General features: G+C 33.5%; 1 pseudogene; it reads right to left on the reverse strand.

The window, feature by feature from the left end:
* Window positions 1-17,185: 17,185 nt before the first annotated feature.
* Window positions 17,186-32,475, reverse strand: LOC124981409 (protein NipSnap homolog 2-like; annotated as a pseudogene).
* Window positions 32,476-72,089: the final 39,614 nt, after the last annotated feature.

A 72,089-nucleotide genomic window follows, 5' to 3' on the forward strand; every position in this document is an offset into this window, starting at 1 on the left:
TGGTTTTGATTTGCATTTCTCTTATTACTAGAGATGTTGAACATTTTTCCATATGTTTGTTGATTGCTTGTAGATCTTCTTCTGTGAAGTGTCTGTTCATTTCCTTAGCCCATTTGTCAATTGGATTATTTACATTCTTGGTGTAGAGTTTTTTGAGTTCTTTATAGATTCTGGAGATTAGCGCTCTATCTGAAGTATGATTGGCAAAGATTTTCTCCCACTCTGTAGGCTCTTTCTTTGCATTGCTGATAGTTTCCTTTGCTGAGAGAAAGCTTTTTAGTTTGAATCTATCCCAGTTATTAATTCTTGCTTTATTTCTTGTGCTATGGGAGTCCTGTTGAAGAAGTCTGGTCCTAAGCCGACATGTTGAAGCTCTGGACCTACTTTTTCTTCTATAAGATGCAAGGTCTCTGGTCTGATTCCGAGATCCTTAATCCATTTTGAGTTTAGTTTTGTGCATGGTGAGAGATATGGGTTTAGTTTCATTCTGTTGCATATGGATTTCCAATTCTCCCAGCACCATTTGTTGAAGAGGCTATCTTTTCTCCATTGCATATTTTTGGCCCCTTTGTCTAGTATGAGAAAATTGTATTTATTTGGGTTTGTGTCCGTGTCCTCTATTCTGTACCATTGATCCACCTTTCTATTTTGGTACCAATACCATGCCGTTTTTGTTACTATTGCTTTGTAGTAGAGTTGAAGATCTGGTATTGCGATACCCCCTGCTTCACTCTTTCTGCCAAGGATTGCTTTAGCTATTCTGGGTTTTTTATTCTTCCAGATGAATTTTATAATTGCTTGCTCTATTTCTGTAAGGTACATCATTGGGATTTTAATTGGAATTGCATTGAATCTGTATAGCACTTTTGGTAGTATGGCCATTTTGACAATATTAATTCTTCCTATCCAAGAACATTGGAGATCTTTCCATCTTCTAAGGTTTTCTTGAATTTCTTTCTTTAGTGTTCTGTAGTTCTCATTGTAGAGGTCTTTCACCTCTTTTGTGAGATTGATTAATAATTTACTTTGATAATTCTAAACATTTTGAATGTTCAATTCTATTTTAGGATAACTTATATCATTATTGACCATATTTGAAATTTCTCATTTTTTTCTTTTAAATTTTCCAACCATTTTATTAGATTTTCTCCTTTTTTATTACAATGGAATTTTATATTCACTTATAGTAACTCAACACTAATTTATGCTATTAGATTCATTACTAACTTTCATGATTTATAGTTATTTTCAGTGCATTTGACTCTATAGGATATTTGCTTTTTTTTTGAAGCTTGGGACAATATTTTTTAGTGCTCTATATATACTTGGAGATAGTATTTGCGTATGGTAGTAAAAATGTAATATTTATTAATAATTTTGTATTTTGATTAGATTAAATACTAAATTCTTTGTGTCTGCTTTTGTTTGCCTATTTAATCCTTCAGGGTAACTATATTAAAATGATATAACCAATTTATGTTTTATTAAAATGCTGTTTGCATTTCTAAAATATTTTTAATTTAAATTGCTTGAATCCATTATTGACTAAAAGATATTTTACTTTTCTTCTTTTCGCTAGATTTTTCCTCTCATAAATTTTAAAATATTCTTAAATTCTTATCAACTTCTTTTCTATTTATTTCAGGCATCTGTCTAGCATATCATCTCCCATCTGTTTAGGTTTAATTCTAATTAGTTCTTTTATTAATTTTCTCTTTACATTTTTTCTTTAGTTAATCAGAGATTTGTCCATTTATTGGGAAAAGTTGTAATTATGTATAAACCATTTATAATTATTTTTAAAGTAATATGCTTTGCCCTTATGTTGTTCTTTTATTATATACATTTTTAAACATTTTCTATGATTTTATATATCATACTTATCAAGTAAACGGTATAATTAATATTTGATGAGAAGAAATTCAGAAATATCCAATCTTTTTTTATTCTACTATCGATAACAATTTAATAATAAATCAGAGGTATCATCAATTTCTGGAATGAAATGACTATTATCTCATTCCAATTCAGCTTTAGAAAATATAATTATATTTTTCTTACCATTTAATACTAGTAAATCTTTTTATTTGCTCTTTCTTTTTATATCATTGAGATAATGATCAATTTTAAAATATTTTATAATCTATTAATAATGCCTCATAGCTTATTCTCATTTTTTAAAAGGATATTTGATTTTTCAGATACAGTATTTGTTACTAAAAAAGCTCAGATTCTCTTATTTTAAAAGGATTGATAGATAGATATGGGTATTGATAATATCCCCTTTTCAGTTTTTAACTATAGAATAGGGGAATACTCTCCAGGTCCTGTGGGTAGGGGAATTTTAAATGTTATATGATTTTATTTAGTTCAATACCTGTTGATGGAGTTTCCCTCCCCCACACCATGCACTCTCGTATTTAAGATCATTCCTTATGACATTACAGCAATCTGTTGGCAATTTTTAACACAGAATAACTTAAGTGCGTTTGCCCCTGTTCCATGTATGGCCAAGCAGCATTGCCGTTAAACCCCTAAGTTAACATAAAGATGAAAATGTTGATATGGGAATATGAAAAAAGTCCTTTGCTCTTTAAGAAAGTAACTCATCTAACATGGTGGGAAATCTGCCTTCTTTTAGGTGTGGTTAAGTTAGGCGGTGGTGGTAGTGATTGGTATATTCCTTTTTGTTATATATTATACAGATTTTAACAATTATTCATTTAACATTGGCTTTTATTTTTTTAGTTGTTCTCTACTCTTTATCATTAAGGATCATTCAGTGGCAAAGGGAAAGCAAGGCAGAGTCAGCCAACCTAATTAACTATCCCTATCTAGGTAACATAAAAAAATTATTGCTGTGGATTCATTTATTCATAAACTCTCAACTTGGCTAAATTGATGACTTGCCTAAGACTATGCACTCAGCCTAATGTGACAAATGCTAGCTACTGCACACACATGCAAACACACATATACATTCATACTCAAAAGACTTGCTGTAAATAGTCTTTATGTACAAATTATCAGCAAAATTAAAGGGTCAAATATTGAAGAGAACATGAAATTAGAAAAGTAGTTTCTATTTTCTAACAGCTGCTATGTATGTTCATGGGATTGAATATGGGCAGATAAGATTTAAAGTTTTTGTTAAAAGAGAGTATATCAATATCATAAAATAAATAATATAAGCACGTAAAATAATACTAATAGCTACTAAAGAGATTCAGAGGAAGGAGTCTTTCAAAATATCTGGGGACCTAAGCTTAGACTTGGAAAAAGAAGTTTGACTTTTATATTAAATGATGTGTAATTTAAAAAATCTTTATTTAGCTCTTTGTTCTTCAATTGTCAGTTTTATTGGAGTATAATTTACATGCAAAAATCTAAATCCAGAGAGTGGATTCTTCATCCGTAATGATGAATTTTGACAAATACATAGAACTGTGAAACCACTACCTCAATCAAGATACTGAACCCTTCCATTACTGCCCAAATGTCCCTATGCCACTTTCCTGCCTGTTTCTCATTGAGACAACCACAGATCTGATTTTAGTTTGTCTCTTCAAAATTATGAGTTTTTACAATTATGTCAAAATGAATCCTAATGTAATGTATAACTGAAAAGAACCAATAAAAATAAAAAAATTATTAATGATTATGAGTAAATAAAAAATATGTGTAATTATATTTGTCTGACTTTTAGTTAACACAGATATATCCATAATGTTATGTAGATCATTACTTCATTCATTTTTATTATGTAATAATGTGTGTGTGTTCTATTTCTCTGCTGAGATTTCCCATCTTTTTCATTCATTAGTGTTGTTTTGCTTTAACACATTTTACATAGTTACAATGGTTCTTACGGAGTCCAAGTCTGATCATTTCACTTGTCTATCATCTGTACTATTTTGAGATTAAGCTCTGTCAACTGATGCTTTTTCCCTCAAGAAATATTCATGTTTTCCTGGTTCTTCATATGTTAGTTAATGTTAGATTATGCTGGATATTTTATTACAGAGACTTGGGATTCTGTTATAGTACTTTAAATAATTTTAATGTTTATATGTCTGTTGACAATTAACTCATTAGATTCAGACTTCAAACTGTGTCATAGTTGGAGCAGATTGTGATTCAGACATTAATACTGGGTTTTTAAAATCTGCTTCGTACCTGTGTGCTTTAGAAGTAACCAGAGATTCAAGCAACAATTCAGCATTCTCTCTCCTTTCCCGGCTGCTACCCTCAATCTCAGGTGTTTCTGATTGTCCTATTCCTTCCCTGGTTCCTTTAGGAGGGAGGATGATGAACCCTTCATTGGTGGGTTGGCTGCTTTGTGTTGTAGCTTCTCTGTTTTTTCTTCCAAGCAAAACCTCAAAACTGGAAAATTTATTTCATGTTGATATCTTCCTCCGAATGTTGAGAATGCCCCCAAGTCTTCCCGTTTATATCCACTTGTTAGAACTACCTAGTACTATAGACTTTTGTACTTAGAGTTTATAGTTGTTATCTATGCAAATGATAATTTGTTCATAACTTATTCTGCTTATCAGCTGCAGAATATCCAGGCTTATAGAATTTTGGAATATTGTAGCAGTGAGGTAAGAATCTGGAATAGGCAAGAGCAAGAAAAAAAAAAAGGCACGGAGGTTTAAAAACTCAGGAAAACCACAAGTATAAGATTTGTGATAACATAAGACATTATGATTATGCTTATCATATTCCTTTACATAAGGTATCATTTCTCTGCCTATGGGTTCCTACATCATAGAATATCTTATCTCTACAGGCTATTATTCTTATAAAATTATCTTTCTTATACCTAAAGGTATTGTTTTAGTCACCTTTTTTTTTTTTTTTGCTGCTTTGACCAAAAGATAGGACAAGAACAATTTAAGGAGGAAAAGTTTATTTTGGGGCTCATGGTTTTAGACGTCTCAGTCCTTAGATGGCGGACTCCATTCCTCAGGGACTGGGATGAGGCAGAACATCATGTTGGAAGAATGTGGCAGAGGTAAGCAACCCAGAGCATGGCACCAGGAAACATAGAGAGAGAGCAAGAAAGCTCAAGTCACAAAATATATACCCCAAAGGCTCAAAGGCATACCCATGATGACTCATCTCCTATAGCCACACACAGTATCTACAGTATCTACCTACAATTACCATCCAGTTAATCTCCATTAGTGGATTAACATGCCAATTGTGTTAAGGCTCTCAAAACCAAATGATTTCACCTCTAAACCCTTTTGCATTTACTTACACATGAGCTTTTGGAGAACGTCTCACATCTAAACCACAACAGATATTATTGGATTATTTTAAGTCAAATGGCATTATTGGAAAATATGTATTAAATAAATTATGAGTTGCTACACTAGTATACAAAAGAAGTTATTGAGAGGACTGGGAATATAGTTTATTAGTAAAGCATTTGCCTGACATGTAGAACCTAGGTTTGATCTTTAGTGCTGCAAAATTAGATTAAACTAAATTAAATTAAAAAACACTAAATGTTATTGAAAATATTTCTTGGAATGACAACATGGTGAGAAATATAGTCAAGAAAAATTATATTAGCAATAATGTGGAGGACTCGTTGATTTTAAGATTGGCAGGGGTCAGGAATGAGGGGTAGGGTTAAACACAAAAGTCCCAAGGAAAAAAGAGAGTATGGAAAAGAGTGTTAGAAAACGGAAATAACATTGGAAAATGAGTGAGTATAACATGGTGAATATGGGCATACTATATCTCTTCAGTGACTTTATGATAGCACAAGAATCTACTGCAAATCTTCATCCACTAGTACATGAATGAAGTCTAACACCTGACTAGATTAGGAAAAGAAAAGGAAATATTGAAAATGATTTTAATATTATAGCCTGAGTGAAAGAAAATGGTGATGATGACATGTACTTAAAAATAGGAAGCATGAAATAGAACTAATTTGTTTGAAACATTCCTATCTTAGCTCCTGAGACAGGGTCCACAAGATTCAATGTGACCATTCTAAGTGGTTTTAAGTTGTTAAAGAATACCCTGCCCTTTCATGCTTCCCTCTTTTTTTAGGTAAAACTCATTTTAATACTAACATGATAATAGGTTCATATTACATTAATTGAATCATTATGGAGCATTTTAATTATGATATCAATTAAAACTAGCTATTTTCCATTATCTTGCATAGGTCTTTAATAATTATATAATCTTTTATGATTCTCATGGACTAAAATAAAATTTAATCGAATAGATGGCAAAATGCTAATCAAAATGGTCCTCCATTTTTGCTTCTGGAAAATTTTACAAAATTGGTCAACAGTAACATTTCAGAATAAGATATTTACAAATAAGAAAAAAAATAAAAGTCCCCACTGTCATTATTCAGTGAGAATACCACAAACAAGATACAAAAAAGTGAGAAATACAAATCCTAAGTCCATATACTTTCACCTAAACATCACAGGTAACATTTCATCATTCAAAAAGAAGTATAGTGAGTACAAAAGTAACAAATCACTATTCCTTTTGCAGTACTTAATGATCAAATATAAAAAGACTGAGTTTTCTCTCTCTGAACTCAGGAAATCTGTCCATTCTTCTACCTTAGCACTAAGGAGCCTTGTCTACTTCAGATTCATATGTTATTTATCAAGGAATGATGGTAATAGCCACAATAGCTATTTTTCCATGTATTCTTTTAAATATAATTCTGTTTTAAAATATGGCAAAATTATATATTTCAATAGAAAATGCTTTCTCAGTTTTTGGCTCTTGTTACCAGAAATAAAATGTGAGCATCATAACCTACATGTACACTTGACTACATAATTATTTTTATAACTAGGATATAAACACATTCAATTATTCTGTCATCTTTGAAACTATATCAATACAACAGGTTTTCCAGTCTTCCTTTAAAAATGTTTTTCATCTACAAATATCTACCACAGGCTTAAGATATTTTCTTAGTCTTGTAGATGACTTTAATCTTAATATTGATTTGGAGTTGTGCCTTGATATGATTGAACATATATGAAGTATATTGATGCCCTGAGTGCAATCTGAATTTCAATTTGATAGGATTTAGAACATAAATACAGAGATAATTTTAAATTAATTTGTCAATATGTTAGTCAATTCTTTCCTATAAAAAAAACACACTGTAGAGAAGCTGTCTTTAAGCTGCCCCCTGCCTAAGATATATCACTGTATCTTATCTTCTGTCATTAGGTATGTATTCTCAAAAACTGCTCAGAGACATTGCTCTATTGTTGCTCTAAGATATGCTTCCTTGGAGTGTTATGAATAATTTCTTTATAAATTAAGAACCAAGACAAAATAGACCACCTAACTTATTTATTTATTTATTTATTTAATGTAGCACTGGGCTTCATTTTCTCCAGTTTTCCAGATTATTAGACATACTTTGTGTTCACAGTTTTTCTTTTTCTATGCCTCTATTTGAATTCATTCTTCTATAATTAAAAATAATTTAATTAAAAATAGCAATTATAAACTGCTTTATGTTTCACATTTCTGCTTTCACTATATATACATTTTTTTAATAAAGAAACTTTTATTTTTATAAAACTTTTTGACTGTTACATTTGTTGTACCATAATAATTAACGGGTATAATTGTCATAATTCTCCACATTACATATATGTGCTTAAATATGAATAACTTGAAGCTCACTTTCTTAATTTTATGTCACTAATTACATTTAAAAATAATCTTGTTTCTTAAGGGATAACAAAGCCAAGGTTTTAATTTGCCAACTTCAGGAAGAAATGAAAATATCTCACTTAAAACAGATATATTGCATTTCAAATACTAAATCCACTTTTAATTAGTCATCTAAATTTGGATTTGGACAGGACTGCAAAATCATATTTCACAAATTCCCAAACCTCCTTGGTTCTTAGTGTCTCAATTGGTTTCTCTCATCCAGCTCACCAACATAAATAAGAATTCCCCTCTTCAAACTAGTAATGTGTAAATGACATACTGATATTAGTTTGTGTGGTGTGTGAGAGATGTTACTGTGCTTTCATGAAAACTTAAATATATCAAGCCATCCCTATGATTTTGTGGAGTAGCTATAGAACCCCTTTGCAGACAGGTTATGAACCACTAATCTGGCCTTCCCCAAGATTTTTAGAATAGATTGAGGATGAAATACAGTTATATTTATGGACAAATAACATAGTACAGCTAGGTATAAACGAAACAGTTTTGTGAGACATATAACTCATTGAGTAAATAAGGCATGTTTAAAAAATAATTTTCTTAATGTGCAGCCCAGTAAAATTGCTACTGTATCAATCAATATAATCAGACTCTGTCATGTAAGACTCTTAATCAACATAAATTTAATCATAGTATATTCTATATTTTAGATATATATACATATGTTTTGACTCAATGCTTTATAGATAAATATTCATAAAGTGGTGGCACATTTATTGAGCTACATCATTATTTATATCATCTATTTGCTTTATTTTGCAAAGGACACATTTTCACTTGGTGTCACATTTTCAGTAATTAATAAATGTTTTTGTGATTTTTTCAAGTTATAGTTTTTGTGCTTTAGACTGATATTTTTAACCCTTATATAAACATTAAAGATGTTTTTTTTTTTTTAACAAGTGTTTAATTCAGGTCTTTCCAGAATGTCTATTCTTCCTAACTTGTATTAATTTTTCATTGGTATTGTTTTCTTTGTAGTAAAAACTTCTGCAGTGTCAAAAGTATTCTATTACTAACCACTTTCCCATTTCTTATTTAAGTTAGCTTTAATTTAGTGTCTAATTTTTTTTTTTTTTTTTTTTGGTGATGCTAGGTGTAGAACACAGGGCCTCACACATGCCAGACCAGAACTCTTAACACTGAGACACATCTTCAGCTCAGCAGACCCTCTTTCATTTTTTGATCAGCCTCCTGCTGAAAATATGGTTTGCTTTCAACTTTTTATTGCACCTCTCTCATTCTTAAAACATTATTAGTGAAGAAATATAGTGAGGTGCAAGTTAATGAGATAGCTTAGTGTCTTTAAAATATCACTAGAATGTCCTGATGTCACTTGAATCTGAGTCCAGGTTTCTTGTTAGATTTTCTGCATTTTCCCAAAGTTATGATACTCTGTGTCTAAATTATCTCTACATTACTGTTTTGACTGTAGCCTGAACTGGTTGGACTGCTTGATCTATAATAGTTCATCTTAGTTCTAACAATCTCTGACTGCATGGTTTTAGACTTGAATAAGAATGGGAGTAGGGATCAAGAGGAAACTGATAATGTTGCTTGTATTGTGTCAGTTTTATCAACCCTGAACAAGGAACTTTGAGCAACTTAATGCTAAATTAATGAACTCTTTATTTTTGTGGTAAACTACCATTCTTGTAAATTTTATTTAAGTTTCATATGAAACATTCCTGCAAACAGGTTAAAATAGGTCTTAAAATTATGTACTACCAAATCTTTGCTTAGAAATATGTAATGTTTTTCATTATAGTGATTTGTACAACCTACTATTTATTTTTAAATTTTTAAAAATTTGTTCTAATTGGTTATACATGACAGTAGAATGCATTTTGACACATTGTTCACAAATGGAGTGTAACTTCTCTTTTCATTGTCTGTACATGGTGCTGAGTCACACCAACAGTATAATCATACACGTATGTAGGATAATAATGTTTGTCTCATTCTATAGTCCTTAATATCCCCATAGCCCCACCCCTGTCCTGTCCTCTGCATAATCAAAAATTTCTTCCTTCTTCCCTGCCCATCCCCAACTACAGATAAGCAACTTCTTACCAGAGAAGACATTCAGCCTTTCGTTATTTGGGACTGGCTTAGTTCACTTAACATGATATTCTCTAGTTTCATTCACTTACCTGCAAATGCCATAATTTCATTCTTCTTTAAGGTTGAGTAATATTCCATTGTGTATATGTTTGTTGGTCAATTATAGTTCTTCTGTGAAGTGTCTGTTCAGTTCCTTGGCCCATTTACTGAGTGGGTTATTTGTTTTTATGGTTTTAAGATTTTTGAGTTCTTTATATATCCTGGAGATAAGTGCTGGATAAAGATTTGCTCCCAATCTATAAACTCTCTTCATGCTATTGATTATTTCCTTTCCTGAAAAGATGCTTTTTAGTTTGAATTCATCCCATTTATTGATTCTTAATTTTACTTTTTGTGTTTTAGGAGTCTTAAGGAAGTCAGGTCTTAAGCCAACATGATGAAGATTTGGGCCTACTTTTTCTTCTATTAGGTATAGGGTGTCTGTTCTAGTGCATAAGTCTTTGATCCACTTTAAATTGATTTTTGTGTAGGGTGAGAGATAAAGGTTTAATTTCATTTTGTTACATATAGATTTCCAGTTCTCCCAAAACCATTTGTTGAATAGGCTTTCTCCAGTGTATGTTTTTGGCACCTTTGTCTAGTATAAGACAAATGTGGGTTTGTCTCTGGGTCTTCTATTTTGTACCATTGGTATAAGTCTATTTTGGTGCCAATACCATGTCATTTTTGTTACTATTTTTCTGTAGTATAGTTTAAGTTCTGGTATTGTGATGCCTCCTGCTTCACTCTTCTTGTTAAGGATCACCTTGATTGTTCTTGGGTCTCTTATTTTTTCAAACGAATGTCATGATTATTTTTCTGGTTCTATGAAGAATGTCATTGGAATTTTAATAGGAATTGCATTGAATCTGTATAACACTTTTGGTAGTATGGCTATTTGGACAATATTAATCTGCTTATCCAAGAACAAGGGAGATCTTCCCATCTTCTAAGATCTTTAATTTCTTTCCTTAGTGTTCTGTAGTTTCATTATAAAGTTCTTTCACCTCTTTTGTTAGATTGATCTCCAAGTATTTTATTTTATTTTTCGAGGCTATTATAAATGGGGTACTTTTCCTAATTTCTCTTGCAGTGGATTCACAACTTATGTATAGAAATGTATTTGATTTATGGGTATTGATTTTATATCTTGCTACTTTACAGAATTCATTTAAGAGTTCTAGAAGTTTTCTGGTGGAATTTTTGAGTCTTCCAAATATAGAATCATGTCGTTGGCAAATGTAGTTTTGAGCTCTTCTTTTCCTATTCATATTCCTTTAATTTCTTTTGTCTGTCTGATTGCTCTGGCTAGAGTTTCAAGGATTATGTTGGATAGAAGTGATGAAAGAGGGCATCCCTTGTTCTAGTTTTCAGAGGGAATGCTTTCAATTTTTCTCCATTTAGAATGAAGTTGGCCTTGGGTTTTGCATAAATAGCTTTTACAATGTTGAAGTATGTTCTTACTATCCCTAGTTTTTCAAGTGTTTTGAACATGAATGAATACTATTTTTCAAATGTTTTTTCTGCATCTATTGAGACAATCATGCGACCTTGTCTTTAAGTTTATTGATGTGATGCATTGTTTATTATGCAGGGATGAACCCCATTTGATTGTGGTGCACTATCTATTAAATATGTCTTTGTATAAAATTTGCCAGAATTTTATTGAGAAATTTTGTGTCCATATTCAGGGACACTACTAAAATGCAGAAGACAATTAGAAACTATTTTGAAAATTTATACTCAAAATAGAAAATCTTGAAGACATGGACAAATTTCTAGAGACATATGATCTACCTAAACTGAAGCAGGAGGACATACACAATTTAAACAGATTAATTTTCAAGCAATGAAATAGAAGATGCCATCAAAAACCTACCAACCAAGAAAAGCCCAGGACCAGACACATGCTCAGCCAAGTTCTATAAGACCTTCAAAGAAGAATTAACACTAGTATTCCATGAAATAGAAAAGGTGAGAGCCCTTCCAAACTCATTCTATCAGGCTAGTATCACCCTGATACAATAATCTATTTCTAATCCATTTGTCCTATGTGTTCATTTGCTTTCAAAGAATGGACTTAATTGGAAAATGTAGTTAGGTATCTTATATTTGAGGTATCTCTAGCAACAGTGCTACCTGTTATTAAAAGGATATGAGGAAATGGATTGAGGGGAAGATCCAAAATGTAGAAAGTACAACAATTTTTTAATTAGCTTGACTTAGAGATTAGTGCATTAGTCTTCCCTGGAAGTGTGTTCTGTTGCTTCCATATCAATTTACACCAAGGAATGTTAATTGTGTATTAGACATAACAGTTAAAATGTGAAATATATTCAGAGAAATTTTGTTTCCCAAAAGGACAAAGTGGAATAGCATCATGAATTTGATTTACTTAAACATATATTACAATAACACTTATTTGACTTTCATTGAAAGTACCTTTTCTCATGAACCCTGAAAGTCAAAAGTATTAATAAAAAATCGATTTAACATTCATATTTGTCATGGCATGATGTGGAATATGGAACATTACTTTTTCAGTATCTTTTTCTTTATGCTTTAGGCCAGATCCAGTCAATATATGCAAATTTACAACTCTGAAATTTGTATGTTACTAATTTTATTTTGCTAGCATTTCTCTCCTATTTGAAGTTCTTGTTGCATTTAAGCAATAATTTATAATTTTCCAGTGTTATAACATAAATCATAGTATCATTCAAACCTGAAACTGCAGCTTCAAATCCTTGAAATGTACGTAATACATGAATCACACAGCTTGTTTATTTCTCTTAGTTCTCTCAAGAATCCTGCCTTCAGAGTATCAAAGAATTCCTGTAACAAATCTCAAATTGCCATAATGTGTTTTATACTGAAATTACTTTCTTTTATATTTTATTAAGATATTGTATATATAAAAGTGTGTGTGTGTGAACTTTTCTGTGGGTTTGACTGTGTCCATCTTATATATGTAAATTTAGACATTTCTTTTCTTCTATTTGGAAACACTGAAGTAAAAATTCACATAAATATATATATATTTTTTGAATGCCATTTGTTCTATTTAATTCTCTCCCTCTTTTCTCCCTGTGACCCTATTCTTTATGTGAGAAGTTGGACTACTACTTGGTAAAAGAGAGAAGAAGGGTAATTCTTAGGTCTAAGACCAGCTCAGCTATTACATAGAAGTTTAGTGCTACACTGAGTTCTGAGGCATGTGGGTGACAGTAAATAAGGACAGCAACTCAGGAAGACACATGAAATGGTGAAATGTGTTAAAGCTTATCTGCTAAGGAGGAAATAAAGGAAATTGGGGGAAATTTAATAGTAGTTTTTTTTTTTTTTGGTGCGTGTTTGTTCCATTCTTTTTTTTGAAGCTGCCTTTTAGAACTACAGGGTTCACTGCTACTGTTAGGTTGGATACAAAGGTAGAATAGGTGCACATGATTTTAGGGAGGAAGAAAGGGAATTCAAAATGATTCACAACTTGCTCAAGCAAGTTATTTTTGCAGGTAAATTTCAAACTCAATTTCTATATTTTGATAAGCCAATGCTATAATTAATAATGATAATGAAAGTAGCAATATTATTTTTTAAATATTTGAGTATTCACACAGAAGATATTCTAATTAATTAAATTATAGATTTTTCCAGTTAAATATATAATCAAATTTAAATTCCCAGTCATTTTCCTTATGCAATAAGCTTATATAATCTATTTGAACTGTTTTTTTTTTTTTTTTTTTTCCATACCAGGGATTAAACCCAGGGGGCTTAACCACTGAACCATATCTCCAGTCATTTTTAATTTTTTTTTTTTTTTTTTTTTTTAATTTTGACACAGGCTCTCACTAAGTTGCTTAGGGCCTCACTAAATTGCTAAGGCTGGCATAGAACTTTAGATCCTCCCGCCTCAGTACCTGGAGCCTCTGGGATTACAGGTGTGTACCACCAAGCCAGGCCTTTTATAACTTTTTAAAGCATTCATCAAAGCATATGCTCATGTTTAGTTAAAGATACAAATTTCTATAAGAAGACAAAATAATGAGTTTGTATATAATTCATGTTTATATTAATTTTCACTTTCAATTAATTTGTATTCTACTTAAATGCAGTGGACTTCTATTATTTGAAAAAGATGTTTCCAACATCTGTCATTTTCTTTCTCATCTTAAAGCCGAACTATAGTTAGGATCTGAAATGCCCCCAAGGGCTATATGTTAAAACCTTGATCTGTAGTTTGGTGCTAATGGGAGGTTAAGGAAACTAGTAGGTGTGACTTAGAGGAGGTCTTCAGCTCTTTGGGGAAACATCCTCAAAAGGGGTGGGGTACCTCCACCCTATCCTCACTGTCTTTTGCTCCCAGTCAGAAGGTTGGTGGATTTGCTGTACCACATTCTCCTGCCACATGGAATGCCTCCCTGAAGACCCAAAGGCAACAAGACTAATCAAAATCTTCTGAAATTGTGAGCTGAAATAAACCTTTTCTCTTTAGAAGTGATTACTTCCGGTATTTGTTAGCTGTCTAATACAATGCCTGCATTTTGGTCTTTTATTTTCCATTAGCGCTTTCAGCTGGAAGGTAAGGAGAGGCCACAAAAAATTTTCAAATATTCAAATCATCCAAGCATATGTTTGTTCTTAGGCTTGACATTCAGTTTGGAGTGCTAATGTGACTTTTGGTAGCATAGTGTTCCACAATAACTTTGGTGAAATTTTTATTTTGAATTTCCTTACCTGGTTAGTGTGGAATGTTTCCTGAAGTTTATTCTATGCATTTACAGAACAGCTATTTTGATTTCCAAAAAATGTCAACTTTACTTTTATTTCTCACTTTGTCTCAGTTGTTATGTGCTTCAAAATTAAGTCCCTTTATAAAAACCTTAGAATAATATAGCACTTTATATGGTGAAGGAATAATGCATGGGGAAATTCATCCAAATTAGCATAATTTACTATGGAGGCAGTACCGTTAAAATTGTAGTTCTACATTTACTAAAGAAATTGTACCAGATGGAATTAAACAGGCAAAGGAGATTTTATTCAAGTCTGTTGCAGTAGCGTAGAGATATTGAACTCAGTTCCCCTGAAACAAAATGCTGGAAGATTTGTAAACTGTAGGGTGAGTTAATAAAAGAGCATTAGAGGATCTTGAGGGTGAGGCTGGTTCATGTGACAAGGCCTTCCATTTTCCCTAATTGTTCCTTATAGGCTTCTTTCCTTCCACAGAGACTGTGAGATTGGGGCACTATCTCCATGGTCATTTCAAAGGGATGTTCCCTTGTTCTTGAGAGCTTTTCCGTATAAAACTAGTAAGGCTTGGAAAAAAATTCATATCTTAAAGATGCAGGGGAAAAAATGGTAATTATAAATTTTCTAAGGTAAATTTTCTAAGAAAACGGAAGTCAGGGGTCTGTAATTAGCAAGAAACCTGCCTGAGGTGGAGTCAAGTAGAGGGGAATGTTAAGGACCTCTGATAATAGTATAGAGAAATATCAAAATGAATCCCTGACAAGATTTAGATCATTCACTTAAATGAACAATCCAATAAGGGTTAGGCATGTTGTTCTGTCTTTAATGCATAAGTATTATACTATCTAATTTTATCAAGGCTGATTATTAGTAGTATTCTATATAGTCATAAGTTCTTACACTGAATTTAGTCTAACATGAAAACTTTAGAAATCCCCCCTTTGAATTTGCTAAACATAATTGTATTTTCTGTTTCATATTCATTCATCTGTTAACTGAGCAGACACTTTTTTGGAAGATCTATGATAAGCAGTTCAAGTGGCAATCAACAATACTACAGAATTTTCAAAATTTCAAAAGCTCAATATAGCTTAAGAAATGTTATCCTTGAGCTATTTATGTATTTGGCAAAGAAAATTCATTTAAAATAATTACCTATTCTTTACATTTTTACATGGAAAATGATGTCAGTCTCCAAACTACTATCTGAAGGTAGTAAATTTTAAACTCTAGGAAGTCAATCTTTCTGAGTCCTAGAGAAGATCTTGAGACCAGTATAGGAATATGGGCTACTAGCAGTAATTAGGCATTGGGTATTCACTATAGTGATAGTGAAATATATGAAGTCAAGGAGATTGAGCAGTTAATGGTTAATAGATTAATAGTTAATAGTTAATAGACTCAAGTAACTCTAAAACCATCCACTGTCAGAGCAGTGCTTAAAAGCTCCAATCTATAAATGTTTGACTCCAGTAGAAGAGAATGTTATAATATTTTAACTATAAAGATCACAAACTTTTTTCTAAAACTATGGCATTAAGCGAAAAATATATATGTACATATACATATTTATAAATGTAATTATGTAATTATCTGATCAATAATAACTTCAAAACAATTTTAAAATTTAAAAATATGTGACATACACGGTCCCTTTTTGGCTATAAATGGTGGAAAATTAGCTGAAAGTAATTTGACACAAAGGGATAAAAAATGTTATCAGGTAAACGTTATCAGGTAAATATTATACAGTAAAAAAAAAAAAAAATCAACCTATTGTGGTCACATCCCCACACACACAGTATTACTTCTTCCTGCTCCCTTACACTGCATAACTTCTCTGTACCTCGGTATGTAACTGGTGACAAACTTACTAAAAGGAGTTGGGTGGGAGTTTTCCCTGGGATATTTTTCCCAGTTATTTGGACATTCCAAGTTGTTTTGTCTACATGTGTGTGTGTGTGTGTGTGTGTGTATGTGTGTGTGTGTGTGTGTGTGCGCACTAGTACTAGTAGCTACAATATACAGATTAGATTTTCCCTAATTGGATTATTTGAGTCTTTACACAAAGAATATACAGTTTGAAGATCTTTATTTTATAGGTAAGTAGGAGAATAATCATAATATTCACCCTCCTTAGATTCCAGGTAAATTTGAACAACTTCAATGTATACTCAATTTGTTACTAGTTTGACACTCAGAAAAACTGCTTCTGAAACATGACAAAATTTGTATTTTTTCCTGATACAAGAAATATGACAAAATCTGTAGTTATAAAACAGAATTTGCATTACAGAAAGAAGTGATTTTTTTTTCTTGTTGTTGTTGTTGCAATCTTATTTAGAGATGATTCTAATTTTAATCTGAACCTTCTTTTTCTGGAGGTAGGAGACAAAACTAAATATTATATGGTATGTTAGACAAAGATAGGGTATTTCAAAGAGGACAACAGAATCCTGCTAAAGTCTATCAAACTTTCTTGTGATTATGTAAATTTTAAAGAAAAGAGGTTTTTTTTTTGTAAGTTATACACAACAGTTTACACTTCAGTATTTTTCTCATTTGATATATAATTAACTTATGACCAATACTTGTCACATAAATTTATTAAGGCACATGTAAGTGCTCTAGTTTTATGTAGGGGTTAGGTCTTCAGTGGGATCATGATTCTGGATTCCATTTCCTGAATAAATAGGACTGTATAATTCGCCAACTCTAAGCAATGTTTGTGCCTCACTGCATTCCATGTATCTTCCCTGGTCTGAAGATCCTTGTAAATCCAAATGTGATGCACCATATATAGCTGCCCAATCTGAAACAAGAGTCCTGGAGTTACTTGCTTCCTTATTGCCTTGTCTAAAGAGAATTGTAGGAACCCAGTGACTGTCCCATTCAATCATGGTTCCTAGTTGGAGTTGTTAAGAGTTCTTATATATTAGGTCCTGACCAGGGGACAGGTTCATTTAAGAAAGTGAATTTCAATGGGATCTGATTCTTCCTAGAGAGAACTGTGTTAATTCTTACCTTTTGGAAATTCATAAATTCCTCATTTTCTATGAGTTTATTTGTGATCTCTATGAGTTCTGGATAGCCTCCTTCATACCTCCAGAAGTGGATTGCTTGATCCTGTTCATTACCACATGTTTCAAGCTCCTATCAAAGTATATGGGCAATATGTATTTTCCTGAATCTGTGGTAACACTTCTTTAGTGAATGGAGGTTGTAAGACAGGAGGTACTTGTACCTAGAACTGGATGGGTTGGACAGAATCTCATTATAGGGACCCCAAATTTTGTTGTGTGCTTCTAGGTTTTCTAATTTAACATTGTGAAACTGTAATTTTATAGACTGCTTGTTTCCTTTTTAGTTAGGAGATTAGAGTGAGCATTTTTTTCTTGGATCGATGTTCCAGATAAATGAGGATTTTAACTTTTCTCGAGGTCTGTTATTGGAAGATGTCAATTTCCTCTCATAAGAATCCAGACCAATCTTGTTTACTTTCACTTCAAAGTTTTATGCATTGCTGTCTCAGTCATCATTCCCACCATCCACTTGGATGATCAAGCTTCTGACACTGTGGTTTTGATCACCTCCAAATCCTGTGCAACCCAGGGAGCCGTTCACGTCCCATGTAGGTGAGGGAAAGGGTTTCCGTAGGAGGGATGGGCAGGCTGTGAAGTAAAAGATAAGAAATATATATATATATATATCAGAAATAAACAAAAAAGACAAGAATGGTTTTGAGGCAGGGACAAGATGAGTTGAGCCGTCCAGAAAGATCTAGCTCTAACAAAGAAGCAGCCTGCGCTTGCTTTATTTATAGCAGTATAGATCAAAGGGGACTCGGAGGAGCTTTCTCCGGAAAAACAGAATAGCGGGAGGAGGTGAGCAAGCCATGTGGCTCTAGCGGGTCACTCCCATCTCGGGTGCCTGTACTGGGGCCTATTCTTGAACCTGAGCTGTGAGCTAATGCAAGCTACCACATGACTCAGGCGTTCTTAAACAGTGGATATCCACTGTGAGTTCCTGAGGCCAAATATTCCTGGTTAATGTCTCCAACTTCCACCGGTTCTCATTCCAGTCACGAATGGTTCCCTGCACCAGGGCCCATGAAGCAACAACCACAGTACCCCAATATTCTTGCAAATGAACTTTATTCCTTTGTAGATAGAATAGTGATCCATTCTGTATTTTAGAATTTTTATTAGAATATTAATTCAAAATCAAACCTGAGGTGAAATATTCAGATGAATTTTCCATCTTCACTAATGTTTCTGAATGCTTTATAATTCCCTATTTCTATAAAACTATGTATGATGTATATATTATGTTTATAAATGGGGAATTTCATAATCCCTTGTGGAATTTAGTGCTATGGTCAAAAACCTGGAATTTGAGAAATCTTCCTTTGAATTGTTAATGAACACATAAAATAGCCATTTCTTTTAACTATAATGCCTAAAAATAGTCCCACAATGTAAATTCAAGAAACTCTACATTGGTCAATTTCAGTTTTTTACACTTGGAAATTTTTTTAAATTTATTCTAATTAGATACACAAAGCAATAGAATGCATTTATGCACTTGGATATAGTATACATAAATGGGGTACAATTTCTCCTTTTCCTGATTGTACATATTGTAGGATCACATCATGTAGTCATATATGTACATAAGGTAATAATGTCTGTTTCATTCTACTGTCATTCTTATCCTCATAACCCCTCCTCTTCCATCATTCCCCTCTACCTAACCTAAAATAATTCTATTCTTCCCTAGTGCCCCTCCCCTAACACTCCACCCCCTTATTGTGAATTAACATCTGCATATCAGAGAAAATATTTGGCCTTCAGTTTTTTGGAATTGACTTTTTTGGTTTAGCATGATATTCTCCAACTCCATCCATTTACCTGAAAATGCCATAATTCCATTCTTCTTCAAGACTGAATAATATTCCATTGTGTATATGTACCACATTTCTTTATTCATTTATCTGTTGAAAGGCATCTAGGTTCGTTTCACAGTTTAGTTATTGTGTAGTGAGGTGGTGTAAACAGTGACATGGTTGCATCACTCTAGTGTGCTAATTTTAAGTCCTTCAGGTATAAACTGAGGAGCTGGGTCAAATGTGGTTCCATTCCAAGTTTTCTGAGGAATCTCAGCACTGCTTCTACAGTGGTTGCACCAATTTGCAGTTGCACCAGCAATATGAGTGCACCTTTTCCTCACCAACATTTATTGTTGCCTGTATTCTTAATAATTGCCATTCTGACTGGAGTGAGATGAAATCTTAGAGTAATTTTGATTTGCATTTCTCTAATTGCTAGAAATGCTGAACATTTTTTATATGTTTGTTGATTGATTGTATTTCTTCTTCTGTGAAGTGTATGCTCAGTTCCTTAGCTCATTTATTGATTGAGTTATTTACGTTTTTTAGAAAACATTTTTATAATTTTATTGCTTACTGATGACTTTCTAGTTCCATATGCCAATTTTTACTACCCTATTACATTTTCTTTTTTTATTATTTATTTATTTTTTAATTTTTTACACACTACATTTTCATTCACTGTATACAAATGGGGTACATCATTTTATTTCCACGGTTGTACACAATGTAGATTCATACCATTCATGTAATCATACATGTACATAGGGTAATGATGTCTGTCTCATTCCACCATTTTTCATACCCCACCTCCCTCTCATTTCCTTCTACATAATCCAAAGTTCCTCCATTCTTCTCTCACTCCTCACATCCCCCACCCCCATTATTATCAGGGAAAATATTTGGCCTTTGGTTTTTTTGAGATTGGCTTATTTCATTTAGTGTGATATTCTCTAATTCCATCCATTTATTTGCAAATGCTATTCTTCTTTAGTGTTATAATGTTATTCTTCTTTATGACTGAATAATATTCCACTGTATATATATATATATATATATATATATATATATATATATATATACAGTTTCTTTACCCATTCATCTGTTGAAGGGCATGTCGGTTGGTTCCACAATCTAGCTATTGTGAATCGAGCAGCTATGAACATTGATGTGGCTGTATTACTGTAGTATGCTGATTTTAAGTCCTTTGGATATAAACTGAGGAGTGCAATAACTTGGTCAAAAGGTGAGTCCATTCCAAGTTTTCTGAGAATTCTCCACACTGCTTTCCAGAGTGGTTAGGAATTAGACCAGAGACTCTGCACCTAACAGAAGACAAAGTAGGCTCAAATCTTCATCATGTTGGCTTAGGATCAGACTCCCTCAACAAGATTCCCAAAGCACAAGAAATCAAAGCAAGAATCAATAAATGGAATGGACTCAAACTAAAATGCATTTTCTCAGCAAAGGATGCAATCAAGAATGTGAAGAGAGAGCCTACAGAGTGGGAGAAAATCTTTTCCACACACACTTCAGATAGAGTACTTATCTCCAAAATTTATAAAGAACTTACAAAACTTTACACTCAAAATACAAATAATCCAATCAATAAATGGGCCAAGGAACTGGACAAATACTTTACAGAAGAAGACATATGAGTGATTAATATATATATATATGAAAAAGTGTTCAACATCTCTAGTAATTAGAGATATGTAAATTAAAGCAACTCTAAGATTTCATCTTACTCCAATTAGAATGACTATTATCAAGAATGCAAAAAATAATAGATGTTGGTGGGGAGGTGGGGGGAAAGGCACACTTTTACGTTGCTGGTGGAGTTATTTGTGTTTTTATTAAGTTTTCAAGTTCTTTGTATAGCCTAGAATTTAATGCTTTATCTGAGGTACATGTGGTAAAAATTTTATCCCAGTATGTAGGTTCTCTCTTCACATTATTGATTATTTCCTTTGCTGCAAAGAAGCTTTTTAGTTTGAATCCATCCTATTTATTGACTCTTGATTTTACTTCTTGCTCTTTAAGTGTCTTGTTAATGAGGTCAGATGCTAGGTCAATATAGTGAAGATTTGGTTCTACTTTTTCTTTTATTAGGTTCAGGGTCTCTGTTCTAGTGCCTAAGTCTTTGATCCACTTTGAGTTGAGTTTCCTGCAGGGTAAGAGATAGAGATTGAATTTCATTTTGTTACATGAGGCTTTCCATTTTCCTGGCACCATTTGTTGAATAGGCTATCTTTTCTCCAGTGAATGTTTTTGGCACCTTTGTCTAAGATTCAATTTCACTTTTTGAACAAACTCAACGAACTTGCTAAGTACTTATCTTTTCCTTACTATTTTTCCAGTGTTAGGAAAAATGCATATACTTTGCCAGGAGAAAACATAATAGAAAATCCTGATGTAATATTGGACAAGCAAGGAAATGTATAAATCAAGACAAAATTAGAAGGTAGTGACAGGGGTGTGGGAAGACTTTAGAGAATAAAGAAATCCATGACTTGGTTAAGTGTTTACATAGCAGACCTATGGAAAGGTGACTAGAAAACAGGCATCACCCTTGAAGAACTCACCACAGAGCACAAAGGACAAATGCAATAGTCAAGATGGAAACCAACTTGCCAGAAGTGCCCTCTAAGGGGAAGTACCATGGAGGCATCGAATATGAGTCTTAGAAGATGAACAGAATTTTTTCTAAACTGGAAAAAGTTCAGTACAGGGAATGTCCAGCAAGGAAAATAACTAACGTAAAGATCTGGATGCTCAAAAAACTCTGTTGCCCTTAAGTCCAATTATCTATTTGTAGACCATAGGGTATCTGATAAAATAGGGCAGCTGGATTATATTCCAGTTTTGAAGGTGAATGTAAGCTGTTCTGAGGAATTTGTGCTTTTTAAGTAAGAAAAAAGGAATTATTGAAAAATATGAAGGTATTTGGAAATGATAGCTATAAGGTAAAGTCTAGATTGAATGGGAATGACACCATAGATGGGAAAGGCAGATTTAATACAGTGGTACAGATGAAAAAGAGTCAAAAGCTATACTTACAAAGGAAGGAGTCATGTGCAATTTCAAAACAACACCATAAATTCAATATGTTTGAATACTTTACAAATAATATAAAGTAAAAGTGGTAAAGTGAACAATGGCCCCTCAAAGATAATTAAACCCTAATCCATGGAATCTGTGAGTGCATTAATTTACATGGAAATTTGTATTTTTTATATGATTATCTGTTTTAAGATGGGGTAATGATTCAGACTTAGCTTGGTGCTTCCAATATAATCATAAGGTTCCTTATAACAGGAGGGAAAGAGGATCAGGGTAAGGAAAAGAAGACATATTGTCAGAACCTGATGTTGGAGTGAGCTCTAAGAACTATGGAATGAAATGGCCTCTAGAAGCTGGAAAAGGGAAGAAAAAAGATTTCTCTCCGGAGCCCTCAGAAGGAATACTCTGAATTTGGACTTATGGCTTCTAGGACTTTAAGAGAATAAGCATACTGTGGTTTAAAAAAATGTTCAGCATTTCTAGCAATTAGAGAAATGCAAATATTATTTATTCATTATAACAACAGGAACCAGTAAAATAGCCTATTCAATAGGAGATAAATTTAGAACTCGAAACAAGATCCATCAGTGAGATTCCTCTTTCTCTGTCCCTTACTCTCCTTATATTTACAATGAATTGATAATATTGCATGATTTCTGCATTCCATTTAAACTAAGTAATGTGTGATTTTCTGAATGATTACACAGGAAGAGATGACTGTAAATGAGTAAGTGAAAGATTTTCTTCACTGGCTGTTATGCCAAATAAGTAAACTTCATGGATAACTCTGAATACTGACTTTAATATGGCTAACACATTATCTCCAACAAATTTCTGCTAATTCCCTTAAGACACTAGAATATGGTTAGTGATTAACATATCTTCTTAAAATATGTAATTATACAAGAAGAAAAACATCAAAAGCCAGAAACCTGCTGTGACAAAAGGGAATTGTGAGTTCAATCAGTTTACATTTAGAATAACAGATTGTTAAACCATGGGTAGAATAAAAAAAAATCCTCAGGTAATTTTATCTATAATGTATAATCCATAAAAAGAGAACAAATTATGTGCAATGCATCACCTTTTAATTGAGCTGTGAATTTGAACTGTTTTAGAAATAATTAAATGAAATCCATTTGCACAGTTATTTAAATGTATAGTTTCCTTTATGAGACTAAAATTATTCTGTTGCAGGCAAAGAACCATGAACAATTAATTGTAATGTTAAATATTAAAACCACACCTTGACATCATACAAAATAATTTACAACTGTATCACCATAGAATTACTGTTAAATCATTGATTGAATTATTAATGTTCAAGGGGTTTCTCTAAAAAAATTAAAACACAGTAGCAAGGCACAGTGGGAATCCCTGTAATCCCAGTGCCTCAGGAGACTGAGACAGGAGGATCAGGAGTTCAAAACCAGACTCAGCAATGGTGAGTGAGGTGCTAAGCAACTCAGAGAGACCCTGTCTCTAAATAAAATACAAAATAGGGATGGGGTTGTGGTTCAGTAGTTGAGTGTCCCTGATTTAAATTCCAGGTACAAAAATAAATAAATAAATGAATAAATAAAATATAGTAAATAATTATATATTTTCAATTTTAAGGATTCACAAAATTTGGAAGGACAGTCCAATGAGAATCAGTTTTATCTTTTGAATTTAATCTTATCATACTAAATTCTAATAGTGAGCTCTATCAATCCTTCTTTGAACAAAAATAATAGTGGAAATAAACAAAAAAATTAATTATGTTATCATCTATTTATGTGCATACTTATGTTCTGACAAATTTTGTATGTAAATGAAAGAACCGATGCAAATTTTAAACAAAAGTGAAAATTTTATATCATTATCAAAAACGGTTTCTTCCTTACTATTTGAAACACTTACATAGAATTTGTGTATTACTGTAAGAAACTAAAGTGTGTCAACAGTTCACATTTGTGTAATTATTTTTTTCAATAATTTGTTAAAAAAATCTTATACAAAAATCTGATGAAAATTGAAATTACTTTGGTAAATTTAATATATTTCATTTTTCCTAGTTTAACTCAGTAGGTTTATAGTTAAACATACTATATGTATTGCTATTTTTGAAACATTAAATGTTTTGGACTGGAACTTTGGCATCAGTTACATGTTTCATCAATAAAACTAAAATTTTGTTAAAACACTTATTACAAAGAGTAATAAGAGGATATTGGTTAATACAGATTAAGAAAGAAATCAACATAGTTCTACATTTTAATGCATTTTCATCAATATAACTATTAATGTTTTAAAAACTTTATATTTTGTTAATGATATATTGCTTATCTTAATTATACTAGGATAAAATTAATGTTTTTATCAATGCTTATGATGTAAATTCTCTCAAATTTCCTATTATGTACTGTTTTTCCCTATTGGATTCATTCTTTAAATGTCTTATGAGGGAAAATTAAAAGGAGAATAATTTTTAAAGAGAGATTCTTATAGCTACATGTAAATGTTAAATGCCTCAGAAAGAATTAGAGCAGAATAGTATTCCAACACAGAAATAGTTTTAACTTAGAATAGTTTTGAATATATATTAAAGCATGAATATACGTTGCCTAAACTTTATCAACAATTGGTTTTCCTCGATTGTGCATTTTGTTCTTAAATATGTCAAATCTGACCCTATAAAAAATGACTATAGAAAGTGTTTTATAGTCTGAATGTTTCCCACAAAATTCACATGCTGGAACTTAAACCTACTGTGATAGTATTAGAAGCAGGAGCCTTTAGGAAGAGATAGTCATGCAGGCCCTATTGAATGGGATTAGCAAATCCTAGAAGGGCTGGAGGGAGCTTAAGATCCTCTTTTCACCCTTTCCTCTATTCTGCCTCTTGAGGACACTGTTTTTCCCCTCTGGAGGACATGACATTGGGGAGCCATCTTGGAGACAGAGATGCAGGCTCACAGACACTTGAGTCTGTCAGTGTTTTGGCTTTTTACTTCTCAACCTCCCGAACTGTGAAAAATAAGTTTCTGTCCTTTATAAATTCCCTAGTCACTAGTGGTTTGTTACAGCAGTAGAAAGAGAAAGACACTGCTAGAACCCTGACATGCAGCACAGGGAATTTGTTATATAGCAAAGAATATGCATTGAATGAATTATAATTGCTGTTATCATCACTAAAAAATATCTAGGCCATCAGGTTGTAGTATGCTTTTTAATCATGCCCAAGTGGCATGGTTGTGCTCTGAAGTTACCATTGGGGGTATTTTTAATAGTTAATCATTTTCATATAAATTCTTCAACTATTTAAACTCAGAGATAAAAGTGTCACATTAATGAACTAAAAAATTATTGAGGTATAAATATGCACAGAAACAAAGTGAACAGATCAATGTATTTTGACAACTGTGTTGTAATACCAACAAAATTGAGACAGAATATTGCCTTCCTACTAGGATGATCTTCCTTTGTCTTTTATTCCTATTTTTGAGCAAACATACACAGTATTATGTAGTAGGACTTTTTGTTGTCTAGATTATTTTGTTAATGATTCATTCATTTTGTCATTATTAAGTTTGTACATTTTCTCATTATTTACTATATATTGTATGAATATATAAATACATCACAATTTGTTCATTCTCATATTAGTTGATATTTAGTTGTTTCCAAGTTTTGTTCACTATAAATAAAGTTGTTTGGAATCTTCTTGTGCAAGAATTTTTCGGAGCACAAATTTTCATTTCAATATAAATATAAAGGGGTGAATTCATTAGGAATATGTTAGCTATATTTTTTAAATATGTGAGAAACTGTCATCAACTGTCTAAAGTGTTTAGATCATTTTAGTATTCCATCAGAAATATATGAGTTTTATTTCTTCTAGAAGGTTGGCAATAATCAGCACTGCCAATATTTTTCTTTTTCCAATCTTAGTATTATGAATAGATATTACTATATAATTTGAATTTTCATCATGTAATCATATTGAATATTTTCATATGTGTATTGGCGATTAGTATATCTTCTTTTGTCAACTATACATGTATATATGTATATACACACACATATATATAATATATAGCTTGTGTGTATATAATTAGCTCAAACCTTCATGTTATAGATATGAATCCTTTAAAAATATATGTATGGGAATATTTTCTCTCACAATAATTTTAGCTGTCGTATTATTTTTATCTTCTAGAAATCAGGAAACATTATTTCCCTGAAGAAAAATGTATTATCTTTTCTCTTCCATTAAGTGTTTTTTTTTTAAATTTATACAACAAATCTTTATATACAAGATCAAAACCTGTGGTCCTATGTCAGGGTGCTCCAGAGAAACAGAACCAATAGGATATGTATCCATATATAAGATTTATTTTCAATATTGGTTCATATCCCCATGGAAGCTGAGGAATGTCAAAAAATGCCGCTATAAGCTGAAGAATGAGGAAAGTCAGTGGTATAATTTAGTTGTTTTAGTCAGCTTCTTCTCTGCTGTGACTATGAGATCTGACCACAAAACTTTTAGGGAAGAAAAGTTTATTTGAGGGCTCACAGTTTCAGAGGTCTTAGTCTATAGGCAGTCAGCTCTATTCCTCAAGGTTCAAGGTGAGGCTGAACATCATGGCAGAAGACTGTGGCAGAGAGAAGTAGCTCACATGTTGATCAGTAGCAGAGAGAAAGACTCCACTTGCCAGATACAAATATATACCCCAAAGTCATCCCCCAGTGCCCACTCCTTCAGTCACACCCTACCACTTCAGTTACCACTCAGTTAATCCCTATAAGGGGATGAATTCACTGATTGGTTTAAGACTCTTACAACCCCATTATTTCTCTTCTGAACCTTCTTGCATTGTTTTACACATAAGCACATCTCTAAACCATAACATTAGTCCAAGTGTGTAAGTGTGAGAACCAGGGCAGCCAACGTTGTAACTCCCAATCTGAGGCTGAAGGTTAAAGAATAAAGGCAGATTCCTTGTCTGAGGCCAGAAATGTTCCAGCTTCAAAGAAGAAAACAAATTAGCCTTTTTCCACCTGTGTGCTTTATCCGAACTCCACTCCCGTCGTTTAAATAACATCTACCCACATTGATGAAGGCAGATCTTCTTATGCAGTCCACTGATTCAAACCCTAATCTCTAAACACAAGGCCCTGGGTTCAATCCCCAGCACCACAAAAAGCAAAGAAAAAAAAACCCCTAATCTTTTCTGGAAACCCGCTCACTGACGCATTCAGAAAGAATTTCTTGCCAGTTGTCTGAACTGAGTATCCCTTATTCCAGTCAAGTCGAGGCATAAAAATGAAACCCATAACTCCCATGTTTTCTTTAGGAGATTTATATTTCTAATTTGGTCAAGGTTCATAATCCTTCTTGAATAAATTCTGTATTTTTGTGTATGATGCAGGTATCAAGGCTTATTTCCCATGTGGATATCCAGTTGTTCCAACAACTTTCCCTGTCAGATTTTCTTAGTGTATGTGTCAAACACAAATATTTCTGACATTTTATTCTATTCCATTGATTAATTTGTCTTTTTATGCAAATAAGGCACTGTATCAATTGCTATATCTTTATAGCAATATATAAAATAAAACAACTTCTAAAATCTATTTTGGTGCCTATAGATTCTCTACATTTCTATAAAAATTTAGAGTCAGCATTTTAATAGATGTAAAGAAAGCCTAGTGAAATTTTTTATAGAAGTGTGTTGAATCAAAAATAATTTTGGGAAGACTATATTCCTTAACAATATTTATATCTGCAAATACTGAACCCAGGAAAATTCCCTATTTATTAATGTAGTTTAAAATCTCTCATTCTATTTTATTTCTGTTTGGTAATCTTATATTTCCTTTGATAATATGAACATAAAATCTTGTTGATGGTTTTTGCATAAGAATATTTTAGAAAATGGCCCATTTCTTTTGCTTTTTCTCAGTATATAGTGATATAATCAATTTTTAAAATATTGATCTTGTATTCTGAAACATACAAGAAACACTGCTGAATTCATTTATTGATTTCAGAATTTCTTAAAGATATTTGAGATTTTCAACACAGAAACACACACAGGCATGCACATACTTGTATGCATATATACAAATATATACATAAATATGAAGTTGTTTTGTATGTAAAAGGAGGCTTTCTATGCCTTTCTCCTTATCATTCATTTTTCTCTCATTGTATATAACAATTTCTAATGGGATGAAATCATAATAAACACAGATTTTTAATCCTGATCATATAAAGAATTCAATATGTTCCAGTTATGTGTAAGAATAGCTCTAAATATTTGTCTGTGTGTGTGTGTGTGTGTGTGTGTGTGTGTTTTCTTATTAGATTGAGGAAGTCTATTTTTTAAAAAAATCATTTGTGAGTTTAATTCTTTGAAAAATTTTGGCCATTTTCTCTCAACCCATTATCATTTTTTCTTTTCTCCTATATGACCCTCATAACATATTTAATGTATATTAATTATTGGATGTTGTCCCCTATTTCTCAGATTGTGCTTTTTTTTTTTTTCATGCTTCAATTTGATTAATTTCTAAAGTCTTGTTTTCAAGTTTACCATCTCTTTTTTTTCTTTCTTCCAAGGTAGAATAATAAGTCAGTTTCACCTATAAATTGAGTTTTTGGTCTTTATGTGGATTCAGTTAATTACTACCTTTGAATCATTTCAGGTAGAATCATAATTTTCTTTTAGGAAAGATTTGGAATCTGAGTAATGATCATACTCCAGTGTCAGGGTCCTCTCTGCCACATCCTGCATGGACGAGGAAAGGGTTAACTGCTGGAGGAGGATGTTGGGGTTTTTCTATCTATTACCCAAAAATCTTATCTACTCAATGAACACACAGAGCCAATACTCTTTTTATGAGAGAGGGGATGTGACGAGTCCGGCCATACCAGCTCTGGTCTCTTACAAACAACCAAGTTGCCCAACTCTCCTTTATTTATAACATACAGGTAGAGGGCAAGGACCAGGAGGAGCTGCCTCTGTAATGGACAGGATAGGGTGGAGTTAGGAGAGCCATCCCCTTAGGGGGAAAATTCCAGAAGGAGACAGGGAGCCACATACTTCCTGGCAGTTCCTAGAAGCCAGGCCTCTGCGTCCCATGGTTCAACGTAGTCTGATTCTGCTAAATAAGGACAGTTTCCCACACTCCAGAGAGCTCTCTCTATTTACAATCCAGCCAGCATATTTTGGGAATGCTCAGGTGTTTTCAAGGACCTGAAGTTCTACTTCTTGCTTTCTATAACTCAGGAAGTCTGTTAATCTTGTTCTTTGACAGACTTTACTAGGCAATGATTTCACTTGTCAAATATTTTGTGTGCATAGAAAGATTTCTCTCAACTCTCCTGATTTTTTATTTTTTGAAAAGAAACTACTTTGTTATTAATGCCTTAGAGCTATACATGATGTGAGGTTCATTTTGACATAATTACACATGCATGGAATATAATTTGTTTCATTTCAGTCCCCAGTACCTCCTTCTCCTTCCCCTTCTCCTCCTCTAATTCCCTGCACTTCCCCACATGTTTTAGTCAGCTATTTCACTGCTGTGACTATAGGACCCAATCAGAACAATTGTAGAGGAGGAAGAGTTTATTTGAGGGCTCACAGTTTCAATCCATAGACAGCTGGCTCCATTCCTCGGGGCTCAGGTGAGGCTGAACATCATGGCAGAAGACTGGCAGAGGAAAGCAACTCACATCATCAGGAAGCAGAGAGAGACCCCACTCTCCAGATACAAAACATTTACCCCAATAGCCACACCCCAATTCCCACTTCCTCCAGCCACACCCTGCCACTTCAATTAATCCCATCAGGGATTAATTCAGTGTTTGGGTTAAGACTCTTAAAACCCAAACATTTCTCCTCTGAACCTTCCTGAATTCACATGTGAGCTTTTGGGGCACAACTCACATCCAAACTGTAACATCACATTTATTTATTGTTTTTATAAATTGGTACTTTGTAGTAATACATAAAAGTGGAATTTACTGTGGTACATTCATGCATATACACAGCATAATTTGGTCAACCTCATTCTGCTGTTTCTGCCTTCTCATCTCCTTTTTGATCAACAATTTTGTTAATTTGGGTCTTCTCTCTCTTTGATTTGGTTAGTTTAGCTAAGGATTTACTGATTTTGTTTATCTTTAAGAAGAACCAACTCTTTGTTATATTGTTTCTTTGTATTTATTTTTTCAGTTGCTTTCAATTTCATTAATTTTGGAATTAGTTTGTTCTTCCTTTGCTAGGCCTTGAAATATAACTTTGATTATTTGGAAACTTTCTATTTTTTAAATCTAGGCATTCAATGCCATAACCTTTCCTTTTAGAACTGCCTTCATACTGTCCAAGAGCTTTTGATATGTTGTTTCTCTGTTCTTATTTCTTTCTGGGAATGTTTTATTTCTTCCCTGATTTCTACCGTGATCTAGTCTTCCTTCGAAAGTGCATTATTTGATCTCCAGGTGTTAAAATTGTTTTTTGGTTTTGTAATTGATTTTTAATTTCTTTCCATCATGATCTGATAGGATGCAAGAAATTTTCTTTTGTTTGTATTTGCTAAGACTTGTTTTGTATCTTAAAGTATGGTCTGCTTCAGAGAAGTTTCCATTAGATTAATAATATTTTTTAGTTCTGAAGAATCTGTACTTAGTTTATGTCTGGATGACCTATCTATTGGTATTGTGCTTGCCAGGTGTGTTTTATGTCATGCAATAAGAACTTGCTAAGATAGAGCATGAGTGTTTTTTAAGGACTCTTAGGTTCCTGTAGGAACAAGATTCAGCATAACAATCTTTGCACTGATCTTCCCCTCTATTCTTCTCTTAGAGGCAGAGAAACACATAGAATATTTTGTGCTAAATCTGTCTGTGTTGCCCTGGCTTTGAGGTCACACAACACCACTTAGACTGCTGGGCTTAGGTAAATTTCCTTATATTTCTATTCCACTATACCAGTATATCTGGGTTTCTTCAAATCTCTGATAGACAAATAATAATATGTAATATTATATTATACATAATATTACCTCATTGTGAAACTGTTTTTCAAATTTCAAACAGTGAAGCAAGTAGTAAATGCCTCCTTCTTCTATTCTGCCATCTTCCAGGATTCCCTCAGATGTACAATGAGATTGGAGATACTCCAGTTGGGAGAAAGTCATATTTGTTCTCAGTCACTTTTTTTTTTTTTGAACTGTAGTCCATGAATCAGCACTGGAGTCCTCCTCAAAGAAAGCTGGTATCCACAGGGGTCTCCTCAGATCTCCATCACTACCTGCTTACCTGAAACTGTGGTCTTATCCTTGTCTTTATGTAGCCTTTCTTGGGCTCTTACTGTGAGCTCAGCAAAACGGCCTTGTTCCCCTGAAGGCTCTCGGTAATACTTTTCTACTCCCACTCACTGACTGACTGTTTCCAGATGCTTGGTAAGGGAACTTGCACTTTGAGACATTTCTTTCAATTTTCCTGTACTACCTCCTGTCTTCAGTGAACTCTTACTGTCCATTCAAAAAGTGACCCCATAAACCTTGAGGGATTTCTCTGAGCTCTTCTCACCTGAATCCAGCTTCAATGAGTCACTCTTTTACTGTTGGAAGGTATGGCCAAATATACTTCAGTATTCTTTCAGTATTCCTACACTGTGCAAAGCTTCCAGCTGCTGATGTTCAGCTGATGAAGACCCATGTTCCTGGGGAGTTCTTGTCTCCTTTTGTAGTCATGGTCTAAACTTGGTAATGAAACCTCAGGGCAGAATTGACAAGTGATTAGTGTATCTTGACCTTATAATCAGTCAAGACGAACCTGACGTGGCCTTTAAAAGTCTGTGAACTATTCCACTGGTTACTCCTTTCTCTAATCTGTACGGTGTTAGCTCCTCCTTCTGCCATGCTCACAATTGTTAGTAGCTGTGAGCTTTGTATTGCCTTAAATTTAATTCATTTATGTTTTATTTCACCCCCAGACCACTAATTTTTTGATGTTAGTAGATGGCTTGTGTTCATTGTTCTTATATGAATGATTCTCTTGAAAATTTCTACATCTTAATCAGAATGTAAGGTCAAATTCTATGAATTTTACCATCTATAATTTTTGCTTTATGAACTAAGTATTTGAAGAAAGTGGATATTATTATTTTATAGATTCATCTACAATAAAACCAGATTTTTCCAAAAAATATTCCCAAACTTATGATGCATGATGGAATTATATATGCTGGTCCTGGAATACAGAAAATGAGAACAACCTTGAAGGAATTTGTGGTTAGAGAAATATAAAGTTAATGGCTTAATTTACTCAAGCAGTAATGAGTAATCTGTCACTGGCCCTTTTCCCATTTTAAATTCAGTGGCTTTTAACTTAATAAAATAAAATAAAACCTGGAATTTTTATCTGCCATTTGGGCTTTTTGGTTATAGTCCATCAATGAAGCACCACTGTTCAGTCTAGGTAGAATGACTTCTCTACTCTTAAAACACCAATTGGTGATAATGTTCTATCATATCATATCATGAAAACTAATTATTAAAGGAAAAGAATTCTCCCCAAAATGTATAACTAGAGATACTGGAGGATGTCTTTTTTTATAGTGAAGAAGTAGTGTATTCTAGATCAATAAACAGTAAAATTATAGCCTGCTCCACTTAAAGTCTTTACATATTTTTCATGATAAAGTACTAACCTTATTAAAAATATACACCTAAAATCTATTCAAAGTCTATATATTTTGCCCTCACACTGACTTCGCTGATATAATTGTGATCTTGCCTTTATAATCTTACTGCATTTAAGAGGAAGATATTTTAAAAGGCAATTTCTGTTCATATGCAAAATAATCTTCTTATTTAAGAGAGAATTGCCACCTTCCAACAATTCCATTTTTTAGTGAGGTGAAATCTTAATTTTGAACTTAACTAAAGTAAAATATATTGTGAGGAAATAGGTCTAATTATACAAATTCACTTTGCTTCAAGTATGTTTCCATCTGAAGTGTTTAGAACTCTGCTGGTGCTTTAGGGATTACTAAATTTGATAGTTATCAAACATTTGATTTCAGGATTGCTGTACATAATTTAAATTATTAAGAACCCTTAAGAACTTTATATTATGTTGGTTATGTACATCAACAATTATCATATTAAAAAGAAAAACTATCATTAATTTAATTAACATTGGAAGTCATACAATATTAACATATCTAATGCTTTTGTGAAAGATAACTGTATTTTCCAAAATACTTTATATGTCTATTCTCTGTAATGTTGCTTTAATGCAAGTAAACTAGATTTTTATACCTATTTTTTCACTGTCTTTTGTGGGATCACATGTAATGTCTCAGAAAAATTCTACTATCCATTCTTAGCACAATGAGAATAAAAAGGCAGATTGTGTCTTCATGTTATTAAAATAATGTTAGCCCAGGAGATACCATGAAGAGTTTGAGGATCCTCAAGTGTGCCTGGAATACACTTTTTAGAACCATTAAAATACATAGTGTAATACTGAAGTATAAGACTATCTAATGGTGGTGAATTCCTCCCCCCATGAGATCCTTCTAAATGCTTGATACTGCTATGGTTGTATGTCTGGGTTTTGAATATTTCTCCACAGGAATGGCACTGTGAAAAATTCTTCAACACCTTTTATATGGGCAATTTGAGTTCTATAATCTGATATCTTTAAACAGATTGCCTTATCCAATCTTTTCTACTAGGTTAATGGTTAAATGTCTAGGGTCAAAATGATGCATGGTAGCATTTTTTACACTTAATAAATGGAGTGATTACATTTGATTTATGAGTAAAGCTATGTTTAACTACTGAAGCGTGGTGTGTGCCAAGTAAATGTTTATTGAATTTACTTCATAGAAACACCAACTAATTGAACACTTGCTTACTTAGTTTGATAGGCAGCTTCTTACATAGATTCAAATGATCCCATGATCCAGTATTCATGCCCTGGTTCTCTTAAATGTGAGTGGCACCTAGTGAATTGCTTCTAACCAATAGAATACAACAAAATTAATGAGATATCATATCTGTGACTGGGTTGTTAATGCTTGACTTCTGTCGTGCTAGTCAATTCTATTATTGTTGCCAACATTTACTCACTTTCTCAATTAGATGAAGCAAGCTGTCCAGATGTGAGATGCTTTGAGGCCCATATGTCTAGGAACAAAAGGAGAATCATCCAGCACAAAGTTTGTGAGCAGCTATAAGAAATGGAATCCAGCCCACCAACACAAGATTCGGCAAGGAGTTGGATCCTTCCAACTCAGTCTCATGTTGACTAGAGCCTGAGAGAGATCCAGAGTTTTGGACTTGGTTAAGATATATTCAGATTCCTAGCCAGTCATAGTGGTACACACCTGTAAGCCACACTACTCAAGAGGCTGAGGCAAGGGGACCAAAAAGTTGAGCCTAGACAACTTAGTGAGACTCTGTCTCAAAATAAAAAATAAAAAATAAAAAATAAAAAGGAGCTGCAGTGTAGTTCAATGTCTGAGTCCCTAGGTACACACGCACACACACACACACACACACACACACACACACACAATGTACTCAGATATTCCTGGTCCACAGCAAATGTGAGATAATGACTGTTGTAAATTTTAACCCAATAAATTTAGGGGTATTATATTAGTTATAAGTAACTAGTATAATTAGTAAGGTTTGTGACAGGGATTAAAAATGAACACTGCCTTAGAATCCCCATAAGTTATTAGAGATATACTCCACTTGAGATATATATATATATATATGTGTACACACACATATATATACATATATAATGTTATAGTTTTAAAATGAACAAACTCAATTCAGAATGCCAAATCAATAAATCTTATATTCAGTAACATTTTTATATAATTGAATATTTTACATTAATTTGTTTTTATATTCAAATTTTAAGTTCTTTGCACTTTCTACAAATAAATGTATTCTAACACAAGATTTTACAAAGATGTTTTGAATTTATCATATTCTTCAATAACAATTGTATATCCTTATTTCCTATCCATGTATCAATATCTATTCTTGTATCATCCATATCTATATGACATTTCTACATGAAATTTAAATTGAAAAATATGTTTTATTCCCTGCATAAGTATATAAACATTTTAAAAGAGTCTTCTGGACTTAGGTCTCATTAAACCTATAATTAGCATACTGAAGATACATTAGCTTTTTAAAATTATTAAATATAAAATAGAATCATGAAATTGCATATTATTGAGATAAACAAGTATGTTATTTGTTCCAAATTATTTTGCATATTCACAAATGTCATTACCTCTTGCAGGAATAAGACAGAATTAATCATTATCAGCTATTTTTGTTTTCATAGAACTTTTGCTAAGAAATTTGGTTGAAAATAATAAGAAGAAATAATAGAAAGTTTTGTTATGATGATGTTATTCAATTATTTGATCTCTTCTATATGTTGTATGTTAGAAATGTCATATATCTTGTTCAAATTCTTTTGAATACAAGTAATTCTAAACATGTAAATTTATAAATATATTTTAGATATCCATTATTAATCACTTTCTTAAACCCAACACTGATATCTCAAATTATGTGCTTAGTCATTAAAATATAAGTTCCACAAGGCAAGGGGATATTTTTATGCTTTGTTTATTTATGATTTCCTAGAGAAGGAGCACCATGATAAGATTGAAACAAGGAGAAATTGGGATTTTTTTTGTCATTAAAAATAGGAGAAATCTGAACATAGAAGGAAGGTCATTATGTGTTATCCAGTGATACAGTTTTGTCAGGTCATGTCTTTCACAGATGAGTACATATTGAAGAGATTTAAAGATGGTGAAATTGAAAGTGTCATGATCCTGTACCCCCTTACCACATTCTGGAGACATACAATCTGGTATGAAAACTGCTTGATGAAACAGAGGACTTCATTTATTCTTATCATGTCAAACACATTTCAGTATTGAAACAGTTCCAGGAGTAATAAAACCATCTGCATTTTGCGAAACCTACATCTTGTGATCTTTCTACAAATAGAAGTTCAGTTCTCAGTCATATGCATCTCTTCTTCTACTGACAGTGCTAAAAAAGAGCTGTGCTATCCACACAATCACAGAAGTTGGAAATCTGTAAAATATTTCCATCTCTTCAAGTCCACTGTAGCTAATATATCATCACACCAAATTTATTTTACTACCTGTGAATTTGGTATGTATTTCAGACTCTCTTTTCTTGTATTCACATCCAGAACTATTGTTGCATGGAGGTGGTCATATCTTCTTCCTTGGACTTTCGCAACAATTTCCTAAACACTCTCCCTTCCTTTAACCTTTCTCCAGTTGTAATCCACTCTTTAAAATGCTGCACATGTGATCATTGCAGCAAACATTGTGGATCATGTCGTCTCTTCTCAAAATTCTTCAATGAGTATCATTACCTACAGAATAGATTCGACATTAACTTGCTTGGTAATTCTCTTCATGGTTTGACTGCAATGACAGTCATGTTCTGACAAGGTTGTGAATAAGCACTGCCACATACGTTTTCATTAATAAAACAATGTGTTGTCTAATATGCTCAACTCTTCATTTACTGCTCAGCAACAAACACAGAAGGTGATAGTGCTTCCACATGCATTCCCAGCGTCTGCACCTCTTCCCTGATTCTCCCCATTGATCAGTGCAGTTTCCATCACTCTGTGCACTCTTCAAGTCAGAATTAAGAGCTGTCTACTGTATGGTCATTACAGTCCCACACCGTGGAGATACAATTTTGACCAAGTCACCCTGTTGCTTTGAAAGAATGTATGGTTTAATGATAAAGAATAGTTTCTCCTGATTTTATCCCTGATGAGTTTAATTTTCAATTTAATTTTCATCTGGAATATAACAGTTTCTTAGTAAACCTGAACTTTTCAGGCAGAAGTAAACCTTCTTTCCCTGATGACCAATGTTTCTTTTAAATACAATCAGTGCAGATATCTATAATATTTTATTTTAGTGTTTGTAGCTCTAACATCTCACTAGAGTAGAACTTTCCTCAAATCAGGAGTTTTGTCCTTTGAATTTCAATTCCATCTACTATGCAGATTTTGGCACATCATAGAAGTTCAAAATAATATTCATTGAATTCACAAGTGTTTTGAGTATCAGAAAGGCATTTTTGTATACTCAACCTATCTTCTTAGATACTGTTTTTGAGTTTTTGAGCTATGCTAAAAGGTAGCAGAATTTGATAAAAAGAGTGTCTTATTAATGATAACCAGTTGTAAAACATAACTATACTTTTGTTAGTGTCAAAATCTGTTAAATTTGAATAAAATCAAAAGTAATCTACTTGAATGTTTCACTTTAAAGATATACTTAAGCCATAAAATAGAATGAGAAAGTGAGCTTTGTAATCTGTATCTGCTTCCTCCATCAATTCTTTCATAACTAGAGGATAGTCTTTTTATTCATGAGTTTCTATTCACAAAGAATAGCTCTGTTTTCTCTAGCTCTTGTACATACTGTTGAGAAAACATCCTTTCTAAAATGTTCATAAATTTGGTTATATAGGGCATAATTAGCAGTTCTCAGTGAGAAAACATCACTATCACTACATAACTATTAAGTGTTTACCTTGTAATTGGGGTTTACTTTATTGTCCATCATCAATTTGAGATAATTTAAATTGCAATCAATTGAAAGCTCAATTTAAACATCTAAACAATGAAGAGGATGTGTTGACTCCTAAAATTAAAAATTTTAGGTACAATTTTCTGAAAGATCTAGTATGTCTTAAAATAATCTAAGCTTGTGATCTCCTAGTATCAACTTTCCCTTCAAATTGACTTGTCTGATTTGGGTAAATGACTTCAAAATTTCTAGGTCTAAATTGACAGACCATCCTGTGGAAAGCAAGTCTTACACTGAATGAATCATGACTAGACTTAATCCTTTAACCAGGGAGATTTCATATGTCTTAGTATAGTTGGATTGCTATAGAAAATTAGCATGGACTGGGTATTTTAAACAACAAACATTAATTTCTATTAATTCTGGAATCTGGAAAGATGGAGGTGCCCCAAAATCCACTGTCTGGCGATGTCCTGCTTCCTACTTCAAAGAATTATCTTCTCACTGTATACTCACTTGGTGGAAAGCAGAGAAAAAGCAAGCTCTGTACTGTTGAAAGGACACTAATTACATTAATGAGTATTTCACCTCCATGACCTAATCTCCTCCCAAAGACCTTCCTTCCTAATATCATCAAATTAGGATGATATGAATTTTGGGAGTGTTTTGGTTTGGATGCGAGGTGTCCCCCAATAGCTCACTGTTGAGACAGTGAGAGAAGGTTCAAAGGAGAAATTATTGGGTGGTCAGAGTCTTAATCAGTGATTTAATCCCCTAATAGTGATTAACTGAGTGGTAACTGAAGTGGTAGGGTGTGTCTGGAGGAGGTGGGAACTGGGACGTGGCTTTGGGTGTATATTTGTACCTGGCCAGTGGACTCTCTCTCTGCTTCCTGATCACCATGATGCAAGCTGCTTCCTTCCACCACCCTCCCCCACTGTGAAGTTCTACCTCACCTCAAACACCCTCTCCCCCCAGAAATGGAGCTGACTTTCTATGGACTAAAACTGTAAGCCCTCAAATAAATTTTTCATCCTCTATAGTTGTGCTGGTTGGGTCATTTAGTCACAGTGGTGAAAAAGTTGATTAAAAGGGGGTATACAAACTTTCATTCTATGGTGCCATGCACTAATTATTTTATCCTTAGTTTAGCTGGTATAATCATCATGCTTAGGGAAATGGAATTTTACTCATCAATTTATTACGCAAATAACTATCAACAGGGAAATGATGGAATGGATATGTGAAACACTACTATAGTAAATGATATGAAATGCAAGTAGATTTTACTTTATCAAAATCACTGCACTTTACCTAAATGGTTATTACAATTAATTAGAGGTAGCTGTTTAAAATAAAATTCACTATCATACACTAGGATCCAGTTTTATAAATGATAATATTTTTTGACTGTACTCATTATATTTTTCTCAACATTACACAAAAAGGCTATTTCCCATTAAAATAAAATGAAACAAAACTCTTGACTTTACTTTCCACCCTAGCTATTAACTTATTTCTCTCTTTCACTTGATAGTAAATTTCCTCAAAATGATCATCTATATATGCAATTTGAATTTTTCTTACTTTTTAATTTCCTGAACCCATTTTTTAATTAAGGAAATTTTTAAAATTTGTTCTTTATACTTAACACATGACAGTAGAATGTACTTTGACATATCATGCATACAAGGAGTACAACTTCCCACTCTTGTGGTTGTGCATGATGTGGCGTTATACTGGTAGTGTATTCATACATGAACATAGGAAAGTTATATCCGATTCTTATATTTTATTCCCAATCTCATTAAGGTCACTGCATTAGCTTTTCATTACTGTAACAAATGCCTGAGATAATCAACTTATAGAGAAAGGCTTATTTTGACTCCGTTTAGGAGGTTTCAGTCCATGGTCATTTGGTATTATTGCTTTTGGCCTGTGGCAAGGCAGCACATAATGATAGGAAGCATGCGGCCATCTAGATTGTTTACTTCGTGGCAGAGAGGAGAAAAAAGAGATAGAGGAGGGGTCAGGTTCTGTCTCTCCCTTTCAAAGGCACAACCTATGCCCTGCCTCTTAATGTTTTTAACAATTCCAAGTAGTAACAAGTTGGGGCTACACCTTTAACACATGGGTCTTTGGAAGATATTTCAGGTCAAAATTATAGACATTCCTAATCACCTGTATGTTTCCAAATCCAATTGTCAATTCATATTCCACTCCTTCTTGAACTATGAAGAGCAGTTGAACTAGTTGATCTCCTCATTCATGAAATGTTTACTGAGACTTCAGGACACTATTGTGTGTGTGTGTGTGTGTGTGTATGTGTGTGTGTGTGTTTCCTACTTATTTACTTCATTTTGCTTTGTTAGTATTATTATCTCTAATAATTTTAAGAACAAAAAGACCTCAGGTGTCTCCTTTTTTCTATCTATGCTAATTTCCTGATGTTCTAAAACAATTTCAAGACTTAATAGCATCTACATGATGGAAACTCTCAAACACATAAGCATTATTTTAGAATTCTCCTTTAATAATTGGTTCATATATACATCACCGACTATATATGTTCACTTGAGTATGTAAGTGGAATAAACTTAATAGCTTTAATTTATTCTAAGTTCACCTATGGTACCTCATGTAGAAATAGGCCCAATATTCCTATCACAATAAGTGGCAATTACAGTTTCTAGTTATTTGCGGCAAACATCTATGGTGACATGCTTTTGATTTCTTTACCTAGGACAAATCCAGATGTGGACTCTCCAAACTTCATTATTTTTTTCATAAATAGTTGAATTGTTTGTCTCCATTGAGCAAGCAAGCAAAATGCTTTTAACCTAATTTTGTTTTAACTTTCTTTTTCCCAGAACTGGGACATGCCTCCTATTATGTAGTAAGTGTAGTTATTGGAAATAAAATGACTATTGAGATGTGGTTGAGCCATAGAACACAGGGGACTGACTCCTAGGAACTGGCAACCATGAGGGACTGTTTCAGATCCAGAGGGAGTAGGTGGCCCCCATGTGGGAGTGGTTCACTGTCTGGTTATATGCTAGTTTCCCCTAGCATATAATTCCTAACTCCACCCCATCCTGTCCATCACAGAAGAAGCTCCTCCCACTCTTCACCCCCTTTACCTGAGTAACTATAAAATACAGGAATGGTGGGCTACTCCATCTTGTTAGAGGCCATATCAGGTATGACCTGATCCATCATGACCCCTCTCATTGGAAAAGAGATTTGACTCTTGTGTGTTTATTGATTAGATAAGTTTAGGTAATTGATTGATTTATAGCCAGCATTGTCCTCTGGCACTTAACCCTTTTCTCATCTACACTGGAGGTGGCTGAAATCCCTGCAATGGAGAAGTGTGTCTATTTACAATATAAACTGAATCACCAAGAAAGGCTAATAAAAATCTGTTTTAGTGTTCAATCACATAAAATAGTTGTAAATTGGTTGATGCTTAGTTTTTCAAAATCTTATGCATGAAAGCATTAAAACAAAATGCTCCAATGATTCCTATCATTAATTTAAAATGCCAATAATTTTTTAGTGCTTGGTTTCTTTACTCAAATCATGCAATCAGTTTGTTCTTTCACTAGTACACATGTGTAATTGTTTTAGTTAAAAGCCAAGGGTTTATAGTTTGGACAATTAAATGACATAAAGATGGATTGCACTAAGCAGATATCCATGGTAATTGAAACAGTGTCATTTGCAGTATGTCCAGGCTGTTGCACAAGTATGAACTCTGGGTGCACAACCTACTCTTCACCTTTTGTAGACAAATTGCCTGGCTTCTCAGAATATATTGTGTCCGCTATACTATTTGGTGATTTTCATTTTCCATGAAAGCATGATGAATGTATTATGTATAAATTCCCAGTCCTTCTAGTGAAGGCAGGCCACAGCAATTAATTAAAATGTGACCACCCAGTCTATAAAGTTTAGTTTCAAACAAACAGGCAGTCCTTCCTATTGCTTCATTTCTCTTTGTTTCAGGAGGTAACAAAACTATAATTAACCTTCATGTCAACACATCCATATAATTTTACATTTCCTTTATAAAGAACCAAAACACACATAATCACACATCCAGACAGACATTCTTGGTCAATGAGAGTACAAATCAGTACACTGGTACCATGTTATAAACATGATCTCCAAGTGAAAACTCTATTATCAAGCTCTTTAATTTTAAATATCTGATCATTTGAAAAAATAGATTTCAAATACATGAAATCTATTACTATTAATTAACATAAATTAGTTAATGTTTCTGGCAGGTGCTAATAAGTAAATTTTAAATTTAAAAGAGTTTAAATTTTTTTAAAAAATATTTTTAGTTGTAGAGGGACACATTATCTTCATTTGTTTGTTTTTTTTATGTAGTGCTGAGAATGGAATCCAGTGCCTCAGACATTCTAGGCAAGCATTCTATCACTGAGCCACACTGCAGTAATGATTTAAAAATTTTAAATAACATTTTATTAATCTAAGTACATTTAAAGTAAGCAAAATTTGCAAGTGTTACAATTTTGCGGGGGGGGGGGCGGTGCAACATCACATGATTGACAATCAACCTCTTGCTTACAATTTGAAATTGTTTTCATACCTACTTTATTCTGGCTGTCCTAATAAAAATATTGTACCACATTGGATACTAACTTGGAATTTTAATAAACTAAAGGGATATTATATCTTAATGACTTTTATATTGAAAATGTTAGCTATGCTATTTATAATGACAATATTAACTAGCTTTTTAATCACTGAAAACCAGATACTATTTAACACTAGGAAACAAAATGATAGATTTTAACTCTTTGACATTTATTCCAATCTTAAACATTCTATTGTAACTGTAATAAAAATAATCCATATGAAACTTTAGCCCAGAAATTATATTACATAATTTTATAGGAACTTTCTGCACACAGAATTATATCATTTTAATGATGCATGAAGGAACGAGGCTGCCGAGAGTGTCTGACAACAGAAATTTTAAATCAATGCTGTATCATTATCCCCAAAATAGAAAGACTGTGAATCTGGGAGGTTTTAGGTTGTTCTTGAATTTAACTATAAATTTTTAAATTCTAATAATCTTTATAAATGAGGTCTCTATATCCTAGAGGGGAGAAATATTAAGTACTTTCTATTAGAGAAGCAAATTATTTATGTAAATTTGACCTAAAAATTAAGCTACAGAATAATTATTGCAACACTGCTTGGGATGGTTGTAACAGCTGAGACACTAGATCTACTTCTTTAGTCTTTTGCCTGAAGTGGACCCACATCAAGAATTGTCAGTTTGCTCAATATGTCAATCCTAGATAATATGTACATCAATAATCAATGGTACAAATCTATCTGAATGCCAATTTTAAAGAAATGTATGATTGTATTAAGCAAATAATAATCTACTTCTATTTTTGCTTGTATCTTTTAGAATGATTGATGACTCTCTTTAAGTTCTATACTTTTATCTTTATTATGCAGTTTAATTTACCAATTTTTGTTTGTATTTAAAAATCTAGCACCTTCAAATTTTGTCTTGGTCATTAGGTAGTTATAACCATAAAAACAATTTCCAAAATAAAATGATATAAACAACAACGATGTTAAATTCTTGAATATAGAAGCAGTAAGTTGTTTTCTCAATTTCCTTTGCTTGTTTTCACTCACCTTTTATTACCATTTTCAGCTCTTGTGTCACATTTACTAATTAATATCTCCTCTTTAATGAACTGAAGATATCAAACTTATCATGTTCCCAAATGAAATGAAAATACTTCTATATTAATAATTTAAGATATTGAAATCCTATTAGTGCTTTCTGAACCTTTGAAAGGAGTTCTCTTGATACCAAAATTACTACCATGGAAGAAACTCACAAGTAATTAAAAAATGTGGATTCTGATCTTGCCTTGAACACTACCATGTACTGTGGTCTATCATATTATGAGATATTTCTTCTAAACTAGAAAATCTATAAACACTTCCAGCATTCTTTTGTTTGTAGCCTTATTAAGATAAAATTGATGCATAAAATCGGTGTATTTAAGGTATAGCGTTTTGCTATACATATACATTGTAGAATGATTTCCATGATCAAGCTAATTAACATATTCATCACCTCATATAGTTACCTTTTCGTGGTGATTACATTTCAGATTTACTCGCAGTATATTTCAAGTACATATTATAGAATTGTCAACTACAGATATCACGCTGTACATTAGATCTCCAAAATATATTCTTTTTTCATAATTGAAAGTTGGGTTCCTTATATATTTTGGACAATAACCCTTTATATGCTATATTGTATGCAAATATTTTCTCCTATTCCTGAAGTTGTCTCTATATTCTGCTGATGGTTTCCTTTGTTGGGCAGAATCTTTTTAATTCCATGCAATCCCAGTTACCTATTTTTTACTTTTGTTGCTTGTACATTTCAGATTAATTCAGAAAATTACTCTCACCAAGGTTTTCCCTCTGCTTCCTCTATTAGCTTTAGAGTTTCAAGTCATATATTTAGGTATTTAATGTATCAGGAGTTGATTTTTGTACATGCTATGGAATAAGGTACAATTTCCATTCTTCTGCATGTGGAAATGCAATTTACCTAACCTGATATATTGAAGAAAACATCCTTTATCAATTGGATGTTCTTGACACTTTTTTGAAAATCAGTTGACCATAATTCATGTAGATTTATTACTGAGCTTTTTATTCTGCTCCAATGGTCTTTGTTTCTGTTTTTATGCCAGGATCATATTATTTTGATTACTGTAGCTGTGCAACATACTTTTAAATTAGGAAGTGTGAAATCTCCAAATTTGTTCCTTTGCTAGAATTGTTTTGTCTTTTTAGGTTCTTTTGTAATTCCATATAAAATTTGGGATTTTTTTCTCTATTCCCACAAAAAAGCCATTGAAACTTTGATAGAGATTGAATTGAATCTGTAGATTGATGTACGTACTGTGGGCATTTTAACAGTTATTAAGGATGTTTTAATCATGTTCAACATGTAATTTTCTTTTCTTGTATTGTCTTTGTCTGGATGTGGTATGGGGAAATGCTGTTCTCATGAGTTTGGAAGTGTTTCTTTCTCTTCATTTTTTTTGTGAAAGTATGAGAAGGATTGGTATTAATTGTCACATTTTTCTCCCAATTATGATCTATTACATAGAAATGTACAGATCAAAATCAGCCAAAGGAAGAGACACATAGAGTTCAATTATGAGACAAATGCAGAGCTTCCAGATGTTTCCTCCCAATGGGGACAGGAAGGTACTAGTTTCCCAGCATCAATGTGTAACAATATTCGTGACCCATTACCAACTAAGAAAGCTTGCCTGATGTTGGTGTCTCTCTCTCTAAATAAGTACCTGTACATATGTGTGTGTGTGTGTGTGTTTTCTTATTTTTTATTTTGAGAAAGGGTCTTGTTACTGAGACCAGTCTCAAAATTGCAATCCTCCTAACTCAGTCTCCCAAATTACTGGGAATACATGTGTACCACCACACTCAACTTAGATATATTTTTAATTGACAAATGAAAAAATTATATGTATTTAAAGCATATGACATAATATTTCTATATTGCAGCAACAAAGTTGTCCTAGGCTTTTTCTTAGATTTTCTGTTTCTTCATGATTCTAGTTTAGTAGCTTGTTGTAAGTTTTTAGGAAATTATCCATTTGTTTTAAGTTATCTAACTTCCTGTTTTATATATACACACACACACACACACACACACACACACACACATACATACATATATATGCATATATACACACATATATAAGTAATATACATAATCATGGTGTATATGTATATATATAATCATCTTCAATGAATCTTTGCATTTTTGTAAAGTTTTTTTTTTGCTTCCTATCTCATCTACAATTTTGTGTGTTTGTATTTTATCCCTTGTTTTCTTAGTGTTTCTCAAAGTTTTGTATCATTGTGAATTACAAACTCTTAGTTTCCTTGATCTCTGTTTTTTTTAAACAGGGATTGAACCCAGGGGTTCTTAACCACTGAGCCACATCCCCAGCCCTTTTTAGCCTTTTAATTTCTATTTTGACACAGGATCTTGCTAAATTGCTTAGGGCCTTGCTAAGTTACTGAGGCTGGCTTTGAACTTGCAATCTACCTGCCTCAGTCTCCCAAGCTGCTAGGATTACAGGTGTGTGTAACCACACCTAGTTGATGTCTATTTTTCTAATCTGTGTTTGATTTACTTTTACTCTAGTCTTCATTATTTTGTCCTTTTCACTAATTTTGTGCTTAGTTTGCTCTTCATTTTCTATCTTTGAGGTACAAACAGGTTATTTGGAATTTTTCTTTTTTCTTTTTCTTTTTCTGAATGTAGGCATTTATTGATTAAACACTACTTTGACTTCATCCCATAAGTTTTGGTATGTTGTTTTTCTATTTTTATTTGTCTCACATTTTTTTGCAATTTTACTTTTTTATTTCTCCTCTTATTTACTGATTGTTCAGGAGGGTGTGTGTGTGCATGCTTCCATATATTTGTGAAGTTTTAAAAATTTCCTTCTATTATTGATTCTTAGTTTTATACCATTGTAGGAATAGATACTCAATATAATTTCTTCTTCTTAAATATGTTAAGATTTGTTTTGTGAACTAATGTATGATCTATCCTGGAAAGTTTTCCATGTGCACTTGAAAGAAATGTGAATTCTGCTATAGGTCATAATCTGTACTTTTCTTTTAGGGCTATTTGGTCCACACGGTTGTTCATTTCTGGTCTTAGAGGCATTCTGTCTGGATGATCTATCATCTGCTATTGAAAGTCATATATTGAAGTTCCTATTTATTGTACTGCTGTCTATTTTTTTCTTTTCTTCTGTTAATATTGCTTACATATTTATGTGTTCTAACTTTGTGTGTACATATGTTTACTATTATTCTGTTTTGTTGAATTTTTCTCTTTATTATTGTATAATGGTCTTACCTTTTGTGACACTGTTTGACTTAAAGTATTTTGCCTGATATAGTTATAGCTACCCCTACTCTCTTTTGGTTACTATTTACATAACTACATTTTTCCATCTCTTCAGACTTAACCTATGTGTTTTCTTAAAAGTTAAGTGAGTCTTTTATATGAAGCATATTGTTGCATCATGTTTTAATATCCATTTAGTTATTCTGGATCTTCTGTTTGGAGAATTTAATTCATTTACATTTAAAGTAATCATTGATAGGGAAGGGCTCATGATTTCCCTTTTGTTCATTGTTTTCTGACTGTTTTGTAGTTCCTTTATTTCTTTCTTCCACTCTTGCTTTTTTGTGCTTTGAGTTCTTTGTTTTTTTTTTTGGTAGTGTTCTACTTCAATTTATTTTTCTTAATTTTTGACCTATCTACTACATGTTTTAGTTTTCAATATTTTATTACATAAAACATTTAGAGTTTTAACAGTCTATTTTAAGTGATAATAGCTTAATTTCGATCATATACAAAAATGCTACCTTTTTATTCTTTGCCCCCATTTTAATTTGTTAGAATTTACACATTTTTTATTATTTATATATATATATATATATATATATATAAAACCTAATATTTTAGTTACAATTTTTTAAATCCTTTTGTTTTTAAAGTTTTTACTGTAGTTGAAAGTGTTTGATACACCATCATTATAAATTAAATATTTGCATTTGACTATATATTTACCTTTGCCAGTGAGATTTATACTTTCATATGCTTGCATGTTACTAAGTATTATAATTTAAATTAAATATGGACACTTCCTTTAGCTTTTGTTTAAGGCAAGTCTAGTGATGATGAATTCTCTCATTCTCTTTGGAAAAATCTTTCTCTCTTCTTCATCTCTGAAGAATATCTTTTCCAGCTTTATTATCCTGATTGGCAGGGTTTTATTTGTTTGTTTGTTTGTTTGTACTTTCAATATATCTTCCTACCCTCTTCTGGTCTGAACAATTTGTACTAAAAAACCCACTGAAAATTTCAAGGACATACCTGGACTATCTCATGTCATTTTGTCTTGTTGATTTCAAAATTGTCTTAGGTCATTTGTAGAACAAAGAGAAACAATAGTGATTCATATTGTGCAAATGTTTATAGGCAATCATGTGTTTGGTGTTGATTTTCAGTGAGATGAGAAGCCTTTGGAATAATTTTTAACATGATCCATGTAGGTTCTGTGTTAGAAGTAAATTTTAAAGAAGTAATAACAGAGTCACATAGACCATCTATAAAACTGCTAGACTCACTCATTATGAAAGAAGATGGTAACTTAAATCACTGTGAATTGATTGGTGTTATGTTTCCAATATGAGGTGTAAGTTCCTATAGTTAATACAGAAATGTTCAGAGATGAAATGATTAGATTATGAGATCTAGAACCTACTGAGTGTATCCTAATTTGGACAAAGTTGGATGGTAACTACAGGTAGGTGGGATGAAGCTGGAGGAAGTAATTGGGGGCATGGTTTTGGAGTATATGTTTTGTCCCTGGTACCTCCATCTCTCTCTGCTTTCTAGTTGCCATGAGCTGAGCAGGTTTCTCCATGACACCAGTACACCTTGATGATATACCTCACCTTAGTCCCAGAGCAATGGAGTTGGCAGGCTATAGATGGAAACTCTGAAACCATGAGAGAAAATAAAATTATCATTCTGTAAGTTGATCTTGTTGATATTTTGGTCACAACAACAAAAAGCTGACTGACATAATTGAGAAAAGACTTAAGCCTTTTTTTTAAATTTAGAGACAAAAAGATTACTTTTAGAGTGCATGATAGTGTGAAAGGGGTCAACCATAACTGCAATATGTTGTACCTATGTAATTGAAAACAGAGTTGTTGTCAACTGAAATGGAAGACTTTCATTAGAAACTCAATAGGAGTTAGGGGTACGTTGAATATTGGTTTGATCTGTGTAAATTTTACATTACAATATGCTGTTATTTGAGACAGTCATCAGTTTTTTTCTAAATTCCCTCTGATTAGATCATAGTAGGTCAGTTTCCAAGCTTTTTAAAAATTAAATAGCTGCTTGTCTGATATTTAAAAGACAATAAGGGGCACAAAAATTTTGAGGAAGCTTAATGTCTACACTCGAAATTACAAATATTAGTATGTTGACAACTATTTCCTATATTATTCTTTAATGAAATGTTTTCCTGCTTCTATCCCCTGAAAGAATGTTAAGATTCATCATTGTTACTGTTAGAAGAGCAACAAATTAGATTGACAGTTAATCCCTTTTTATCATGCCTATTTGATTTTTAGTATTACTGTTCAATTAGATTAACATGATCTAACCCAGCTTCTCCAGGTCTCACAACATTGTGAGTAAACATCAAATTGATCAATAGTAACTTTTTAAAATATCTGACTTTTGCTTTCATGATGCTGTCCAGCGGAGTCAATTTGGTGCGGGGGACAAAAGAGTAGCGAAGTTTTTGAATTCGGAAGGGTTTATTGATGAATCAGAAAACCCGGGAACTGGAACCTCGAACATGGAACCTCCAACCTCGAACCTGGGGCCTTGAACCTCAAACCTGGGGCCTCGAACCTCGAACCTCCGCGCTCAAGAAGAGCCGGCTTATATCCACTCCAGGAGGTGAAGGGTAGTGCTGGCGCCAATTATGCAAAGATTAGGCGAGGAGCTAGCTGCCCAATCATGGTAAAGGTCAAAAGGAGCAGGCACGATCTGGAGCACTAGGGAACACCTGTGCACCTGTTGTGTGTGTGGACTTAATTGGATACGGTCAATGACAAATCACCGGGGTGTGCTTATGTTAATCAACCTCCTCACCACGGATGTGATCAAAGCATCCTCTGGCTGGCTGCCAGGTGCCATCCTGGCGCAGTCCGCATAGCATAGCCCCCAACACTTTCATACTGGTACAGGATTTGTTTCTTCTTCAATTGTACTTGGTGTATTGCTAGGAGTTCACAGTGAGTATCAGTCAATCTAATCCAAATAGCAATGACATTTTCTTGGTTATATTTGTTTGTTCTTTTCTGAACACCACTATGCCCCCGACATTTGCTGGTTATTTCTGTCATTGGGATTCATGAGATGATTATATACTAAAGTTACTTTGTTCAGGGTTCACTCTTTGAGGTTACTGATATAGTGTCACTTAGTACCATCGTGTTACAGATTTTTATGAAACAGTGAATGCTTGTTGTTTACTCTGTCATTTTTGACCCCCTTAAGAAGACAGGGATCATACTTTCAGTTGCTCTGAACCAATTTGATTATTTCTTTTTTGAATTTGGCATAAAAATACATAAAGATTTATGGATATAATTTTATCTACATATTTATTTTATTTTTAAGTATGTAGATTATATATTCTTTAAAACATTTTATATTTAAAACATTTTATATTTTAAACATTTTATATATTTATAAATTTATATGTATATTTAAAACATTTTATATTTTAAAACATTATATATTCTTTAAAACATAATGTATATAAACTAAAAATTGAAAGTACTCCTTACTCTTCCGTTAAAGCCTATTGCTGTGCAGTTTATTGCTATACTTTTAAAAGTTCATTTTGTCGAAAACTCGCATTTAAATTTAATTGTCAATTTAATGGTATTAGTATGTAGGTCTTTTAAGATGTGTTTGCTTAATGCCCTAATTAAAGGACTTCTGGGAAGGGGCTCTCTCCCATTGTGCTTCCACCTTCTGCCATGTGACAGTGGAGCATTGTGTCCCCAAGTGGGTTGCCTTCATCCTAGATTTCCAGGCTCCTGAAGTGTGAACTGACACAATTCTGTTCATTATAAATTACTGAGTATCAGGCATTGTGTTAGAGCAGCACAAAAATGGGCTACAACACCATAGGCAGTTTGGTGAGATATCTTTTCTTAGTATGCTCCCTTGATTCTCACTGATTTTATGCTAGGATGAATTCATGTTGCATTGCTTTATTGTTACAAAGGACATATTGTGATATCACAGAGTTTTTTGCGATTAATTTTCTTTTGAGAGATGATTGTGAGGAAAGGGTGGAATAAGGTAAGGGAAAACAAGGTAGAAACTAGGAATATTCATGCTAAATATTGATATGTTCATTGCCATCAGAAAAAGAGATGGATTATATTGATTCTTTTTAGAATTCAGTATTCTGTGCAAGGACCTACTGGGAGAATGCTTTGATTTCAAGTAAATACAAAAAGAAAAAAATATATATATATTGAAATTAAGATTTATTAATAAATTAACTTTTCTGATTGTTATTAGGAAGAAATAAGCTCCAGATCTCAGGCGAACATTAGGCCATTTCATTTGTTTTGCGTAGCAGGTTTGTCCTGGATACATCAAATGAATTTGGAAGTGTTCTCTCCCTTTCTTTTCCTGGGAGAATTTGAGAAGTTTGGCATTAGTTCTTCCTTAAAGGTCTGGTAGAATTCAGTTGTGAATCTCTCTGGTCCTAGACTTTTATTGTTAATATTCAAAAGCTTTTTATTTCTGTTTCAATCTCGTTGTTTGGGAATCAGAGTGGAGGTTTCTCAAAAAATTGCATGTTAAAGACTTGACTCCCAGGGTGGTGCTATTAGGAATTAGTGGAAACCTTAAGATGTGGGATCTAATGGGAGATCTTTAGTTCTTTAGGGGCATGCCTTGAAAGGGATGGTGGGAACCTGGCCCCTTAGTTCTCCTCTTTTGCTTCCTGGTCAAGAAGTAAGTCAATTCATTCCACTATGTACTCCTGCCATGTTATGCTGCCTTGACACAAACCCAAACCAAAGGCCAACAAAATCTGGATTGAGCCAAATATGAGCCCAAATAAATCTTTTTCTTTTATAAATGTATTTTTCCAGATTTTGTTATAGTGATGAAAAGCTGATTCACAGCCCCATATATATATACCAAACCAAATTGCTTTAACTGATATGTCTATATGTGTGTTTGTGTAATCTTTTATTATATTCTAAACCTATGAAAAGGAACTTTTAAAAAATCTTTTTTCACCTCCAAACACACTGTTTAGCCAGGTGTAGTGGCATACACCTCCAATCCCTGCAATTCTGGAGGTTAAGACAGGAGGAACACAAGTTTGAGTCTAGCCACAGCAGTAAGTGAGGCCCTAAGAACTTAGAAAGATCCTGTCATTAAGAAAAAAAAAAGGAAGGCTGGGGATGTAGTTCAGTGGTAAAGCATCCCAGGGTTAAATTTCCAGTAATGAAAACACTGTTTAGCATATGAAAGACATAAGTAAATTCGGATGATTGAATAAATGAATGAGTTATAAGAACATTTCTATAATATGTTTTACAACCTAATTTTAGTATTCTTATGAAGTATTTATCATCTGCATAGTATATCATTTTAGTCTCTCAGAATCTGTTTCCATTCATCTAAAATAAGGCTTTCATTGAGGATATACTGGTTGAATATATCAAATAATTTTTGAAGCAGGTGATTACCTACTGTTAGATACCAGTAAATGGAGTTTATTTTAGTTCTTTTTTATTGTGTTGCTTTGAATTAGAGACAAAAGTTAACAGATTCCAGTAGAAAAATCTAGTGATATAAGTGATACAGAATCTTCAGGTCTGGAATTCTATTTAAGATATGACCTTTTATGTATTTTTGTCAGGTCACTTTAACATATCAAGCAGCCTACTCTCAATTGCTCAGATCAAATGATTAATTTGTTAAGACAATTGCTTGGTGTATGTTTTGCTTTAAAACATTCCTTTAAACATATTGACATATGGTGATGAAATCTATCTGATGTAAATGCAATTCACTTCTTAAAATAATTTCATTTACACCTAGTGTACGCCATGCAGAGCAAAACCACCATTATGTCACGAGTAGCCCAGTGATTTAAAAAAAGAACTTGAAGCTGATTTCAAGTAGTCATTCATGTTTTTTTTTCCCATTTCTCATTTTATAGTTAGGTCAAATATTAGAAATCAAATGTTAGAGTCAATATAATAGGGAATTTTAGTAACATTGCCAATAACTGGCTAAAAGTTTATAGAGAAAATATTAAAAATGCTTCAGTTCACATGTTGTAAGATCTCTATGTGAAGACCTATGAAAATGTTCTGGTAGTTAGGGGATATTAGCTTTGTCAACAATAAAGACAGTTTGCTATTCAAAACAGAAGTTGAATATGATCGTATCATTATTTTGAAATATGTTTCTGTCTTTGTATTTCTTTTGTTTTCATTATGAGAGATTAAATATTGTTTGACTAGCCTTGAAGCAATGGTCATTTATATCATGTAGAAACAGGCCTTTAGAGACTACAAGTGTATCAAACTGCAGTGGAGAGGGAAACAATTTCCTAATCTCATACATAGTTCTATAGTTCCAAGGGCAATCAGATAAAACATTTGTGACCTTCCATCTTTATTTTTAAAAAATGAACTATGATTGAAACATTTATATATAATACATTCTTTAGAAAAGACCTTGCTGATAACAGGCTTTTAAAAGATTGATGCTCAGAATAAAAACTATTTGACCTTCAATTCCTAAGTTTATGGTGAATTTAAAGAGAAATCTTTGAAATTTTCAATAAGTACTTTAAAAACTACATATAACATATGTAGATAGAGTAGTTCTTTTTTACAATAACAATCTTGGATGGAACTTATGCATATTCGATATCAGCAATTACAATTCTGTTCAGTAAAAAAGAGTGATCATAGGCTCAGAAGAAAGCCAAAGTTTAACAATGCATTGAAGTAAAATTTCACCCTTTTACTGGGGTAGACTGACAGCAGATTGGCAAATGAATATGAGAGAAGAGAGTCTAGTGGAGGCAGGCAGCAATCAGAAAAGGACAAGATTGTCCCAGAAGAAAGAATTTGGGAAATCTCCAGGTCTATAACAGTTAAAGAAGAACCACAATATAAAATAAGATAAAATTTTAACATGTATTCAGAATAAAAGAAACTACGATCAAGTGTTTTAACACAGCCAACTTTTGAAATAACCTTTTATTTTGAATTAAAATAAGATGTTTATATGAAAAGGTTCATTACCAAACGGATCTTGTTACACATGGTTAGTATAACTCCATAATTGCCAGTATTTTTCAAGCTTATCTTTCAGTGATCAGACAGCTACTTAATAATATGTTGAAAGTGGAGAAGCCCACTTAGATGAAAGGTGGTCCAGGTTATAAGTTTTAGCTGTCAAACAAGGTCATGCCAGTTATTTACTGTTTGCTTGATAGCTTGCCTGACTACCTCATTTGAAATCAGGCTAAATTTAGTGGCTGCTGTAGCATTAATCCTCATGTAAGGAAATTGCCAAAATCTGGACTTGACTTAGAAAATGGCTCAGACATTTCCCTGGGAATAAAATAGCTATGTTTATAATCAAATGAAACAGCCACCATGATAAAAGCTAACTCAATCTAAAATGGGCAAGAAAACTTTGCCAAACAGGGAAAGTAACTTTAAGTTAATCTGATTGTCTCCAAAGTTTGAACCAATCATTGATAGAGAGAGAGAGAGAGAGAGAGAGAGAGAGAGAGAGAGAGAGAGAGAGAGAGAGAGATACACAATTAAGAGTGAAGATATGAAGATGGCGGCACTGGGACACAGAGAAGATTCTGAGAACATAATTCTAATACAGTGGAGACTGAACAACATTAGCCTGCAGAGGCATTGAGAATATAATCCAGACCTGGAATTGTTTTGAAATTGTTCAGGTTTTTAGTTAAAAAGATATCTTCTTGTTTTCACAAGTTCTTTGAAATTCCAGTTGCCAGCAAATTCCTGTCAATTGATTAATAGTGTATCTCTTTTAAAAACGCAAATATTCCAATGCTGTTCTTACTTTCCTTGTGTTTCATTATTGTGTTTAAGATCATTTTAATACTTTAACTTCTACAGTCTTCTTCAATAATATTTCACATTCTTTCCTAAACTCTTTCTTCCATAGTAAATAACAAAAACCAATCAAAAATTCTTATTGATGAACTATTAAACAATTGAAAGATACATGGAAATTATTGTCTAGGTTCTAAGCCTTAGTCTTACAGAAATTTTTTACCTTGCATATTATCTCTGTGGTGACAGAAGACAAAACAGTGATTCTAAACACAAAAGATCAGTATTATTAAAGATATACAAAGAAAATATACAACAACAAGAGTACAAATAAAGATGGAAGAATAGAAGATTCACTTCACTGGTGGATCGTGCTGTGAACCAAGAGAAGCAGACAGGCACTTTTTCAATAACTTGGGTGAATGATAAAGAACTAGGGGGGACTTTACTGGAATTTAATACTGAACACTCAAAACAAATTGGCAATTTAGGAAATCTTGTGTAATAACATAAGGGGAAAGATCCCTAGCTCCACAAACCAGAACATGAATGCAGTGAAGCAATAAAGTATTTAAAGGAATCCCCATTCTCTGGAAGACTGAGGCATGTTGGGGTACAGAGAGTTTAGAGATCAGAGACACTGCTTGAAAACACAACAAGCTGTGCCGCGCAGTATCCACATATGGGATGGAGGCCGCCATCTTTATCAGCAGCTTGCTCAGAGAACAGTAGAAGGAACCATTTAATGGGGAGCCAGCAGCTGGGGGAAACAATTACTGGCAGACCCAAGTCTGGCCTGAAAAATGAGCTGAGCAAACCCACACTGCCTGATGGAGAGGGTGCCTAGGTGACCAGGAGAAAATAAAGCATGGAGAGTGGTTTACGCAGTGGAATATTGATCGAAGGAAACTACTTGGTGTGCCTGCCCCCTCCAACTTGGCTGCCTGCAGCACCAGCTGGAAGAGAAGTTCCTGACTGAGAATTCAAAAGGGCAGGAGCAGGAGAGATAAAGTTTGGAGACTGAATCAGAGACTAGGAAATGTGGGCTCCACAAGAAAAGTAGTGGGCTAAGAATAAACTAATATATCACACAGTGGAACCAAAGAGAGATTTCTGAAGTGCAGTCTTCCAATGGGGACTGGCAACTGCACGTCCTTGGAAGTGCACAGACTTAAAATCTCCAGAGGAATAGGCTCCCAGCAAAGAGCATTCCCAAGCCTACATCCCACTTTCAGGAGTACTGCCTCCAGGACTAACCCTCTCATCATAGCAACCACTAACATCCTGAGAGTGAAACTAGCAGCAAACTCTAGACAACCCAACCTATCAGTTGAGAAGGGAAGCTGAGAAACTTTTGAATTCCAATGGAAACAGTTGTTCAATTTTCCATCGAGATTCTTTGTTTTCTCTCTCTTTCTCTCTCTCTGACATTGCTACAATTTTTGAAGTCAAGAATTCTTCATGCATCAGTTTATTGAGGACTGGGATATCTAAAGAGTATATTACAGTTTTATTATGTATTCTTTTATTTTTACTTTTTTCTTTATATAAATATTTTTTTTTCTCTCACTTATCTCTTTCCCTGGATTCTCCTTCTCTCTTTTCTCCTTCTAACAATCTATATTAATTCCTATTTCACTCTTCCTATAAATTTTTACCTCTATCTTCTGTCTTCCTTCCTCACAAATATCATATCCTACACCATTTTTGTTCTTTCTTTGTCCACAATTTGAAATTGGAAATCTTTTTGCAAATTTATTATATATATATATATAGTAGACAATAATTGAACACACCATTTCTGTTCATTGAGAAAAAACTGTAGATGCCTTAATAGGAGATATTTGGTTCAAGGCTGTATATTGTTTTCAATCAGTGCTGTTAATATTGGTCTTCCCCTTAAAGATGGAGTACTGGAAAACTTCCTGGACACTATAAGTCTGTAGGGTAGAAACTGTACTGCATCAGATTCACACAGCTAGATGGAAAGACACACAACCAACATGAAAAACAAGGGAAGGAAGTACCCCCAAACAAAACCAAGATGGTCCAATACCACCATCCATTGACAACACAGTAGAAGAAATGTCAGAGAAGAAGTTTCAAATGTATATAAACTGATCTATGACATAAAGGACAATGTAAGGAGTGAAATCAGAGATAAATTTCAGGAGGTGAGAAATCATTTCAATAAAGAGATAGATATTATAAAACAAAATCAAGCAGAAATTCTTGAAATGAAGGAATCAATAAACCAAATTAAAAATTTAATGGAAAGTATCACCAACAGACTAACCTACTTGGAAGAGCAAATCTCAGGCAATGAAGACAGAATATATTATCTTGAAAATAGAGTTGACCATGAAGAGCAGATGTTAAGAAACCATGAACAGAACTTCCAAAAATTATGGGATAACATGAAAAGACCAAATTTAAGATTTATTGGGATAGATGAAGGCGCAGAGACACAAACCAAAGGAAAGACAATCTTTTCAATGAAATAATATCAGAAAATTTCTCACACCTAAAGAATGAAATACAAAATCAAATAAAAGAGTCTTAAAGGACTCTAAATGTACAAAATTACAACAGATCTACATCAAGGCACGTTATAATGAAAATGCCTAACATTCACAATAAGGATAGAATTTTAAAAACTGTGAGAGAAAAATATCAGATTATGTATAGATGGAAACCAATATGGATCTCAGCAGATTACTCAACCCCAGACCCTCAAAATGAGGAGGTCTTAGAACAATAAATACCAAGCTCTGAAAGGAAATGGATGACAACAAATAATTTTTTACCCAGTATAATAATACTTCCTATTTGCAGATTAAATAAAATACTTCCATGATAAACAAAAGTTAAAACAATTCATTAGAAAGCCTACACTACAGAATATTCTCAGAAAAATATTCCATGAGAATGAAATGAAAAATAAAAAGTGAAAACCAGCAAGAGGAGGAACTACACTAAAGGAAAAGTAAATTAGAGGAGAAACTAAATCAAACTAAAACCCAGATATGAACCAAAATGACCAGGAATACAAATCATATCTCCATAATAACCTCGACTGTTAATGGTCTAAACTCATCAAACAAAAAACATAGACTGGCAGAGTGGGTTGAAAAACAAGACCTAACAATATGCTGTCTCTAAGAGACTCACCTCGCAGGCAAAGACATCTAAAGACTGAAGGTGAAAGAATGGGAAAAACATATCACTCAAAGGGATTGCATAAACGAGCCAGGTTTTCCATCCTTAAAGTGATCTTCAAGTCCTTATTAATCAGAAGGGACAAAGAAGGACATTTCATACTGATTAAGGAAGTATACATCAGCAAGACATAACAATTGTAAATATGTATGTCCTAAACAATGGAGCACCTACTTACATCAAACAAACCCTTCTCAGGTTCAAGAATCAAACAGACCACAAAACAATAATACTGAATGACTTTACCACATCTCTCTCACCACTGGATAGATCCTCCAAACAAAAACTAAGCAAAGAAATTATAGAACTAAATAATACAATCAATAATTTAGACTTAACAGATATATATCTATATATCTATATAATATATATAGATATATATATCTATATGTCTATATATCAGATATATATATATATAAATGTACATATATATATATATGGAGAGAGAGAGAGAGAGAGAGAGAGAGAGAGAGAGAGAACACTTCTTTCATCAAGGAGTGAATACCATTTCTTCTTAGCATTCAGATCCTTCCCTAAAAGAGAACATTTTTATGCCACATAGCTACTCTTAGCAAATACAAAAAATAGAAATACTGCCCTTTATCTATCAGCTCGTAATAGAATGAAATTAGAAATCAATGCTATAATAAAAAATAGAAGCTACTATAACACCTGCAGAATAAACAACATGCTATTGAATGATGAATAGATAGCATAAGAAATTAGGGATTAAATAAAAAAAAAATACTTAGAGGTAAATGAGAACACCAATACAAGATATTGAAATCTCTGGGACACTATGAAGGTAGTGCTGAGAGGAAAGTTAATTTCATTGAGCTCATTCATTAAAAGAATAGAAAGTAAAGAATAAATGACCTAACATTACATCTCAAAGACCTAAAAAAGAAGAACAAATCAATACCAAAGCAGGAAATAATTAAAATCAGAGCTGAAATCCATGAATTTGAAACAAAAGAAAAAACTGAAAAATTTACAAAACAAAAATTTGGTTCTTTGAAAAAATAAATAAAATTGATAAACCCTTAGCCATGCTAACAAAGAGAAAGAGAAAAAAGTCAAATTACTAAAATTTGTGATAAAAAAGGAAATATAAGGAAAGACACTGCTGAAACACAGGAGATAATCAGAAAATATTTTGAAAATTTATACTCATATAAAATAGAAACTCTTGAAGATATCGACAAATTTTTAGAAGCATATGACTTACCCAAACTGAATCAGAAGGACATGCACAATGTAAGCAGATTAATTTCAAGCAAAGAAATATAAGTATCAAAAGCCTACCAATCAAGAAAAGCCTAGGGCCAGATGGATTTTCAACCAAGTTCAACAAGATCTTCACTTAACACTAATACTGCTCAAAGTATTCCATGAAATAGAAAAGGAGGGAACCCTTCCAAACTCATTCTATAAGTCTATTATTACCCTGATACCAAAACCAGATAAAGACACATCAAGGAAAGTAAACTTCAGACCAATATCCCTGATGAACATAGAGGCAAAAATTCTTAATAAAATACTGGCAAATAACATGCAAAAACATATTAAAAATATAGTGAACCCTGATCAAGTGGGGTTCATCCCAGAGATGCACAGATGATTGAACACATGAAAATTCTGAAATGTAATTCATAACATCAATAGACTTAAAGGCAGGAATCATATGATCATCTCAAAAAAATGCAGAAAAATATTTGAAAAAATAAAGTATCCCTTTATGTTCAAAACACTGGAAAAACTAGGGATAGTAGGAACATAACTCAACATTGTAAAAGCTATCTATGGTAAATCCAAGGTAAACATCATTCTATTTTTTTTTCCTTTGTAACTTTTCTATTTTTCCTTTTTTTTATTATTATTATTGTATACAAATGGGATACATGTTGTTTCTCTATTTGTCCATGGAGTCAAGGCATAACATTTGTGTAATCATACATTTACATAGGGCAATGATGTTTGATTCATTATTTTTTTCCCTTCCCCCCACCCCTCCCACCCCTCTTTTCCCTCTATACAGTCCTTCTTTCCTTCATTCTTACCACACTCCTTATCCCTAACCCTAAACCTAACCCTAACCCTAATGCCAACCCCTCCCACCCCCCATTATATGTCCTCATCTGCTTAGCGAAATCATTCGTCCTTTAGTTTTTTGAGATTGGCTTTTCTCACTTAGCATGATATTCTCCAATTTCATCCATTTGCCTGCAAATGCCATAATTTTATCATTCTTCATTGTGGAGTAATATTCCATTGTATATATATCTCACAGTTTCTTTATCCATTCATCAACTGAAGGGCATCTAGGTTGGTTCCACAATCTGGCTATGGTGAATTGAGCAGCAATGAACATTGATGTGGCTGTATCTCTGTAGTATGCTGATTTTAAGTCCTTTGGGTATAGGCCAAAGAGTGGGATAACTGGGTCAAATGGTGGTTCCATTCCAAGCTTTCTGAGGAATCTCCATACTGCTTTCCAGAGTGGCTGCACTAATTTGCAACCGCACCAGCAATGTATGAGTGTTCCTTTTTCACCACATCCTCGCCAACACCTATTGTTGCTTGTGTTCTTGATAATCGCCATTCTAATTGGGGTGAGATGAAATCTTAAGGTAGTTTTGATTTGCATTTCCCTTATTACTAGAGATGTTGAACATTTTTTCATATATCTGTTGATTGCTTGTACATCTTCTTCTGTGAAGTGTCTATTAATTTCCTTAGCCCATTTGTTGATTGGATTATTTGTATTCTTGGTATAGAGTTTTTTGAGTTCTTTATAGATTCTGGAAATTAGGGCTCTATCTGAAGTATGAGTGACAAAGATATTCTCCCACTCTGTAGGCTCTCTCTTCACATTGCTGATAGTTTCCTTTGCTGAGAGAAGGCTTTTTAGTTTGAATCTATCCCAGTTGTTGATTCTTGCTTTTATTTCTTGTGCTATGCGAGTTCTGTTAAGGAAGTCTGATCCTAAGCCAACAAGTTGAAGATTTGGACCTACTTTTTCTTCTATAAGATGCAGGGTCTCTGGTCTGATTCCAAGGTCCTTGATCCATAATTCTTAAATTTGACCTTTTCATGATATCCCATAATTCTTGTAGATTCTGTTCATGATTTCTTACCATCTTCTCTGTTTGGCCAACTTTGTTTTCAAGATTAAACATTTTGTCTTCAATGTCTGAGGTTCTGTCTTCCAGGTGTTCTATCCTATTGGTTATGCTTTCTATGGAGTTTTTAACTTGGTTTATTGTTTCCTTCATTTTAAGGATTTCAGTTTGGTTTTTTTTTCAGTATCTCTAACTCTTTATTGAAATGATATCTTGCTTCCCGTATTTGGTCTTTTAACTGTTGATTGGTGCGATCATTTAATGCCTGCATTTGCTCTTTCATCTCCTCATTTGCTTCTCTGATTGTTTTAATTATGTACATTCTGAACTCCCTTTCTGACATTTCTTCTGCTGTGCTGTCATTGGGTTTTATTGATGTAGTATCTAGGTTTGTTTGTGACATTTTCTTCCCTTGTTTTCTCATATTGGTCAGATGTCAGTGGGACTCTGAGATATTGCAGATTTCCTCTATTGGCTTATAGTTTCCCGGTAGATTTCCAGTGTATCACCTCCCAGGCTTCAGTAGCCTGAAGTCTTGGAGGAACTTGATAATGCAGTGCTTCCAAAGAAAGCTGCCCCTAGCCCCCTACTGGTTCCAGGGCTTGGAGCTGGCTCTGTGCAGAAAGGCTTTCACTGGGGGCCTACACTGTGCAGCTGGCCATGTGGGAGGAGCCCACCGCTGGAGTGTCGAAGGCTACCTGGGGAAAACTCTAGCTGCCCTGCCCTGCTCTGATAAGCCACCCCTATCTGTGCCTGCCGCCCAGACCAAGTTTCACTCAGTGGGGGAGACTCACGCTGTGACTCTATTTTTGTCCAAGTCTCTCAATGCCTCCCCTTCTTCAGTCCTGGGTTCTGGAACGACTGGAGATGCAGTCACCCTCTAGGCCGCCATCTTGGATCGCCCCGTGGAAAGAGCCGGCGGCTGGAGGGGAATGGCTGCCTGGAGATGTCTCTGGCTGCCCTGCCCTGATCTCAGAGGCTGCTTGCAGATCAAAGCTCTCCGTTGGCTCAGGGACTTGTGACTGGCTCTGTGTAGAAAGGCTCTCACTGGGTGGTCTGCTCCAAGAAGCTAGCCTTGAAAGGCGCCTCCCACCACAGGGGGCTGGTCTGCTTGGGGAAATCTCTGGCTGCCCTGTCCTGGTCCCTGAAGCCGCTTGCGGGCCGGAGCATGCCGCGCTGGCTCTGGGACTTGGAGCTTGTTCTGATCAGAAGGGCTCTCACTAGGGGGCCCACTCCGAGAACCTGGAGAAACTGGCTGTGTGGGAGGGGCCCACTGCCGGAGTGCGCAGGGTTGCCTGTGGAAGACTCTAGCTGCCCTGCCCTGCTCCAATAAGCCACCTCTATCTGGGCCTGCCACCCGGGCCGAGCTTTACCCAGTGGGAAGACTCACCCGTGGCTCTATTTTAGTCCGAGTCTCTCAATGCCTCCCCTTCTTGACTCCTGGGTTCTGGAGCGACTGGGGATGCAGTCACTCTCTAGTCTGCCATCTTGGATTGCCATAAACATCATTCTAAATGGAGAAAAATTGAAAGCCTTTCCTCTAAGAACTGGAATAAGGCAAGGATGCCCTCTTTCCCCACTCTTATTCAACATCATCCTTGAAACTCTAGCCAGAGCAATCAGACAGAAGAAAGAAATTAAACAGATACAAATAGGAAAAGAAGAACCCAAACATTCACTATTTGTTGATGACATGATTCTATACTTAGAAGATTCAAAAAAATCCCATCATAAAACTTGTATTACTAATAAATGGATTCAGCAAAGTAGCAGGATATAAAATTAAAACCCATAAATTTAATGAATTCCTGTATTAAGTGATGAATTCACTGAGAAATTAGGAAAATTTCCCCATTCACAATAGCCTCAAAAAAAAAAAAAATGGGAATCAATCTCACAAAAGAGGTGAAAGACCTCTACAATGAGAACTACAGAACACTAAAGAAAGAAATTAAAGAAAACCTTAGAAGATGGAAAGATCTCCCATGTTGTTGGATAGGCAGAATTAATATTGTCAAAATGGCCATACTACCAAAAGTGCTATACAGATTCAATGCAATTCCAATTAAAAACCCAATGATGTACCTTACAGAAATAGAGCAAGCAATTATGAAATTCATCTGGAAGAATAAAAAACCCAGAATAGCTAAAGCAATCCTCAGTAGAAAGAGTGAAGCAGGGGGTATCGCAATACCAGATCTTCAACTCTATTAGAAAGCAATAGTAACAAAAACGGCATGGTATTGGTACCAAAATAGACAGGTAGATCAATGGTACAGAATAGAGGACATGGACACAAACCCAAATAAATACAATTTTCTCATACTAGACAAAGGGGCCAAAAATATGCAATGGAGAAAAGATAGCCTCTTCAACAAATGGTGCTGGGAAAACTGGAAAACCATATGCAACAGAATGAAATTAAACCCCTATCTCTCACCCTGCAGAAAACTCAACTCAAAATGGATCAAGGACCTTGGAATCAGACCAGAAACCCTGCATCTTATAGAAGAAAATGTAGGTCCAAATCTTCAACTTGTTGGCTTAGGATCAGACTTCCTTAACAGGACTCCCACAGCACAAGAAATAAAAGCAAGAATCAACAGCTGGGATAGATTCAAACTAAAAAACTTTCTCTCAGCAAAGGAAACTATCAGTAACGTGAAGAGAGAGCCTACAGAGTGGGAGAAAATCTTTGCCACTCATACTTCAGATAGAGCACTAATTTCTAGAATCTATGAAGAACTCAAAAAACTCTACACCAAGAATACAAATAATCCAATCAACAAATGGGCTAAGGAAATGAACAGACACTTCACAGAAGAAGATGTACAAGCAATCAACAGATATATGAAAAAATGTTCTCTAGTAATAAGAGAAATGCAAATCAAAACTACCCTAAGATTTCATCTCACCCCAATTAGAATGTGATTATCAAGAACACAAGCAACAATTGGTGTTGGCGGGGATGTGGGGGAAAAGGTACACTCATGCATTGCTGGTGGGGTTGCAAATTAGTGCAGCCACTCTGGAAAGCAGTATAGAGATTCCTCAGAAAGCTTGGAATGGAACCACCATTTGACCCAGCTACCCCACTCCTTGGCCTATACCTAAAGGACTTAAAATCGGCATACTACAGAGATACAGCCACATCAATGTTCATTGCTGCTCAATTCACCATAGCCAGATTGTGGAACCAACCTAGATGCTCTTCAGTTGATGAATGGATAAAGAAACAATGGGATATATATATACAATGGAATATTACTCCGCAATGAAGAATGATTAAATTATGGCATTTGTAGGCAAATGGATGAAATTGGAGAATATCATGCTAAGTGAGATAAGCCAATCTCAAAGAACCAAAGGATGAATGATCTCACTGATAAGTGAATGAGGACATATAATGGGGGGTGGGAGGGGTTTGCGTTAGGATTAGGCTTAAGTTTAAGGTTAGGGTTAAGGAGGGTGGTAAGAATGGAGGAAGGAAGGACTGTATAGAGGGAAAAGAGAGGTGGGAGGGGTGGGGGGAAAGGGAAAAAAATAACAGAATGAATCAAACATCATTACCGTATGTAAATTTATGATTGCACAAAAGGTATACCTTGACTCCATGTACAAATAGAGAAATGACATATATCCCATTTGTGTACAATAAAAAAAAAAAGAAATAAAAAAAAGAAAAAAAAATAAGAGAACAATAATAGTCAAAGTAATCCTTAGCAAGAAGAGTGAAGCAGGAGGCATCACAATGCCAGACTTTAAACTAGACTACAGAGCCATAGTAACAAAAACAGTATGGTATTGGCACCGAAACAGATATATAGATCAATGGTGCCAAATAGAAGACACAGAGACAAACCCATGTAAATATAGTTATCGCATACTAGAAAAAGGTGCCAAAAATATATGTTGGAGAAAAGATAGCCTATTTAACAAATGGAGTTTGGAAAACTAGAAATCCATATGCAGTAAAATGAAATTAAACCCCTACCTCACCCTCCACAAAACTCAAATCAACGTGGATCAAAGCCTTAGGCACTAGAACTGAGACCCTGCACCTAATAGAAGAAAAAGTAGGCCCATATCTTCACCAAGTCTACTTAGTCTTCTTTAACAAGACTCCTGTAGCACAAGATGTAAAATCAAGACTCCATAAATGGGATGGATTCAAACTAAAAAGCTTCTTCTCAGCAAAGGAAACAATTGATGCCATGAAGAGAGTGCCTACAAATTGGGAGAAAATCTTTACCACATGCACCTCAGAGAGAGCACTAATCTCCAAAACATACAAAGAACTCAAAAAAATCAATGCCAAAATACCCTAAATAACCCAGTCAATAAATAGGCTAAAGAACAGAACAGACACCTCACAGAAGAAGAAATACAATTGACCAATGAATATGTGAAAAAATGTTCAACATCTCTAGCAATTAGAGAAATGCAAATCAAAACCAAGGTTTCATCTCATTCTAGTCAGAATGGCAATCATCAAGAATATAAGCAAAAATAAATATTGGAGAGGATGTGGGGATAAAGGTACACTCATACATTGCTGGCAGGACTGCAAATTGGTGTGACCACTCTGGAAACCAGTATGGAGATTCCTCAGAGAACTTTGAATAGAACCATCATTCGACCCATCTATCCCATTCCTTTGTTTATACCCAAAGGACTTAAAACCTGCATACTACACTGACGCAGCCACATCAATATTTATAGCAGCTCAATTCACAATAGTTAATCTATGGAACCAACCTACTTATCCTTCAACAGATGAATGGATAAAGAAAATATGGAATATATACACAATGGAATATTACTCAATCATAAAGAAGAATGAAATTATGGCATTTGCTGGTAAATGGATGGAGTGAAGAATATCATGTTAAGTGAAATAAACCAGTCCCAAAGAACCAAAGGCCAGATGTATTCTGTGATATGTGGATGCTAATTTACAATAAGTGCGGGATGGTTTGGGAAGAATAGATATATTTTGGATTAGACAGAGGGGAGCGAAGGGAGGGAAGGGGGCCTACGGGTAGGAAGGGTAATAGAATGAACTGGAAATTATGAGCCTATATGCATATATTACATGACAAGTGTAAGCCTACATCATGTACAACCAGAAGAATGAGAAGTTATACTTCATTTATATATGATGTGGCAAAATGCATTCTATTGTCATGTAAAACTAATTAGAACAAATTTAAAAAGAGTATAGAACTTATGACTTCAAAATATAGAACTTATGACTTCAAATCCAACTTCAGCGAAACTTCTAATGTGTTTGACCCTCTGAACTTCTCACACACACGCAGCCCTTGACCTTTGGAAAGACAGAATGAGCCCTTACAAGAAGTAAAAGAGAAGTTCTGTGGAAGCTGGGGCTTCCCTAAGGAATGGCATAAGAGCTTTGTGCTTCTTCTTGCTTACATCATTTAAAAATTTTTCCCATCTACCTCTTAAATCACACAAGTATTGTGCTATAAAAAACGTGAAATCAACATTACTCTTTTTCATTACTCCATTCGCCCTTTCACACCAACACTTTCTCACGAGTGGTTGTTTAAGAGACGCTCCTACATATAAATCTTGGAGAAAAGAATGGCACGAGAGTTCTCATGCAAAACTCTGGTAAAATGGCATCAAGGAATCTCAGGCAACAATTACAAATTTTGGTGACTTTAAGATGACTCCACAGGGGGAAACTGATTGTCTTGGCATTCCACAACTCAAGTTCTGATGAAACTTTTTTTTAATACATTAAATGTATTGTTTCTTTTAATGAGCTTTGGTTTCCAAAGCTACCATGTAGGATTTTGTAATAATTTTACTTTGTAAAATGTATTCCTATTATCGTACTGAAATTCTGCATTTCTGAGATTCATCCTGGATTGAAATCTCAGAGGGCCTGCAATGTGGGTGAAATATATAGTTCTGTAATTCCCAGAATATATCTGAATTACCATTGTATGTTATCTATTGATATTTAATTGGTTACATTTTAAATGTCTTACTGTTCTCTGGTGAACTTCAGAGAAAACAGAAAAATGAAAGGTGAATTTGTTTTACATATTTTAGTTAAACAATTTCCTTATTGTTTTTGAATGTATTCTGATCAATGTTGCTAGCTTTGCAAGGCAGAATTAAATATATCTCATTTGGTTTTGCATGAAAGCAAAATATTACTTTTTATTGAAGGATAATTTAATGGAGCAGAAAAATTTCTTTCAATGAAGAAAAACTATGTTTCAAAGTGTCCTGTCATATGATATTTGATATTTTCAGATTGGTTTGCTAACTCTGCATATATAAGATTTTTTGCAGTAGCTATCTGGAAGAAATATCAGAGTTAGTGAATTGTAAATCCACTAAAGATTAGGAACAATTTATTCTATTTTGCATTATAAAAGTTCCTACACAATGTTACATAAAATGCAAATCTGACCAGTCAGATCCCACTGACTAAATCTATTCAAAATGATTGTGTTTTTTTCTTCAGGAAATGGGTATATAAAATGACTTGGAGAATAACAGAATAATAAAACCAAAAACAAAGGAGTAGTTGGACTAGGCAAATAGTAATAAAACAAATTTATCTGTACTTCCTCTGAAGCTCTTTGTGCCTTTCAGTAACTAATTAAATTTGGAATGTTTTGAAGTGAAATGATGCCAAGTGAGTGTCTCCTGCAGTGGGCTGGCTGGCCTTTAAGTCTCCAGTGCTGGTATTTCTTTGTGGAATTAACCAATGTCTAGGTTCTGCCTGTCAAGTTTTCAAGACAGAGGCACTGTACCCATAGATTGAGGGTGAACCTTCTCTGAAATGTGAGGTCACATTAACTAAGACCCTAGAGATGAGTATGTAAACCCCAAGGAAGAATTTATTAATTTTCAGTGGAGAAATATGACTTTTATGCAGGTTGCAGTGGTTGAATTTCCATCATCAGCACATTGGCAGAACTGAACAAGAACAAAATACTGGAGTGCGCATAAGTTTGGAGCATGTGTAGTACAGGCTGAGATCTCCTGTGGCAGCTAAAGGTCTTTCTATCCTTGAAACTATCACCCTTGAAAGCTGCATTCTTGTATCTTTGTTTCTGACCAATCCTACATTTTGTTAGTATCTTTCCATTTTGGTACACATTCCACAAATAAGTTTTATTGGCATTTTATATGTTTTTTTTTTTTTTTTAGACAAAGTACAAATTGGCTCTATATTTTCTGTATTTTTAAAACAAGATAATACCCATGTCTTCTCTATATTTTCTAATCTATCTGTTCATAATAGCCTTATCTTTGATTATATTACATGCCATTTCTTTTGCATCTTTGCATTCAAAGTTAATATAATAAATACAAAGAATATGTTACATACTTAAAAATGGGAGTCCATTAAAATTTCCTAGAATGATGACAAAGCAAGGTAAATATTTACATTGCTCTATGTTTGATTGCATTGAAGTCTTACAATTTTTGTGAACAAAAAGTGCATAAAGGTACAATTTTATCATACATCAGTTTCTCTTTAACTGAAATAAATGGAATCCAATTCCATATAACCTCAGAAATATATTCTCAGAGTTCTGCAACATTCTTGCTTTTATTTGAAAGACATTCACATATTGCTCAACTTGAGGGTAGTGACTGGGTTTTATCAATGACAACAAACTCACCCTCACATATATTAAGATACCACAGTAGAATTTCATACTATCGTGAATGAGTGTAATCTGGTTCCTCTTTGATTTAGTACCTACTGAAATGCATAGTAAAATTCTTACATTCAGGAAGACTCCAAATTTAAGTAATTTATGGCTATCATTCCTTCAACTTGTTAAGTAATTAAGGTTTTCTATAAGAATCCTCAGTTAGGTAATAAATGGTCTGGGCACAAAGGCAGGAAGGCAAAACATATCCATCCAGTTTTCAGAGATTCCTGAAACAACTAATACTTAACATTTCTCCAGTTAAAACTTTTTTTCACTGGAAACATACATAAGACGGCATTTTCAAAATTATGTAAAGCATATGATGTGGACAAACCACAACGTTTTCCTATGCCAATTATTTGTAAACTCAATTTCTAATGTTTAAATTAAGCATATAATATCAATATTGCTTCGTTATGTCTTCTAGGGCTATCAGGATGGTTAAGATATTTCATTCTGGAAGTGATGTTCCTATCTTCTTGTCAGTTTAATCATTCTTTCTTAAAGCAACATTAAGACTGCTATTACCAACACCATAAGAAATTAACCTAAGTGTTTCTCTAGGTTGTTAGAGATTTTGGAAGCTGTTTACTGAGCTTGAGAGACTCATGTTTTTAATTTTATCCCTTTCATTGCAGAGGTTGGACCTTGAGAGTTATGATTTCCATTGGATTATGCATTCCTTTGTATCTTTTCTCTCTGATATTATTTTTCTATGTTAATGTCTCTTCAAATTTCTGGCTACTGCTTTTCCTATAGATCATTTATTCTCATTTTTCTTCACTGTATAATGTATATGTTTTTCTATCTCTCTATAGTTTGGGGGGGGTTTAAAAGTCTGATTTTTTTAATCATTATCATTAGGAATTCAGTAGTCCACCTAAACATACACAATCTATTTGTTTCTTATAATTTCTGGAAAACTTTCCAAATAACTTATGAACAAAAAGTAGGTGTCTCAATTGGATGTGGATCTAAGTTGGATGTAGTTTTTGGTTTCATAAATAGAATAAATTTTATCACTAAACTTTGATTCAAATTCTTTCCCTAGAATTCATCAAGGGAAAGCTATGAACTGGCACTGAAGATTAAATGAACAGAATCTTAACTGTTATCACTACTGTTCTTCCTGCATCTATTTTTAAAAGATTGTAAGATCTGAAGACTTTTTAAAATTAGAAGGTCAAGTATGTAATCGTCCAGGTCCTAAGATACAACACTTGGCACACCCAAATATTTCAGTAGTGAGCTAGTCACAAAGGGGCTTTCTACAAAGTGATGACAGGGTTCAGAGAACCCACAAGATTTTGGTGAATCTCTCAGGGATCACCCAGACCAAACCACTGGGATTATACATTTAAAATCTGAGATATATTCTATGGAGAAAAATTTATAAAAATTTACTACAAAGGAAGAAATAAAAGAGATCTTTAAAAGCATTTATCAATTTAAAGTATATTAAGTATTATTGAAACATTTGTATTCTATATTAATTTTAATTATTATATTATTTGTGCAGCTGTGTGAACTTTTTCTTGATTTAACTTCCTTTTTTAATTAATTAATTTACTTTTTTGCTCTTGTTTTTGCCCTTTGTAGCCTCAGTAGATTATTTTAATTGCCTTCCATCTTGGGAAAATATGTGTGAGAAATTTTATGAATATCACAATTAAATATTAAAGAATTTGAAGTCTTGTTCAACTCAAAACTAAAATGAAGTGTGAAGCCCATCATATCATTTCTATAATTTCCCATCATTTTCTGCCCATTATGTCCACTGCTGTTACTATAGACTTATTAGTCACTTAGTAAAGGTGAATTCTTACACTGGCGACTTCAAGTGATGCTAGGAATTACTACAGAAAAATTTCCTTCTCATATGTTTCTCTAATTTTCTCTGTGCTGGAATATTACCACCAGCTTTCTAATATACTGCTATTTCCCCTACACTAATATGCATGCAGTTCTTTGTCCCCCAATCCTCCACCAACTTCAAATATAACCTTTTACTTTCATTATTTTTACAACAAAAATCATTAAAATATGAGTGTATAACACTGTTTCCTTTTTCTTGGACACAGTCCCATCAGACTTTTGCTCCTGTCATTTAACCCAGGATACAATATCTATTTAATGTTACTATGAGGAATTCATTGTTCATGTAAGATTCTTACATTTCTTGACCAATCAGCAGCATTTGTCAAAGTCGATCTCACATTCTCTCTTATAAATTATCACTTAACATCCAGGATCTCATATCTCATTCTATCTCTGTCTCTATCTCTCTGTATTTTTTCTTCTTCTACCATACTGACTGCTATTTCTTAATCCTCTTTACTTGTTCTTTTTTTTTTTTTTTCTTTTTCCCATATCTGACTCTAAATGTTTGGGGAAGCTCTAGGACTCAATCCCTGACCTTCGTTATCCACACTATCACTTTTTGGTAAGTCTATTGAGTTTTATATATTCAATACTATTTATTTGTGGATGGCTTCAATTTTATATTGTTGCCAAATATGCCCTTGATATCTGGATTCATATTTCCAAGCATTTAATCTACTTATCCAGATGTTTAAATAGCACCTTAAATGTAATGTACCAAAAACTGAGTATTTTATATTCATCAATGTCAAAACTGCTCTTCTCACAGTGTTCTCTATTTCAGAAAATAGAGTTATCGTCGTTTGGCTAAATTATTCCAGTTATCAGTAACTCTTCTCATTTCCTCATGCTCCATATATACCTTTAAAATTGTGATAAATTAGCATTTATCAAATACTTTCACATCAATAAAATAGATTTTCATCTTTCCAGACTATAACATTTTCCTTGCTATTTGCTGTCAAATATTGTCAGTGTTTCTTGTTTGAATTTTTATTATGATAGTTTTCCACTTCACATCACCATTATTGGTGTATTCAGAACAATGCAAACGCCTTGTATTAACACCCTAAAATCAAAGTTGCTTAATTATACATGCATTATTTCTATTATAAGTAGTCCCAACA

The sequence above is a fragment of the Sciurus carolinensis genome, chromosome 1 (assembly GCF_902686445.1).
Source record: "Sciurus carolinensis chromosome 1, mSciCar1.2, whole genome shotgun sequence".
Lineage (NCBI taxonomy): Eukaryota > Metazoa > Chordata > Mammalia > Rodentia > Sciuridae > Sciurus > Sciurus carolinensis.